General features: G+C 41.9%; 1 gene segment (V, D, J or C); it reads left to right on the plus strand.

Moving 5' to 3' along the window:
• Window positions 1-34,450: 34,450 nt before the first annotated feature.
• LOC148138560 (Ig heavy chain C region-like) lies at window positions 34,451-54,384 on the plus strand. The segment is given in 7 exon segments: window positions 34,451-34,514; window positions 34,641-34,959; window positions 36,172-36,212; window positions 47,557-47,862; window positions 50,959-51,270; window positions 53,214-53,522; window positions 53,978-54,384. Coding segments are annotated over 7 exon segments (1,728 nt in total).
• The last annotated feature ends 17,705 nt before the right edge of the window (window positions 54,385-72,089 follow it).

The raw sequence follows: 72,089 nt of genomic DNA on the forward strand, positions 1-72,089 counted from the left end.
GTCTGTGTGTATGTGTGTGAGAGAGAGTGTGTGTGTGAGAGACAGAGAGTGTGTGTGTGAGAGAGAGTGTGTCTATGTGCGTGCGAGTGAGTAGGTGTGTGAGAGAATAAGAATGTGTGTGTGAGAGTGTGTGTGTAAATGAGAGAGCGTGTGCGTATGTGTGTGTGTGAGAGAGTGTGTGTGTCTGTGTGTGAGAGAGTGTATGTCTGTGTGTGCATGAGAGAGAGTGTCTGTGTGTGTGAGAGTGTTTCTGTGAGAGAGAGAGAGTGTGTCTGCATGTATGTGTGAGAGAGCGTGTCCATGTGTGTATTTGAGGGAGCGTATGTCTGTGCGTGTATGTGTGTGAGAGAGAACGTGTGTGCTTGTGTGTGTATGTGTGTGTGAGAGAGTTGTGCCTGTGTGTATGTGTTTGTGAGAGTGTGTCTGTGTTTGTGTTTGAGGGAGTGTGTGTATGTGTGTGTGTGTGAGTGTGTGTATGTGTGTAAACTAGCCAATCTTATTGGGTGCTCGTGAATATAAAATCCAGCTGCTGTTTCAGATGAATTGGTCTTTGTGTCTCCAAAGACACAAAAGCTGTACTAGTGACTTAACTGGGGGAAAGAGAGTGCTGTTCATTCCAGCGGGGATTCATCCAGTAAACCTTCCCCACACACGAACATCCCTCTGGCAATGCAGTGACTCGTCATGCACGCAGTGCTCCAGGTACAAACCAATGTAATGTCACCATAGCCTTACCAGAGCATGGGACAGCTCCTCATTACAGAGCGGTGTCTGGTGGGGATTTAAACAGAGGGTCACCATAGCCCGGCTGAGGGGAGAGTTTTGGAAGGAGAGTCCTTCAGAGTAACTCGAGCTAGTGTGGTAAGCTAACTGCCCAGCCAACTGAGCTAACCAACCTCACTCCAGGGACATGCCCTGTATAACCCAATCATAGCCAGCCTGCACCTCAATAGGAGCCAGGAGCAAGGCCATTCGGCCCCACCCTAACCCAGAAGGGAGAGCACGGGAAGCTGATGAATGAAACAAGCCCCTCCCATCTGGCCGTCTGAAATGGAGTTGGAGGACAGAGCACATCTGGCCTGTTGTTTGCTTCCCCGAGACTGGCCTGCTCCACCTTACAGTGAGAGACTGAGGGGAACCTCAAGGAGATTTCACATCTCACTGAGAGGCTGCAACTCCATTCTAAATCAGGCTGGTTCCCTCCGAGACTCAGGAAAGAGGGCAGCCCTCTACAGATCAGGCCCTTGTGTGTTCCGAACCTCCAGTGTGTGGGCCAAGAGCTTGGAGGTAGTGTTAAGAACATAAGACCATCCGAAATAGGAACAGGAGACCATCCAGCCCCTCGAGCCTGCTCTGGTATTCAATAGGATCGTGGATGATTCAACATTCGATTTGGGAGCTGAAACTAGTACAATACAGAGACAGAGAATCAAATTATTCTGCCATTAGGAATCATCAGACGAAAGCACACACACACACGGACACACGCACACACACACATATATACACACACAGACACACACAGACACACACACAGACACAGACACAGACACAGACACACACACACAGACACACACACACAGACACACACAGACACAGACACACACACAGACACACACACACAGACACACACACACAGACACACACACACGCAGACACACACACAGACACACACACACACACAGACACACACACACACACACAGACACACACACAGGCAGACACACAGACTCACACACAGACACACACACACACACATACCACGCACGCACGCACACACACACACACACACACACACACAGACATACACGCACACAGACACACACACACATATACACACACACACAAACACACAGTGGGATTCAGGCTGTCTGTGGGAACGGGGAGAGACAAAGGAGCAAAATGCTAGAGAGGGATCTGATCCCACAGATTTCACTGCTTCCCTCTCTCTCTGCAGCTCTCATGTATATTTCTGTGTTCCCAGTTCTCTCTCCCACATCTTTCCTTCAATCCCTATCTCTCAACATCCTTCACATCTCTGTCCAATGTACATTTCCCAGTGTTCTGCAAATCTCTCTCTGCATCTGTCTGACAGCTCTGTGGGATCTTGCTATTCCTGTCTGTACATCACTCTAGCCACATCACAGCAGCCCCTACCACCACCCCACTCTCTCAGCTCTATCTCTCTGCTGCTGCAGCTCCTCTCTCTCTCTCTCTCTCTGTCCTATCTCTCTCCCTGGGATTTCCGTCTTGCTGTCTGCCTGAACTTCTCTCTCTCTCTTTCTCTCCACATTTTCGCCTTGTATCTGTCTGACATTGTATTTCTCTTCCTGGAATTTCACTCTCTCTCTCTCTGTCTCTCTCTGTCCTGCTCTCTCTCAGTTCTTCTCACTTCCTCTCCCCCCCCGCCTGCCTTTGTCTTGTTCTCTCCCTCCCTCACGCTGTCTGTCCGTCCATCTCTCTTTCTCTCCGGTAGTTTCTCTCTCTCTTTCTCCCTGGACCCCTCTGCTCTGTCCCACTGACTGGGGAAGGGGCATTGGGAAGAGTTTGCCTCAGTGTCTGGTCTCTCCCAGGATTTAACCCGACTGTGGGGAGGGGGTGAATGGAAGGAACATTAAATTCTTTTCTGAGTGCGTCTGAAAAAGAGAAAAAGAGAAAGAGAAAGGGAGAGTGACAAAAAGAGAGAGACATGGAGAGAGTGGAGATGGAGAAAGTGGAGAGAGAGAAATGGGCAGTGAGAGTCAGGGAGGTGGAGTGAGAAAAGGACAGAGTGAGAGAGGCAGGTAGAGAGAGAGAGTGAGAAGGACATATATGGAGGGAGAAGGACAGTGTGTGCACTTGGCGATGGTTTTAGAGTGGGATCTTGCTGTGCATTGCAGCACTCAGTGTCAAAAGGCGAGTTCGTCTCTGCACTATGTCCTCCAGCCCAGGGGCTGTAAGTCTGCATGGGAAGGGGGAGAGTGGGAGACACGGAGAGAGTGGGACAGCCAGAGACAGGGGGAGGGTTTGATGGGGTTTTGGGGTTGGTGGAGAAAGGAGGGGCTGTTGTCATAGAGAGATGAAGGGAGGGATAGCATGTGATGCAAAATCTGAGACAGGGTGGAGAAGAGGTCTTCACACGAAGGATAGTCAATGAGGCCATTCAGGGGCCAACCCTGAGGATCCTGAACCGGACCAGGATCATTTTAATGGGGCAGGGGGATGATGGACAGAAAGGACTCCATCTGTGATGCAAACCTTCTGTAATTCTCGGGCTGGGATCTTGCTGTACATTAAAATAAGTCACAGGTCAGTCAACCCAGACTCATTTACCGGTGTGAGAAAGTGAGGACTGCAGATGTTGGAGAGTCAGAGTTACAAAGTGAGGAGCTGGAGAAGCACAGCAGGTCAGCCAGGAGAGTGGATGTTTCAGGCCTGACCTGCTCCACACTGTGAGAAACAAAAGCTCACTCACTTTAATAATTTCAGTCCGAGACGAATATCTGAATCAGCCGTTTATTTGTGCACCTATAGGTGGGTGCTTTGTCTAATTACCAGGTAAGGCAATGACAAAATGCACAGTATATCCCAAAATACCCTTGCAATTTATACTGTTTTTTCCCATATGTTTGCCTTATTCCATTGTCTGTTCCCTGCTTCGCTTACGTCACAGATTTCCTTAAGACTGATCCCACAACTTCTGTTTATCCTGTCTTGTCCGTGACAAACTCTTATCTCTGACTCCCATAAGGGTGTTTGACGTCAGTCTACTGTAGATTATTGATTAGGCATATCTTTTCTTCTATCAGCATCTATTTCCATCCAGAGGCCACTTTGACCTCTTTAATTAGGGTTTGTTCCTATGTCTCTGTGCAAGCGAGGAGAACAGATGTTTTCCTGTTTGCCCATATATCCACCATTGTTCTGTATTCACGTCTCATACTAACATATCCTTTCTTTTTGCTGAATATGTATTTTCTCATTCCTGTTCTGTATCAGAATTTATATTTGCAGAAATAACATTAATTCATTTATATCCCACAATTTCCCCTTTTTCTTTTCATTACTATCTGTTATCTTCTGCATTTTTGTCTCTTTTTTTAAACATTGTTCCCAAAATTTGCAAGCATCATTTCCGAGATTTCATCCATCTTAGTCTCACTCATCTCCTTCTTATTTAGTTGATAAAGTTCCTCTGTCTGATTCCCCTCAGGGGCATTCGTTTCACCAAGGCTGTTTCAATCAGCCTCTGGGTGAGCCCTCGTATACAGGGTATGACACAACAGCCAATGGCCACCAATACCCCGACTACTACTATCAGGGAAGTAAGGATAGAAACCACCACCCCCTTTCTCTGCTAAAATCATATCAAGGGCTATTCTGTTTTCCCATGCCATCCTACTCGTCGCATCAAGCTGTTCTGATATTCCTTTAACCGCCTCTCTTTTATAATTTATAAATCGCTGTTGATTGTAGAAAATGTAATTTATCCTGTCTACATTTTTATTAATTGTTACCCACCAAAAGAGAGCTGACTCAAAGCCTGCTGCAATCTGGTTACGAGCCTTGAATTCATCAGACACTCCCCTCGGGACTCCTACCGAATCAAGATAAATCCTGTCATCAAAAGAAGTATCTAACAGTAATCTCTTTCCCCTTCCCTATCTTTTCCTTCTCAAATGCCAGGGTAAATGGAATTGCCAATTATACAATTGCGCATATCCCTCTCCAATCCGGAGGTAGGGTGGGTCTCAATATTTTTCCTCCACAGTACCACCACAGATCCGCTCGGGGAACCTTTAATGCTGAGTAGTTCCCTCCCTTCTCCGTTTCGGTAACATTCTTAATCTCTGTACATAATTTCAGCTCCCCCAAATCTCTCGACCGACTCGTACCTCGCCTGTGCACATATGATGTGTGATTTCCAACTGGGGCGGAAAATGTGGGGGGGATCTTTTGCATCTTTCTCCTCCAAGGGAGGGAACATTAGAGATAGGGAGGTACAATTCCTATCATTCCATGCAGTCTCATCCTGATACAGGGCTATTATACATTTCATGCCCTTCCTGTCTTGCTTCCACCCGAGCGGAAAGGGAACCACCTGGGCCACTGGCCGACCGGAGGCACATGCATAGCAATTGCTTTTGTTCAGACTTTTTACAGTATACTTTACCCATTCAACCCCGGCATTTGCATCCCCGTACCCAGTCTCTATCTCGATGGTCTGTTTCAAATCCTTGACCTCTATAATTTTTACTACTTTAGGATCATCGGGAGGGGTGAAAGGTTGTATCTCATTACCCAGTAATTCTACCCGTTTTCCCTGTCCTACGCTAATTCGAAAACAACAGCCCACAAACTCCTTTCCATTTGCCTTCATTTCAACCCCAAATGTTTCATTTAATTGTACCTCATAAGTGCCACCTCCCAAAACTGCTTCGTGCCATGTGGTTTTCCTTATCGTTAAATATATGGGGTTACACTTTTTATCGGGACAATCGCGTGCTGGTCGGAAGGGGGCCCGGTGTATTGTGACAAGACCATTATAGCAGGTACCATCCCCGACGCCATCCCCATAGGACTTAAGATGTATCTCTGAGTTGCGGTATTATCTCTGATTAGCTACATTCCCACAATTTACTAAGCTACATACATCAGTGTCTATTACTTGTGGATTATCAGACTCAGGAACCATTAATAATACATATGAAAATGATATGTGACAAAATCCCAATACCAAGAGGGCTAGCATCATAACTCTAAGCATTCCCAGTATTCTGATCATTATGCTAGAACACAAAAATACTTAATATACAATCTTACAGAAATAATCCCGCGCTCGTGTCACTACTGAAGAGTCAGTTACTCAAAGTCTCTTTAGTCTGAGTGTCAGCGGGTCTTGCGTTGATTCGGCTGTCCAGACTTCTTCCTCAACTGGAGGGTCCACTGGCCCTTTGATCCGAGTATAATGAGTCCATCCTTTTTCCGCCGTCCTTATTGCCGTTTCGGTAGTCAAAAGAGCCTGATACGGCACTTCCCAGTCTGGCTGCAGCTTAGTCTCTGTCCATGATTTTATTAAGACCCAATCTCCTGGCCGGATGGGATGAACAGCAAATTCAAGGGGCGGAGTCTGTGCCAATACACCCTGTTTTCTGAGGAAAGATAAAGAGGAGGACAAGCCCAGTATATACTTCTTTAAAAACAAATCTTTAGTTTCGGGAATTGGCAATTCTCCCTGCATTCCCAGATAAGGTAATTCAAATAAGATTTCATAGGGGGATAGTCCCAAATCTTTCCTCCGCTAAGGGACAAGCCCAAAAGGCATCCTTTAAATCTATCACACTAAACCATCTGTAATCATGAGGGATCTTACTTAATAACGTGTAGGGGTTTGGCACCACTGGGTGCCTGACCTGTACTATCCGATTTAATGTTCTCAAATCCTGCACCAATCGATAAGTTCCATCAGATTTCCGCACTGGTAGAATTGGGGTATTATAAGGAGACATACATGGTTCCAATAATCAGTCCCTCAATTACTGGCTGCAGTCCTCGATTACCTTCTATGGAAATAGGATATTGTCGTTCACAGATAACGTCTCCTTTTCGTTTTAAATTTATTGTAAGGGGAGGGATCTGTAGTTTTCCACGATTCCCTTCTCTAGCCCATACAATAGGGTCTATCTTTCTCTCTGCATCCTCTGTCAACATCGCCAGTTGTACAACTAATTCTTTTTCCTGAATTCCAATCTCCAGTCCTAAAAGGATAATTAGGTCTCTCTCCAGTAAGTTACTTTCTATATCAGGGATATACAGCAGTTCCCCTGTGATCCTATCCTTAGGATCTTCTATCATCATAGGTTCAAATACTGGAACAATAAATCCTTCCCCTTTTACCCCTGAAACAATAATTGACCGTGTTAACATTTCTACCTTCTTTGTTTTAAATTTCAGCAATGACCGTGCTGCCCCCGTATCTACTAGGAAGACTGCCTCTTCTCTACAGGGTCCCACCTTCAAGTTTATCAAGGGTTCCTGGTGGGCCTCCGGGGGCAGGAACCCCTGACACCCCTATTCTTCATCATAATTCATAAGTGGAATTGCCCTTTCTTCCCTTTGTAGATCAGGACACTCCCACTTAAAATGCCCTATCTCTCCACAATAATAGCATCCTGCCTGTAGCGACTTCCATCTCTGCCACTGTCGCTCAAACCCTCTATCAAATGTTCCCCCTTGTCCTCTCCCTCTTCCTCTTCCTCTCTGTCCTACATGCTGCCTCCTGCCGCTCCGGTTGCTCACTATTGGTTCCATTCTCCCCTGAATTATCTCATCCACCGTAGCTACCATCATTTTCACCTTCTGTTTTTGTCTCTCATCCTCCCTTTTCACAAACAATTTCTGTGCCTCTCTCAACAATTCATCTAATGGTTTTTCGCTCCATCCTTCTATCTTCTGTATCTTTCTCTGTATGTCTGGCCATGCTTTTGTCACAAAATGCACTTTCAAAAGAACCTGTGCCACTGGGTCCTCAGGGTTCATTCCAGAGTATTTCCGCATTGAGTCCCTTAATCTTTGCAAGAAAGCTGAGGGAGTCTCATCTTTCTCCTGTCTAATTTCAAATGCTTTAATCAAATTCTGTGACTTCGGAACTGCCTCTCTTATTCCTTTTAGAATCAGGCCTTTCAATTCCCTCATTTCTTCTCTATGCTCCGGGTTTTGGTTTTCCCACTGGGGGTCTCTGAGGGGAAACTTCACCTCTCCCTGTCCAGCATCCCCATCTCCAATCGGGTGTTCCCTGTCCCATATTTTAATGGCAGTTCCTCATATAAGTCCCCTTTCCTCCCCAGTAAATAGTATATTCAAAATAGACATTACCTCAGCCCAGGTATACAGACTGGGCCCCAAAAATTGATCAATTTGTTTAGACAACCCCACCGGATCCTCAACCAGGACCTTCATTTCCTTTTTAAATGTTCTGACCTCCCCACTGGTGAGGGGCGGGGGGGGGGGGGGGGGGGGGGGGGGCACTTACAAACAAAATCTCTTTGTCCCCTATGGGTACCTCCCAAAGGGGATAAGTCATTACGTTTTTCCCCTTTTTCTCTTTTTTTAAAGAAATATTGCAATATTTCTAGCTCACCATAACTTCAAACACCAATTCATCAATTCATGTTTGACTAACCTTCATAGCCTGTTCCTAACTTATAAATATATTTATATATATTTACGTTCATTTCTTCAGTATTTAATAGTTAAAATGCAAAATGCATACAGTTCCCAATTTTGCAATTCACTGTAATTACCCAGTTTTAGTCCTTTAATTTAGATCCAAAATTAATTTTCTTAAATAGTCCTGACCAATCATTGCTCAATTACAATACTATAGGTCGTAAAATAATCAGAGCTTGCCTGAAAAGAACTTGTCTACTCAAGTTTTTTTTTAAAAAAATCTTCTAATGCACGAACAATGGCTGAATCCAAGGTCACAGATATTAACCATAGAATTTTGCTTTTACTACAATCTAATGTTGAACTGAAACTTCCACTGTCCTCCATAAATCGCTGTTATGTAAAGATAAAAAACATTCGTTAGAAACTGATAGTAAGGCAGTCATGATCTGTAAAAAGAACAGGAGTTATGATTCCTTTTTTTTTCTTCATAATCACAATAGAATCCTTAACCTTAAAAGAAATCATGTTAAGTTTCCATAACAAAATCAGATTCAAAACAGTCCTGGAACTCAAGCTCCAGGGAATAAAACACAAACATTCAATCACCAACTAACAAATGTTCACTCAAACCAAATCACAAAGGGTTAAACTTCCTACCAGCTGTACAGCTCTGTACATTCTCTCTCTCTCTCTCTCGCACATTGACATATAAACTCAGATATTCACAAACCCAGTCTCCGTCCGATCTGTACTTTGGCCAGAAGACAGCGGGACGAAGAATGGAGTCCTTAGTCCATACAAAGCAACAATATTTAATCATCTTTCTCCCTTGCACAAGTATTATTTTGCCAATTTCCACAACGTCCTGCCCAAAGGACTTTCCGGAGGAATGTTGTAAGGGACCCCGCCTCCATTTCCAATGCCGTTTCCTTACTTTGTTTCCCCGGAGGTTTTTTCCTTACCCACAGCGCAAGCCATAGTGAGTTCCTTCGTTAGTCCCGTATTAACTACTAAAACTCAATCCCGGCCACCAAGGCAATACTTAAAAGTCAATTTTCTTACCTTGGTCTGTGCGCAGAATTGCCTGGCCGCTTTTATCATCGTGTCTTCTATCGAGCTCCTATCACTGTCTGATTCGGATGTCTCTCTTATAGGATTCACATCAGTCACCCAAGGGAGCAGACCAAACCGGGACACGAGACCGCTCCTCAATGGGGAACGGGACGCGTCTTCCCAGTGTCCAAGGCCAGCCACTCCCCCCGGTGATGGAAGAAAATCCCGGACACGAGCCCCCAATTGTGAGAAACAAAAGCTCACTCACTTTAATAATTTCAGTCCGAGACAAATATCTGAATCAGCCGTTTATTTGTACACCTATAGGTGGGTGCTTTGTCTAATTACCAGGTAAGGCAATGACAAAATGCACAGTATATCCCAAAATACCCTTGCAATTTATACTGTTTTTTCCCATATGTTTTCCTTATTCCATTGTCTGTTCCCTGCTTCGCTTATGTCACTCATTTCCTTAAGACTGATCCCACAACTTCTGTTTATCCTGTCTTGTCCGTGACAAACTCTTATCTCTGACTCCCATAAGGGTGTTTGACGTCAGTCTATTGTAGATTATTGATTAGGCATATCTTTTCTTCTATCAGCATCTATTTCCATCCAGAGGCCACTTTGACCTCTTTGATTAGGGTTTGTTCCTGTTTGCCCATATATCCACCATTGTTCTGTATTCACGTCTCATGCTAACATCTCCTTTCTTTTTGCTGAATATGTATTTTCTCATTCCTGTTCTGTATCAGAATTTATACTTGCAGAAATAACATTAATTCATTTATATCCCACAGAATGATGACGAAGTTATTGATTTTCACTGCCCAATTCCAACAGCCGACCTTGTCCCAACAATAGTCTTCACTCCTGACCGAGAAGTCGGTGTTTTGGGCAGGAATCTCCATGAAAGGCTTATGCCCGAAACGTTGACTCTCCTACTCCTTGGATATACTGCCTGACCTGCTGTGCTTTTCCAGCACCACACTTTTTGACTCCATTCTGCAGTCCTCACCTTCTCCTTTTCCCTCGGATGTCTGGTCTGGTCTGAAGTAAGCTGAGGGGTACAGATGCACTTGCAAGGAGTTTTGTGGTCCTGGATCATGCAGAGGGAGGAGTGAAAAGGCTGTTGTGTGGAGACTTGCAGGGGTTGTTGGGTTTAATTGAGATGTGGGCGAGGGTATCCCAGTTGGAATGCTGAGATTTGGAAGTGACATGACAAATTCTTGAATTCTGTGTCCTCTCAAATGGAGAGTTCCTAAATCATCCAACAAGTGTGTCTTGGACATGTCAACAGAATGGAAGCATGTGACGTGTGAATTTACTTCCTGCATGGTGAGATTCCTACAGCCAGGCAGCTAGTGATGGACCAAAGGGTCCGCTTCAGGAATGCTGAAGAATGGTATGACAGCCCTGAACATCGACTATACATGGAGAGAGTCCCTATCGGCTGAGAGAAATGAATGGGAAGATTTCCATTGGTTTGACATGAGCTATCAGGGTGACCAGACATCACCTTAGACACTAAAAGTAAAGGCATAAAATGACACTCTGTAAGTGTTAGTGAGAAACTGGTGATAAAAGCTGTCTGTTATGAATTAGTATCTTTGTCAAGCAGCAAAGTTACATTGCATGGAGTCACGCAATCTGAAATACATCAGAGCACCTTCCAGCAACTGGAGCATGCTGGTGGCCTCTGACAAAGAAAGTAGTTTCAAGGAAATATGATGTGCTTCAAAATGCCACGGACACAGAAATGTACATCCGCGCGCGCGTGCGCGACACACACTCATACTCACATTCACACTCTCTCTCACACACCTACACAGAGACAGACACATAGCCATGGATATGCACAGACATACACACACACACACCTACACAGAGACAGACACATCGCCATGGATATGCACAGACATACACACACACACACCTACACAGAGACAGACACATAGCCATGGATATGCACAGACATACACACACACGCGCACACACACGCGCACACACACACAAATACACATGCACACACACACACAAATACAGATACACAAATACAGACACACACAAGCACTCACAGAACAAAATGACATCCTGTGTTAAGAATGAACAAAGGTGCACCTCAACCATCACACCTTGAATCTTGGGAGGAGCTGTGTCATTGAAATTGGAGAGGTTACGTCTCCACATTATTTTTCGGGTGGGGTGATGAGTGATATTTTGAGGTAAATGGGAAAGCACTAATTCCACGGTTTTCTCAGGGCAATATCCTCATGAACATTGAAGATAGGAGCAGGAGAAGGCCACTCAGCCCTTTGAGCCTGCTCTGCCATTCATCATCATCCAGCTCAATAGCCTCGTCCTGTTTACTCCCCATGACCTTTGGTCCTATTTGCTCTAAATGCTACATGTAGCCGCGTCTTCAATACATTCAATGCTTTGGCATGAACAAGTTCCTGTGGTAATGAATTCCACAGGCTCATCACTCTTTAGGTGAAGAAATGTCTCCTCATCTCCATCCTACATGATCCACCCCGAATCCTCAGTCTGTGTCCCCTGATTCTGGACACACCCACCATCAGGAGTATCCTCCCTTTGTCTACCCTGTCTCGTCCTGTTAGAATGAGATCCCGTCCCATTCGTTTAAGCTCCAGTGAAAACAATCCTAAGCTCGACAACCTGTCCTCATATGTTCGTTCCACCATCCTCGGAATCAGTCAGGTAAACCTTCGCTGTACTCCCTCCAGAGCAAGAGCATCCTTCCTCGGAAAAGGAGACCACAACTGCACACAGTGTTTGAGGTGTGCCCTGTACAACTATAACAACGTATCCCTGCTCCTGTACTCGAAACATCTCTCAATGAAGGTCAATATAACATTTGCCTTCTTTACTGCCTGCTGCACCTGCATGCGTACCTTCAGCGCCTGTGCACAAGGACATGTGGGCCCTGCAGCACACTCCCCTTTCCCAATTTGCAGCCAGTCAGGTAGCAATCCACCATCTTCCTTTTGTTTCCAAAGTGAATAACCTGACATTTATCTAAAATAAACTGCATCTGCCATTGATTGGCCCGCTCACCCAATCTGTCCAGACCATGCCTTAGGGTCTCTGCATCCTCATCACAGATCACCCTCCCACCCAACTTGGTATCATCTGCAAACCTTGAGATGTTACATTTTCTTCCTTCATCCAAATCATTAATATATATTGTTAATAGCTGGAGTCCCTGTGGTACCCCACTAGTTCCTGTCTGCCTGTTTGACATGGGCCCCTTCAGCCCTCCTCTGTTCCTTCTCTGCCAACCAGTTTTCTATTTATCTCAGTACACTTACCACAATCCCATGTGCTTTAATCCTGTACAGTGACCTCTTAAATGGGGCGTTGTCAAACGCTTTCTGCAAGTACAAATATACCATATTGACCAGTTCCCCTTTGTCAACTCTGATAGTTACATCTTCACAGAATTCCAATAGATTTGTCAAGCATGATTTCCCCTCCATAACTCCATGCTGACTCTATTTGATTTTGCCACGGCTTTCTCAATGCTCTGTCATAAAGGGTAAAGGATTTGAGAATTTTCCCCACTACTGATCTGAAGTGTACTGGTCTCGAATTCCCTTTCTCTGTATCTCTCTTTCTGCGTGTTGGAGTAGCAATAGCTGCCCTCCAATCTACAGGGACTGCACCAAAATCTAAAGAATCCTGACAACCAAAGCATCCACTATTTCTAGAACCACTTCCTTAAGTGCTCTGGGATGCAGATTTATCAGGCCCTGAGGATTTATCAGGTTCAATCCCCTCAATTTCCCAGCACCATTTCTCTACTAATATTAACCTCCCTCAGTTCTTCCCTCTCTCTAAATCTTGCATTCTCCAGGATTTCTGGTACTTGATTTGTATCTTCGAGTCAGAGAGTCCTAAAGCACAGAGACATGTCGTTTGGCCCAAAGTGGTCCATACTGACCAAATTGTCCACCCATGCTAACCCCATTTCCCTGCATTTGGTCCACATCCATTTAACTCTTCCCTATCCATGTTTTTTGTCAAAATGCCTTTAAATGTTGTTAACGTACCCACCTCAACCACTTCCGCTGGCAGCTCATTGTATACACGTGCCAGCCTCTGTGTAAACAAATTGCCCCTCAGGTTCCCTTTTGTACTTTTCCCCGCTAACCTTAAACTAATGCCATCTAATCCTCGATTCCCCAACCCTGGCAAAAAAGACCGAGTGTATGCCTCTCATAATTTTGTACAGTTCTGTAAGGTCCCCTCTCAGTCTTCTAGCCTGCCAAGAAAAGAAGTTCTCGCTTTTTCAGCCTCTCCTTATAACTCAGACCACTGAGTGCGAGCAACATCCTTATAAATTTCTTCTGCACTCTTTCCAGTTTAATAACATCCTTCCTCGAGCAAGGTGACCAATACTGAACACATGCTCCAACTGCAGCCTGACCAACCTCCTGTACAACTGTCCTTTTTTGTGAAGACAGAACTAAAGTATGTATTCAGTTGCTCAGCTGTTCCTTTGTCCTTTGTTATACATTTCCCCATTTCTATCTGTAGGGACCTACATTTGTCTTCACCAATTTTTTTCTGTTCACGTACTGTAGAACCTTGTAGTGTCAGTCTTCATGCTCCCTGCAGCTTACTTCCTTTTGTACTGTGTTTTCCACATTTTAATCAATCCCTTGGTCCTTCTTTGCTGAATTCGAAACTGCTTTCAAACATCAGACCTATTATTCTTCTTGGCCAATCTCTATGCTTCTTCCTTCAATTGGATACTATCTAATTTCCTTTATAAGCCATGGATTGGCCCTGTTACCCATTTTGCTTTTGTACCAGACAGGAATAAATAGTTGTTGCAGTTCCGCCATGATTTCGTTGAATATTTGCCAATGCCTATCCACTGTCACACCTTTAAGCAACTTTCACTAATCGGTCAACGCCAACTCATGCCTTATATACCTTCATAGTTTCCTTTATTAAAATTCAGCACCCTAGTCTCCAAATCAGCTGGCTCACTCTCCATCCTGATAAGAAAGTTCTATCATGTCATGGTCACTCTTCCCCAAGGAGTCACAAACAGCTAGATTGGCAATGATTCCCTTCTCACTACACAGTACCCAATCGAAGATGGCCTGCTCTCTAGTTGGTTCATCCACATGTTGGTTAAGAAAACCATCCCATATGTAGGCCAGGAATTCCCCCAAGTAGACACTGTGGCTAATTTGATTTGTCCAATCTGGATGCAGATTAAAATCACCCATGATCACAGATGTCTCCATATCATTAGCTTGGCTAATTTCCTGTTTAGGGAGAAAGTGAGGACTGCAGATGCTGGAGATCAGAGCTGAAAATGTGTTGCTGGAAAAGCGCAGCAGGTCAGGCAGCATCCAAGGAGCAGGAGAATCGACGTTTCGGGAATGAGCCCTTCTTCAGGAATGAGGAAAGTGTGTCCAGCAGGCTAAGATAAAAGGTAGGGAGGAGGGACTTGGGGAGGGTCGTTGGAAATGCGATAGGTGGAAGGAGGTCAAGGTGAGGGTGATAGGCCGGAGTGGGGGTGGGGGCGGAGAGGTCAGGAAGAAGATTGCAGGTTAGGAAGGCGGTGCTGATTTTGAGGATTGGGACTGAGACCAGGTGGGGGGAGGGGAAATGAGGAACTGGCGAAATCTGAGTTAATCCCTTGTGGTTGTGGTTGAAGGAGCTGCATATCCTTGGTGGAGTGGGAGGGGGAGTTGAGCTGTTGAGCTACGGGGTGGTTGGTTTGGTTAGTCCAGGTGTCCAAGAGGTGTTCTCTGAAACGTTCTGCAAGTAGGCGGCCTGTCTCCCCAATATAGAGCAGGCCACATCGGGTGCAGCGGATGCAGTAAATGATGTGTATGGAGGAGCAGGTGAATTTGTGACGGATATGGAAGGATCCCTTGCGGCCTTGGAGGGAAGTGAGGGGGGAGGTGTGGGCGCAAGTTTTGCATTTCTTGCAGTTGCAGGGGAAGGTGCCGGGAGTGGAGGTTGGGTTGGTGGGGGGTGTGGACCTGACGAGGGAGTCACGGAGGGAGTCGTGTTTTCGGAACGCTGATAGGGGAGGGGAGGGAAATATATCCCTGGTGGTGGGTTCTGTTTGGATGTGGCGGAAATGACAACGGATGATCCGATGTATATGGAGGTTGGTGGAGTGGTAGGTTGAGGACCAGTGGGGTTCTGTCCTAGTGGCGGTTGGAGGACCGGGGCTCAAGAGCGGAGGAGCGGGAAATGGAGGAAATGCTGTGGAGGGCATCGTCGAATTTCCTGTTTAATACTATTCCAACATGATCACTGCAGTCTGGGGGTCTCTGTGTGACACCCACTAATGTTTTTGTCCCTTGGTATTTCACAGTTCCACCCACACAGACTCCACATTGTCGAAGCTAATGTCCTGAAAAGAGATGAACAAAAATACCTGACCAAGAATTGAGATATTTTTGCACAAATATTGATCTTGGTTTAATGCTAATTAGCCTTGTCGACTTTCAATGAATTGCTTCGTAAAATCTGGGGCCACTAACAGAAGGTGATGAGCTAGAACATTTGTGGAATTGTTTTCTCAGTAAATGAACATAGATACACTTTGTTGAGATTTTCACAGCAGATGACAGTGCTTCTCCAGCAGTTGGAAGTGAGGGCTGATAGTAGATCCTTCACCCAACACCTTCACTCATAAAACGTTAAGGCACACAAAAGATTGACTGAGGCTACTTAGTTTAACATCATTTATTGAAAAAAATGGTCGAGTGTTTAAAAAGGATGTTACAGCAGAAAACTGAGAATGGCTTTATAAAATGGAAATCTTGCCTGATAAAAGTATCGGAATTCTTGGAGAAAATGGAGGAAACCGTGATTGTAATATGTTTTGATTTTCTGAAGGTGTTTGATAGCACCCATGCATAAGATTACTGAATAAGATAGGAGCCTTGGCTTTGGAGGTACTGGATTAACATGGAGAGAGGATCTTTGAAATCCCAATCAGAAAAGTTTGATTAAGAGTTTTATTTTCCAGAATGTCAATCTGTGGAGTATCACATATATCTGTTCTGGGGACAAAAAAAAATTACAAAGTATTTTGATGACTTAGATGAGGAAAGTGAGTATATTGTAGGTAAGTTTGCGAATGACTCAAAATTGGAGCAGAGACAACTGATGAGTATGACACAAAAAGAAGTTTGTGGAGGGATACAGATAGGACAAGAGAGTGAACAAGGAGCTTTGCATAATAATGTAATGTGGATTAAATAAATGAAAACAGACATAAACAGTGAAGTTATGCATTTTAACGGGCAAGATAGAGATTGAATTCAGAAATCTACAAGGAGTCAGCATCTCCGAACCACAAAAAGTTAGCTTTTAATAGCTTTTAATTTCAACTGTCAATAAGGATGGCAAATATCATGTTGGGGTTTGTTTAAAAACTAATGGAATATTGAGATTAGGAACAGTCAGATAGAGGAGCTAATGTGTGGCTGAGGAGCTGCTGCAGGGGTTAGTATTCCCATTTTTCAATCACTGGGATCTATTCGGGATAGAAATGACCTGTATAAGAGGGAGCTGAATTGGAAAGGGACCGATATTCTTGTGGGGAAATTTGCTAGCGGTATGCTGAAGGTTTTAAACTAGTAAGGGGGATGGTGGGAACCAACAAGATAGTGAGAAAAGAGAAATGTTTGAGGTGAGATGCGGTGAGCAAATTTAGGGTTCAAGGCAGACAACAGTTTGGCAAGAGCGAGGTAAGACTGTTAAACTGCATTTACTTTGATGCAAGAGGCCTGACATGTGAGACAGGTGAACATAGGGCATAGATGGGAATGTGGGACAAGGATATCATTACCATTACATAAATGTGGCTCAGGGATGAACAGGATTGGCAGCTTAATGTTTCAGGATATAGATGCTATAGAATGTATAGACAGAGGCGCAAGAGAGGAGATGAAGTGGTGTTTTTAGTTAGAAAGAACATTACAGCTGGATGTAGAGAGGATATTTATTGGAGACTGCCCAGTGAAGTTATAAGGATGAAACTTAAAAATAAGAAAAAGGTGATGACCTTGCTGGGATTGTAAAATGGGCCTCCTAATAGTCAGTGGGAAATTTACAAGACATTATGCTATCTGTAAGAAAAAAGGATAATGGTAGGGAATTTTAACTTTCCAAACAAAGTTTGGGGTAGTGTTAAGATCTTGGAATTTGGAGCAGTTGGTTAATTGTGTACAAGAAAACGTTGTTTTTCAATATGTGGATGCACTTACTAGACAGTTCGCAATACTTGACCTTCTGTTGGGAACCAAGGCAGGGCCAGTGACTGAGGTGTCCATAGGGGTAGGCTTCAGGGAAAGTGATCATAATTCTATTGGTTTAATAATAATGATGAGAAAGGATAACATTGATTTAAAAATTAAAGTTTCAAATTAGAGTGTAGCCAGTTTCGATGGTATTAGACTTTGAGATGTTGGTTGGGGGAGGTTATTCACAGGTAAAGGGACGGCTGACAAGTGGGAGGCCTTTGAGAATGAGACAATGAGAGTTCAGTGATGGTATGTTTCTGTTTGTGTGAAGGGCAAGGCGTGGGAAAAGCTCAATGATGAGGGAAATTGCAACTCCTGTCAAGAAAAAGAAGGGAGCATTCATCAGATATAGACAACTGGGATTGAGTGATCCTGAGAAGGGTATAAGGACAGTAGGAGTATACTTAAACAGGAAATCATGAGGGGAAAAGGGGACATAAAATTGCTTTGGCAAATAGAATTAAGGAGAATCCGAAAAGATTCTAAAATTATTTTAAGGTTTAAAGAATAACTAAGGAGAGAATACAGGCCTTAAAGATCAACATGGCTTTCCTGCATGTAACCACAGGAGATGGCAGAGACACTAAGGAAATATTTTGCATCAATATTTACAGTAGACAGGAGCATGGAAGCTAAGAATCTTGTGAAATAAATAATTTGATCTCGAAAATGAGTTCATTTTACAGAAAAGGAGGTGTTGGAGGTCTTAAAGTAGAAAAATGGAAATAAATCCTGGAGACCTGATTAGGTATTTCCCAGAACTTTGTGGGAAGCTAGGGAAGAGATTCCTGGACCCCTTGCTGAGATATTTGGATCGTTGATAATCATAGATGAGATGCCAGAAGATTGGAGAGTGACTAATGTGGCAGCATTATTGAAGACAGTTGTATGGAAAAGCAAGGGAACCATAAACTGGTGCCCCTTTCACACCAGAGATGCTGCCAGACCTTCTGAGCATTTCCAGCAGTTTCTGCTTTTGTTTCTGATACACAGCATCCACAGTTCTTTCAGTTTTTATTTAGTAGTTAGAGAACATTACTTTTTGAATTGGAGGCCTGTTAGAACATAACAACATCCAAACATAAGAAATACAGTCAAGAGTAGGCCATCTGACTCCATGAGTCAGCTCTGCCTTTCAATAATATCGTGGATCATCTTTCAACGGACTGAGACTCCACTTACCCAACCCTCACTATAACCCTTCATTCCTTTATTCTTCACAAATCTATCTTCACCTTTAAAACATTCAACAGGTTAGCCTTAGCTGCTTCACTAGGCAAGGGATTCCAGAGATTCACAACCCTTTGGGTGAAGACGTTGGCTTGACCAGCTATCCTTAGTAGCCACACACGCAGATGACAAGCAACATGAGTTTGACTGGGACAACACTACTATTGTAGGACAAGCCAAACAGAGAACAGCCAGGGAATTCCTAGAGGCATGGCACTCATCCACAGATTCAATCAATAAGCACATCGACCTGGACCCAATATATCGGCCACTGCAGCGGACAGCTGGAACTGACAACCGGAAGCGGCAGATACAAACCACTTTAAATGCCAGAGGAAAGATCACAGAAGCGCTTCACAGGAGGCTCCCAAGCACCGAGGTTGTCACCGAGACAGGGGACGAAACGTTTGCAACACAAATTCCCAGCTCGGTGAACAGAACCACAACAACGAACACCCAAGCTACAAATCTTCTCACAAACTTTGAGCCTCCCTGCTTCTGTCTTATCTATCGCATTTATAATTTTACAATTACCTCCCCCATTCTTCTGAATTCCAATGAGTATAATCCCAGTCTGCTCATAAGATAACTCCCTCATTTCCACAATCAACGTAGTCAAACTCCTCAGCAAACCCCACCCCAGTGCCATCTCATGTAAGGCGATGAAAAGTGTACAGAGTACTCCAGGCGTGGCCACACCAGCGCCTTATACAGCTCCAGCAGAAAGTCCTAATTTTAACCTCTATCCACTGGCAATGAAGGACATTATTCCATTTGTCTTCCTAATTAGCTACTGGACTTGCAAACCAGACTTTTGTGTTTCATGCACAGGAACACCCAAGTCCCCCTGCACAGCAGCATTCTGTAATTTTTCACCATTTTAAAGTAGACCACTTTGTTATTATTCCTACCAAAATGTGTGACCTCACGTTTACGAACATTGTACTCCATCTGCCAGACCCTTGCCCACTCCCTTTACCTGTCTATATCCTTCTGCACACTTTGCTCTATCACTCATTTAAGTGGCTTCTGCGAACTACAACACACTACACTTGGTCTCTAACTCGAATCAATCTCCCTGAATTGTACACAATTGCTGTCCCAACAATTTTAAACAGTTGCATTCTCAACACAGATCCCTGAGACACATCACTAGCCACTGATTGTCAACCAGAAAAACACCCATTTATCCCCACTTTTTGGGTTCTGTTAGTTAACCATTCTTCTGTCCATGCTAATGCATTGCCCGTAACACTGTGCATCTTTATCTTATGCAGCAGCGTTTTGTGCAGCACTTTGCTGAATGCCTTTTGGAAATCCAGATACACCACGTTCACCAGTTCCCCATTGTCTACCACGCTCATTTTCACCTCAAAGAATTCCAATAAATCAGTTAAAGATGACTTGCCTTTCATGAACCCATGATTCATTAAATAAATGTAGGTGTTGCATTTTTGTAAGGCAAACCAGGGCAGGACTTATATAATTAATGGCTGGGCCTTGCGGAATATTGCTGAGCAAAGAAACCAAAGGGTGGGGAAAAAGGCGTTTGGCAAGCTTTCATTCATTGGTCATAATGTTAAGTCGAGATGTCATGTCTCAGCTGTGCAGAACATTTGTGAGGCCACATTTAGAATTATTATAGACAAATCTGGCTGACCGTTTCTATGAAGGATTTTGTGAAACTTAAGAGGGTATAGAAAAGATTTCCAAGAATGATGCTGGAACTGGAGTGTTTAAGGTATAAGCTGAGGCTGAATAGGCTGGGGCTTCTCTTTTCCCTGCAGTGAAAGAAAAGGAGGCTATGGAGTGGCCTGAACAAGACTTATAAAATCATGCGGGGCATTGATATGGTGAATAGCCAAGGCCATTTTCCTCGAGCGGGAGAGTCCAAAACTAGAGGACAGCGGTTTAACGTGAGAGGAGATACGTTTGAAAAGAACCTGAGGGGCAACCTTTTCATGTGTATGTGTGGAAAAAGCTGCCAGCGGTAGTGGTGGAGGCGGGTTCAATTACTGCATTTAAAAGGCACTTGGATTGGTGTATGAACAGGTACCATTTAGAGGAAGATTGGCCAAATGTTTGGCAAATGGTACTCAGTCAGATTGGGATATTAGTCAGTGCAGTTGGACCGAAGGGTCTGTTTCTGTGCTGGACATCTGTATGACTATAATGTTTGCTAAAACTGAAAAGAAGCTGTATTATTACCACAGCTGGAATACTGTGACCTGTTCTTGGGACTCATATCACAAAGAAAAGGTACACTGGACAGAGAGACAATCCACACGAGGTTCAGTCGACTGATCCTGAAGATGGCGGGACTGTCTTGAGAGTAGAGATTGTGTCGTTTGGGCCTATACTCATTAGAACATAGAAGATTCAGTACTGACATTCTGAAACATCTATTATTTTCAGGAAACTTGATAGTGTAAATGCAGAAATGTTGTTTCCCCTTGTGGGAGAGTTTCGGACCAGGGAGTAGAATCTCTGAATTAGAAGTCACAAATTTTGTCTCCCAGAATGTAGAGAATTTGTCGAATTCTTTACCACAGAAAACTGTCGAGGTTGGTTCATTCAGTATTTTGAAAGCGGAAATGGACAGATTTTGATTCGTAATTGAATCAATGCTGACAGTTAAAACGCTGGAAAATGGAGGTGAGGATGATCAGCTTAGTCATGATGTCATTGTTTGGAAGATCAAACCCCATTGGCTGAACAGGCTGCTTCTGGTACCCTATCATTGACCTTTGCTCTAAGTTAGTCTTTTCAGAATTATCTCGGGCTCATTTAAATTAACCTCCATTTCATGTTTGAAGCCCGGCTGCTTCAATGCCTCCTCATCATGAAAAAAGACAGGGATCGCCTTTCTCCCTGTTTGATGGCATTGCATTCTGCCTCTAATGCAGTGACTGCATTTATAGGCCTCCAGTTCTGTTGAATATTTGTCAAACACAACCACAGCTATCACAGAAAAGGTTAAAGACAGATCAAAACTACATTTAAACTACCATATCAAACGCATTGTCGGTATGCATTGCATGGAATACACACATTGCATATTAAAGGTCTCTCTGCACTTATCCATTAAACACTGCAAGGGTTGTTCATAGATGATTTGCTTATGTGTGTATGTATGTCTGTGCCTGTAGATGATAATCTACTTGTATAACAAAGTTTCGATGCACCGTGTTGTTCCCTTTTTATTCTGGTATCAAGCATTTCAAAATCAGAATGACAGTGGGTAGGAGTTCAAGCCCCTTTACATGGCTTCATCAATTGTTTTCTGTGATTGTACAGCTCATGTAATGTGCTGGGTAAATCTCCCTCTATATTGTGCTGTCCAATGCAAACATGTCAAATACATTTTGGTTAGGACACAGTATAGATCCGCATCCAGGATTCCCTAAAGAAAACCCTCCCAGAGCAGGTACAACACAGAGTCGACACAGAATAAATCACCCTCTACAATATTAAACATTCCATGAGATGTGCAGTAAAAGTTAATTATAGACTAAATATGCATTGCACTGAACCATTAAACATTCCTCAGCCAAGAATAATACTGCTGAGTTACAATGAAAACACTATCACAGTAAAGTCTTTCCGATCAAGCATTTCCAGATCACTCAATACTCAGACAGATTTTTGAGAAAATCTGGTTGTACTGACTCAAATCTCTCGAAAGAAATGGATGAATTTGGCTGAGAGCATATGTTGGTGAGGTGTTGGCTTCATGATATTAAGGAAAACGTTGTCCGATTGTGGAGAGGCAAAACAAGGCATCAGATATAAAGGAAAATGGGGGGAGGCAGGAGGGGAAGAGAGAAAAAGAGAGACAGAAATATTAGCTGTGCCAATGTATCACTTAATTATAGTTTTTTTTGGACTAAACATGACAATTGATACCTCTGTCATTCAACAAGTATACAAATTATGTATTAAAAAGTCCTAACATCAATTAATATTGGAATCCATTGAGTTATTTGCATTTTTTCCACAATTCGTGTGCTGTGCTTGTGGGGTAATATAAATTGCGGTTTTGTTGTTCTGTAATTTATTCTGAGAATTCTATTTCTGTGTTTATTTACATAAATGCTTAATTGGTTTCAATGAAGTGATGGGGACAGCAAAGCCAGATGAAAGAAGTGATTTGTTGGGAAGATTCAAATCGAAACAAGTTTATTTTTAAGAATGGTGACCATTTTCAGAAGTGAATACAAATTTATGAAGACAAATTGCAACAGATTTTATTTATTTCTGAATGATAAACACAATTTAAAACTTTTATTTAGGTTAAATATTCAGTGCTGAAAATTCTGCAATTAAACTTCAATGTTGAACTGGTTCTACTCTGAGTGTCGCTGCTGAAAATGTGTTGCTTATGCCTGAAATATCGATTCTCCTGCTCCTTGGATGCTGCCTGACCTGCTGCGCTTTTCCAGCAACACATTTTCAGCTCTGATCTCCAGCATCTGCAGTCCTCACTTTCTCCTACTCTGAATGTCCCACTAATTTATATTGTAGTCCGTTTAGACGGTGCAACATCACTCAAAGTGCATTTTAGAATATTCACATGAAATACTTGAAATGACATCAGGAACTGCATAACAATTACATTTAATTGATATAGTTGTTGTGAGGTTTTGTTACACGTATTACTTTCTGGTAAGGATCAGCAATGAGTCCCTATCCCCAACTGCCCATTCAATAGCTTGCTAAAGCCACTTCAGAACACAGTGGGTCTGGAATCTCATGTTGGCCAGACCATGGAAAGGTGACAGATGCCTTGTCATTCGTGAACCAGCTGTTTTTGTATTTTCCCATTGACTCGGGTGACATGGTCACCATTTGGCTTTCTTTCCCATTCCAGGCTTTCTTAGAATTCAAATTTCACCCTGGGCAAACAATGGTATTCCAAACACCGTCCATTCAGCATCAAACTGGAGTTTGGGAATACTGGTGTCATGGTGTCACCACTGTGATCCTAATATTGGGAATGCACAGAAAGCGGTCACAAACAGAAATGCAATAAATCTGACACTTTACCTCATGAACAAATATTGGAGTGCAATACTGGCAAGAACTCTCCTGCTGTTCACAGCAACATCACAGGAGACTTTGCATCCAATCATCAATCTAAACTGTGTACCGGACTCTGTCTGAAGAGCCTGACTCACCATAATTTGCATTTTTTGAATTCTTCACTGACTTATGAAAAAGTTAGTCACATATCCCAAGGAGGTGCTCATCAGCTACCTTTTTGAAGGCCTGCTCCTCGGATGCTGCCTGATCTGCTGTGCTTTTCCAGCACTACACTCTCAAATCTGATCTCCAGCACCTGCAGTCCTCACTTTGTCCTGATGGGTTTCTTAGTCAGGTTCGGCACAGGAAAGGACCATCACCTTATTGTTGAACGGGTTGGGCAGGCCAGGCAGGAAGGTCAGACGACCTCCTCTGAAGGACAATACTGAATCATGTAACATGCTTCAAACCTTTGGTAGGTCTGTGATTATCGTTCATTATTCCAGCATTTTCATTTCATACTCTTTTATTAATTGAAGCTACCATGGTAGGGACTGATTCTGGAACTTTACTTCAAACCTTTTGATTGCTTATTACATACTCATAATGCGTCCTCAACCACTTTATCAAACTGTCATGTTAGCTTCAATGAGTTTTTTATTGACTCCTGGAACATGGTGGTTGCTTTTAGTTGTCCGTAGTTGTCCTTCAGCAGATGGCAGTAAGCTGCCTTTCTGAAATAACATGTTCCAAAATGGCCTGAGGAAGGGAATTCCAGATTTTGACCCAATTACAGTAAAGGATCGGTGACATATTTCCATGTCAGGATGCCGAGTGTTTTAGAGAGGAGCTTACAGTGGTGCTGTTCCCATGTATCTGCTGCTCCTGTCCTTCGAGATGCAAGTGGTAGTGGGAAGGTACTGTCTCAGGAAGTGGCTAAGTTTCTGCAGTGTAGTATTTTAGATAGTGCATATGGCAGGTACTAAGAATCAGATTTGGAGGCAATGGACGCTTGTGGATGTGCTACTGATCAAGTGGGATGCTTTGTCCTGGACAATGCCAAGCTTCTTGAGTGCAGTTGAAGCTGTTCCTATCCAGTCAAGGGGTGAGCTGTGCTATTAGCCTCCTGACCTCTGTCTCTTAGACAGTCAATTGGCTTTGCGAGTCAGGAGGGTGAGGTACTCGCTGCAGTATTCCTAGCCTCCGGCCTGCTCGTACAACCATTGTATTTATATGGAGTGTCCAGCTCAATTTCTAATGAACAATAAAACCCAGGGTGTCGATGGTGAGGGATTCAGTGATTTTAACACTATTGAATGTCAAGGGGTTTTGGTTAGGTTGTCTCTTATTGTCAATGGTCATTGTCTCGCAGCTTTGTGGTGTGAATGCTATGTGCCACTTGTCAGCTCAAGTCTGGAAATTGTCCAAATTTTGTTGTGTTTGAATGTGGACTGAGGAGTCATAAAAAAGTGCGAGATTAATGTAGATTTCACTTCTGACCTTCTGATGGAGGAAAGGTCATTGCTGAAGCAGCTGAACATGATTGTGCCAAGGACACTTTCTTCAGGAACTCCAACAGGGATTTGCTTTGGCTGAGACGACTGCCCTCTAACAAGCAAAGCCATCTTTCAATGTGTGAGGTATGACTGCAGGCAGCAGGGAGGTTGTCACCTGATACCCATTGAACCCAGTTTTGCTAGGCTCCATAATATCACCCTCTGTCGAATGTGACCTTAATGTGAAGGGCTGTCACTCTCCCCTCATTTCTGGAATTCAGTTCTTTGTCCATGTTTAAATCAAGTCTGTAATTCAGACATGAGCTGAGGAGGCCTTGCGTAACCCACATTTACGCAGGTTATTGCTGAGCTAGTGCTGCTTGATAGCACCTCCCTACATCTAACTCATAATTGAGCATGGACTGATGAGGCAGTAATTCGCCAGGGTGGTTTGACCTATTTTCTGTGCACAGGACGTGCCTGGCCTATTTTCCACATTGTCCATGCTCGTGTTTTAGCTGTACCGGGATTGCTTGGCTAGCACAAGTCATCAGTATTATTGCCAGAATTTTGTCAGGCTCCATAGCATTTGCAGTAACCCCTGCCCCCCTCCCCCTCCCCCCAACGGCCAACAGTGCCTTGATTTCACATGGAGAGAGGCGAATTCCCTGCTGACAGGTATCTGTGATATTGGTGATGTATGGAAGATGCCGAGATGGATCACACAATTGGCACTTCTGGCTGAAGATTGCTGTGAATGCTTCAGCCTTAACTTTTGTGCTGATGTGTTGTGCTCTCCAAAGCAGAGCAAGGAAATATCTGTGGAGCTTATTCCTTCAATGAGTTGTTTAATTATCAACTTTAATTCATGTCTTGATGTGGCAGCACTGTGGGCTCAGACCCCTGTTTCCTGAAAGAATGGTCTAGGCACAATATCTCCAGACTATAATTCCAACCCCCACTCCATAATGTGGATATTCACAACAGAAGATTGCTTATCCTTTGTATTGTGTAGATTCCAACAATGCATCGTATATTCGCTTAAATTGTTAGTCTCGAAAATACTTTACTTCACAGACTTTAGGATATAATGTTCTGTTTTCAATTCTTCTCTCCGACAGACAAGGTCATCGATGTCACACTGGCTTTCCTCCTCACTAATTGCAAAACCAAACGTTTTTCACCTCATCTTTGAACTTACTGATGAAAATTGCTACATTCTTGACTAGACCGTTCATATACGCTGCAAACATCAAAGGATCCAGCAACCAGTCATGTAGTAAGCCACTGGACACAAGATGTCTTCACAATGACTACCTTCGACCATTACCTTCTGCCAACAAATAAACCTTCGAATCATTTGCCAAACTGCACCAGATCCCATGAACCCTTACCATATTAAAGATGCAAGATCTGGTCAAAAACCTGATTGAAGTCTAGAAGCATTACAGTCCACTTTTTACACCCGATGTTACATCTCATTGCCTCTCCAGAAAACAGAATCAACCACTTCCGATATGATATCACTTCCACCAAAGCCATGCTGAATTTTATTGCTTAAACCTTACAATTCCAACTTTTAATTAATGCTGTCTCTTAGATTTACTTATTAACTTCCCTCAAGCTTTCTACTTTTAAACATAGGTTCATGAGTGAAACTACACATTGTCACTTAGCTCCTTTCACCCGATGACAACTCTTCTTATCTCTCTGACAGATAATTTATTCTAGCTGAAATAATCTTGTGTCTCTTCTGTTTCATTCTGGGAAATGGGAATGGAATTGAATACAGTGTTGAAACCAACAGCAATCTGTCCGTTTGTTCTTGACACTGTCAGTGTGTGTTCCCCCTCAGAGGCAGGAAGACTTTGTGCTGATAATACGGAAAGTAACGCCTGATGTATCATTCTCAGCTGGCACACAACTTCCTGTTTTTATGTGCCAACAGCAAGCCACACATCTCACTTCTGATCAGAAAATAAACCCAGGGGATGCAATCTAGCGGAAACATCTGCCAATGTGGCCTATATCAGGACACAGAGTGTGAAGTGATTACATTGAAGTGACATTTGCAAATTGACCTTTTGATCTCTGTTTCGCGGTCTGATTCTAGGACATCATTGGACGAGTCTCTCGACCATCTAACAAGCTCGTTCGATTCACTAAGGTCTGGGACATATCGACATGCACCTTGTCATGTCTTTGATCTTGTACTACTTGTTACTCTCTTTTCAGATTTAATGTTCCCAGTTTTTGATTCTGTCTTCTGTATCCATCACCTTCCCAGCCGAATACATTCTGTTTGATCTGTTTCCTAAATTTTGATCAACAAAACAAATAATACAGTTTTGTACAGACAGGTATGTTGGTGTGTCAGATTAACAGAATCAATATATGGAGAGATCACCTTGGCTGTATCGAACTCTGACCGACATTGAATTCAAATAAACCACAGCACCGTATGGTTTCAAACCTTGCAAATCCTCTCTCTTTGAAAGAGCTTGTTCTAACGGTTAATTATTTTCTTGATTATTTCAGAAACTATGACTAAAAATCCCTATTTTTAACAAAGTTTCAAATATTATTAAAAGTTGCAGCCCTGGCATTTCCTACAGGGGTCTTTGTGGTGTTTAAATGTTCTGGTCAAAATTTACTTCAAGCAGAAGACTTAACCATTGGTTTCTCCGAGCTCCCAGCCATTGCACTTGCAGTTCCATAATAACTGCAAGCTATTGCTAAGCCCCAGAGAGAACAGAATGTCCAGGCCCCGGTCACATCCAAGCGCCATGATGTAGACCTCGAAGCCTTCCGTTTCTTCCTGTCACGCCAACCCAAGCAGTACATGCTCAACCTCAACTACATTTCCTTTCAATCCTTCCAATTCCTCCAAACCAAAGGGGTAGCCATGGACACCTGTATGGACCCCAGCTATGCCTGCCTCTTCGTCAGATATGTGGAACAGTCAATCTTCCACAGCTACACCGTATCATTGCCCATCTTTACCACTGCTACATTGATGACTGTATCAACGCCACCTCATGCTAGCACAAGGAGATTGAACAGTTCATCAACTTTACTAAAGCCTTCCACCCTGACCTAAACTTCACAGGGACCATCTCGGACACCTCCCTCCCTTTCCTAGACCTCTCCACCTCTATCTCCAGTGACCGACTAAACATTTACTGCAAGCCCACTGACTCCCACAGCTACCTGGGCAACACTCCTCCCACCCAACCTCCTGTAAAAATGCCATCCCTTATTGTCAATACCTCTGCCTCCACCGCACCTGCTCCCAGGAGGACCAGTTCCACCATAAAACATCCCGGATAACCTCCTTTTTCAAAGACTGCAATTTCCCCTCCCATGTGGTCGACGATGCCCTTGAACCCCAACTTTCCAATCGCAACAGGGAGCCCTCCTGGCCCTCATCTTCCACCGCACCAACCTCGCATACATCATATCATCCTCCGCTGCTTCCACCACCTGTAAACAGACCCCATCACTCGGGGTATATTTCCCTCCCTACCCCTATCTGCATTCCGGAGACACCATTCCCTCCGCGACTCCCTCGTCAGGTCCATGCCCCTCCACCAGCCCACACCTCCCCCCTCACCTCCGACAAGGCCCCAAATGATCCTACCACATCCCGGAGCAATTTATCTATACTTCCACAAATGTCATCCACTGTGTCTGTTCCACCTGCTGTGGTCTCCTCTACATCAGGGAGACAGGACACTAACTTGCGGATCATTTCAGAGAACATCTCTGGGACACCCGTTCCAACCAACCGCACGGCCCCGTGGCTGACCACTTTAACTCCCTCTCCCACTCCACTAAGAACAGGCCTGTCATATTCTGTTCATTTCCAATGAATAAATACAAAATAACCGAGCCTGAATTTGGGATGATGTTAACAGGATTTATTTTGATCTAAGCATGAACAGATTATTTTGACAAAATAGGTGGAGAGATTCACTTCCTGAATAAGCAGCTCAAGTGGTATAAGCTGGCACCAAACCGAGTTTGGTCAATACTGAGGCAAAAATACAGCATACAGTCTTGAGTGAAATAAATAAAGAAACTGTGTTAGCTCCGGAACAAGATAGAGTGTATTAAATATGAACAAAGACACAAGTATTTTAGGATATAATAGAAAAGTAATTTATAGTATATTGAAATGCAAACAGAGATGTGAATTTGTGTCTCGCCATTCTTCCTAGCTAAATTAATCATTTCAGAAATGCCTTTGTTAAATTTCATGAATCATTTGTTGGTCCAGTCCAGGAACCTTGCGAGGTCCTTGTTAAATTCTGAACCATCGCCTTCCAGGTTCACAGTGGCTGCGAGTTTCATGTTACAGCAAATTGTGAAGTTGTGCACTGTATGCCAATGTCTTAGTTCAAAATTTAAAGCAATCACAGCTCCAAACATTTACAAAATATCACTATGGATCTTCCTGGAATCCAAAAAAAATTGTCCCTTTGATCAATGATTTCTAAAATTTACTCACATATCTGTTGTGAAGGAAGTTTTCAAATAACTTGAAGTGCAAATGGTTCACATCAGTCGGAATACAGTAACATTTAATGTGTTACCCCACACAAAAAGAAATCAAGCAATATTCACAAGTTGCTCTCAGCAAGTCTATGATGGACTGTTTTATCAAACAAAATCATTTCCAATGTTGTGAGGGCTCGTCTATCTTCTGTGCAATGGTCTGAATTTTGTGTCTGACTGCAGATGAAACTGGCTGATCTGGGTAAAAGTACAGTTTGTGCCTTTCACATTGTTAATGTATATTGTTGACTTTAGTTGAATAACGTGATGTTGTCCCAGGCATCATCTGGCACCATTAATTAGACCATTAATTTCCACATCACTAGCCAGACTATCAGGTGGGGTGTATTGATCTCATTGAAACGAATGCTTGGAATATTTCCAGTATGAATCATGTGAAGTGGAGGCTCTGAACGAGACATAGAACATAGAACAATACAGCACAGAACAGGCCCTTTGGCCCACGATGTTGTGCCTAACATTTGTCCTAGCTTAAGCACCTATCCACGTACCTATCCAATTGCCACTTAAAGGTCACCAATGATTCTGACTCTGCCACTCCCACAGGCAGCACATTCCATGCCCCCACCACTCTCTGGGTAAAGAACATACCCCTGACATCCCCCCATACCTTCCACCCTTCACCTTAAATTTATGTCCCCTTGTAACACTCCGTTGTACTCGGGGAAAAACTCTCTGACTGTCTACTCTATTCCCCTGATCATCTTATAAACCTCTATCAAGTCACCCCTCTTCCTTCGCCTTTCCAATGAGGAAAAGCCTAGCACTCTCAACCTATCCTCGTATGACCTATTCTCCATTCCAGGCAACATCCTGGAGACAAAGTAGGAAAGATGAATTTCGAGTAGTAGGAAGTTTTCACGACAGAGATAGATCACTTCGCCCATCGCACCTGTATCGCGTGAAGACAAAGCCTTCCAGCCAACACCCACTTTATAGCATGTTGTCCATAACCCTGCAGGTGATAGCACTGTAAACATTCGGGAACATTGTGTAGGGTCTAACCCATTATCAACATCGATATGATCTCCAATGCTGTAAATCCTGACTTATGGGGAAAACGTAGGGGCAGAACTGTATCAATATTCAAACAGTTGGTGCAGCCCTGAGGAGCTAATAGGCCCATTTCTAAACGTTGTTCCTCAGGATATTTTGACTATTCTTGACTTAATATCATTGTAAACTGACATGAAAAAAATGCAGACATGTTCCCCAGAAATGCTGACAGCAACATACCTTTATTCAGCCAAGATCAGCAACATGAATTAAGAAAGTTTTAAAAAACTTTCTTTTAACTGATTATTGACAACACGGATTTCACAAAGTGCAAAGTACAGAGGGGAAGGGTGGAGGGGTGGGGGTGGGCGATGTTCGCTGTTCCCTGATGTCTGGTTGCGTTTGTGAGCAACAGATGAACCTGCGAACCAGATTCAGGATGGTACTACAGGTATTTCAGCAGATACTGTGTACACGGAATTCTCCCAAAAATCAGCAATGACATGAACATTTATTTGTGATAGTGTTTGAAGCCAACTAAAATTGAACAATATGGTGGGAGAAGTTCCTTTCATTTCTTTGAACTAGTAACAAGGGACACTCTCTGTGGATCTGGGGTGGCAGGAGGATCTTTCACAGCAGAATGTGAGGGAACAGAGTCACCGTTGGAAATCCAGATAGACTGTAACTTTTGTCACTGGAGGGTGAGAGTTCGGGGTGGGGGGTTACCTCATATAAGTTTATAAAGCCATGAGTGGAAAGGTGAATGGCTCTAATTGACATGATTCGTACTGGAAATGTACGAAGCTTTCGTTTCAAAAATATCACATATCAATAAACTACACCTGACCCTACGGTTAGTGATGTGGAAATTAATGGTCTAATTAATGGTGCCAGACGATGCTGGAACAACATCTCTTTATTCAACTAAAGTCAGCAATATACATTCACAATGTGAAAGGCACAAACTGTACTTTTACCCAGATCAGCCAGTTTCATCTGCAGTCAGACACAACTTAAAATTCAGACCATTGCACAGAAGATAGACGAGCTCTCACAACATTGGAAATGATTTTATTTGATAAAAGAATCCATCGTAGACTTCCTCAGAGCAATTTGTGTCAACAAACTTGTTTTTTTGTGTGTGGGGGTAGCGCACGAAATGTTACTTTAATCCGATTGATGTGAACCATATGCACTTAAGAAGTTGTTTGAAAACGTCTATCACAGTAGATACGCGAGTAAATTTTATAAATCATTGATCAAAGGGCACAATCTTTTTTGGATTCGTGGAAGATCCATAGTGATATTTTGTAAATGTTTGGAGCTGGGATTGTTTTCAATTTTTGACCAAGACATTGGTGTATTTTCCCTATGGTGGGGGATTTCAACAATAGGGAACATGCTTTTCCAATGAGAGGAGAAAATTTTTTAAAAAGAGATCAGAGACAACTTTTTACACAGAGAATAGTTTGTGTGTGGGATGATCTGGCGGTGGATACTTACAACCTTTAGAAGACATTTGGATAAGTAAATGAATATCAAATGTTTGGATGGATATGGGCCAAGTACACACAGGTGGGATTAGTTTAGTTTGGGATTATGACTGGCATGGAGTGGTTGGACCGAATGGTCTGTAACCATGCTGTATCACTACATGACTCTGTGACTATTGATCAGTTTTTCTCAATACTAAACAGTGCTGTAGTGATCCTTGAATGAACTGTTGATGTTAAGGTTGTGTCTGAGACTCTGCGAATATTTCCTTCAATGAGAGGAGGGACTAGTTCTCCAAGTTACACAACTGAAAATAAACTTTTCTCCAGCATTGTTGCTGAGTCGTTTTGTTTCTGTGGAGGTGGTGGTTATAGTTTGCAGTTGGCTTTCCACCAACTGGTCAACCGTGAGACAAAATATCTTTGATCCACTGCAGAAACTCCACCTGCTTCCAGTAAATGAAACTGGGAACTCAAGGACCTTTTCTGTAGTCAGCTTAATTGCTGCCAACTATTGGATCCGGCCGATTAAAGGGAAAATGAATCAACTAAAGTAAAATCCTACCAAACAAACTATATTTTCCCATTAACTCACAATGGATGCATTTCACTTGGTATTTCTCCCTTTAAAAGGAAAGTCACTGAATACAGCATTCACTGTATGACTATCAGAAAACAGGACATTGAATGCAGTGACGTTCTGGTTAGTTCAGTCTGTTTATTGAGTATCTTTAAAGCTCCTGAAAATGAAGTTAATGGATCCAAAATCCCACATTGAAGTAACATTTGTTATCATCTCAAAGTAAATTAACAAATTTGAATTGGTTCAAACTCACATCACTTGTTACACCATTCTCTGATTCATGTATCTCATTAAAACTGAGTGGGCCCTTTATACATGGTTAACACTGGTGTAGTGTAACAGCGAATTTTTGCTGATTTTTATGAGTTAACCGCCCTGTCAGAGCTATCAGTGAGCAGAGAAATGTACCGTTTATAACCTACATTCGTGGTAATTATTACTGTAATACTCTCTAATTTAACCAAACATTCCTGATGTACTCAGACTGTTACATGCAATGGTTTAGACGTTGAGGGTTTACAAAAAAAGTTATGAAATGTCTTGTTCTAGTTCATTAGATGCTCTTTCAAAAGTTTACCTCGGTGTTATGTATCACTGCGGACTCACATTTTGTTTCTCAGGCACACAGCTTTCCTTTACTGTGCATTTTAGTGTCGGAGCAATTTGAAAAAAAAGATGCAGGGAGAGACATTCTGCAATGTAAGGAGGTGCTTCTCATCTCCGGGTCCAAACTGTTTAGTGACATACACTCACATTCTGAACATAATCACTTTAGACATGCTCCATATTCGGTTGCCGAAACTGAATTTAGAAACCCAGATTAGAAATGGTATGTTATTTTGTAATGTGAGAGAGACTTTGAGTGACAGCAAAAATAAAGTCATTCATTTTGTTGGCTAATAATATTATTGAAGTTCTTTTTAGCTTTATCTGCTTGTGGTGGAATGTAGGATTAAAGGGAGTTAACTTCTAATTGAATATTCTAAATATAATCACTTTGGACACGCTCTGTATTCAGTTGCCTAAATCGAATTTTGAAATGTTTAGTATGAATTACATGTTATTTTTTAGTGCGACAGAGACTTGCAGTATCCAGGGAAGAAAAGCTCAACTGTTTTATTAGCTAGTTATATGTTTGAACTTTAATTTTAGTTTTATCTGCTTGTGAATGAATGTAGAAATAAAGGGAGCTAACTTCCAGTTGAATTTGTTTTTTTTAAACAAAATACATGCAACTATCATGTGAAACAGACCTGAAGCTACTCAAATTTACTTCCAAAGAAGCTATTCAGCAAAACCAATATCCCAAGATATGTATGTGTCCATGTTTAAGCAGAACCTCATGTAAAGACATGATCCCATGTGTTCGGGCTGTCCAAGCTGATACCAGGATCCAGTCTCAGCCTCCAGCAGGAAACCAACCTGCGGAAGCTGTAAGCCTGCCCCTTCCGATGGCCATATAAATCCTGGGCACTGGACCGTAATTCAACACTCCTGGGTCGGCTCTGTTTAGAAAGATCTTAGCAGAACCGCTTCCCACAAGTTATCAGAATGATTGTGTCGACACTTTTTCTCAGTTTGTTACTGACTTTTTTATCATGTGAGTGTTTTTTGTTCAAGTCTCTCTTTGTGACTGTCTCATGTTAGTCTACGGCAGGAATGTAAAAGACTCAGCCATCATTTCACCAACATTAATGCTCATGGTTTGTTTGTTTTCTTTTTAAAGGTGTCCAGTCGGAGGTTGTTTTGAACCAGCCAGAGGCAGAGACTGGCCGTCCCGCAGGCAGCCTGAAACTGACCTGTAAAACCAGCGGGTTCGATCTTAGCAGCTACTACATGTACTGGGTCCGACAGGTTCCCGGACAGGGTCTGGAGTGGCTGCTGTCCTACTATGATTCATCGGACAATAGCTATGCACCAGCGGTTAAGGGTCGATTTACTGCGTCCAAAGACACTTCAAACAACATTTTCGCGTTGGACATGGGGAACCTGAAGATCGAAGACACCGCCATCTATTACTGTGCAAGAGACCACAGCGAGAGGAACCAGGGCTGGACCCGTTCAAAAACAGCTCGAGGGAACATTTTGTCAATTCCATCAGAAACTGACGGTCAGTACGAGTTTTAAATGCAATTATACCAACTGCAATCTGAAGCAGACCTCAGGCTGCCTCTTACAAAACTATCAAAGAGGAAATGTACCATTTAAACTAACAAAACTGGTGACACAATGGGACAATGTTTTGGGCATGTCATATGTACTGCTAACACTTCCATCAATTAAATGCTCGGACAAAATGTTCGTTTTAATATATCTGACAGCTCAGGAAATCACTGCTCATTGTTATGTCAACTATGGCATTAATTCTAAACATGATCAGTACTAAATGGCTCTTTCAAATGAAAATTGAGACCTCGAGTAAAGAACAGAGAATGAGTGTACTGGTCTACATCATTGTGATACTACAGTGGGTCACAGTGTTGTGCACAGCGACATCCTCATACAAAAACCACTGACAAGTGTTTATCTCAAATTGGTGATTTCTACCATGGCAGGAGCGAGAAATAATGTGAGATGCAATTTAAACGCGATCCAGTAGTGCTAGTTTGTACAAATGTATAATTTTTTCTACCTTCTTCGTGTTGATTGTCAAGTTAAATACAGACCAAACCTGGAAAAGTATTCCAAGCTTTCAAAATACAATGGATCGTAAAAGCTGAAATAACACACTGAATCATTTTTAGAGGAGTCTGAATCACTGCTTTCTAGGAAGTGAAGAAATTCTCTGCATTTTACAGTTTACAGTCTGTCATAGTATTTGGCACAACGTATCTCACAGTGATATAGCTGGAGTGACACTGCAATTATGACCAATACAAAAACCTATTCAGCCTCCATTGTTTGAAACTGGTCAGTGATTACTTCTACAAACCGTCTTAACTTGCAGTGCAGTATTAGTTCTGTGCGGTTTAATGCCAGTATCACTATTTAATTTGTAAAAGTGTTGGGTAATTATCGATACACCAGTTGGGGATTTTGAGAATCAGCTCATGTGTTACTCTGTGAAGTATAAAACAGTATTAACATTAATCAAGAATGTTCAGAATTCACTAGCACAATTATGTGATGAAGATTTATCGTGACTTTATTTTGCCTGTGGTTCTGAAAATTTAAAATGATGGTAGATTTTTGATTTGTTTTATACAGAGCTAGTTCTTGTGTGACCCAGTCCAGAGAATGTAACACTGTGACTATCTTGATTACTGGGGCCAAGGGACCATGGTGACAGTGACTTCAGGTAAGACCCTTGAACTTTCTTAGTGACTTTTTAAAAACTTTCTATTCATGTGACTAATTTCTGAATTAAATGAAACTCAGTTTCTGTGCTGAGTTTGGTTTGGTTCGGATTGATTTTTGTTCAGACTGATTACGGACTTCAGTTAAGGCTCAGCAAATAGTTACAATGGGGATAATGGAGTCAGTTGCTCGTTGTATCGCTTTTTTTGATCAGATGGGCATTCTGTGTGGCTGGGTTACTTGAAACACCTCATGTCTCTTAATCAGTCAGCTATAAATAATGGTTAATGTCAGTGACACCCTGACTGTGAGTTTTATTATCATCAACAAACACTAAGAAATCAAAGATGTTCGAGATATTACTAAACATGATTAAAATATGCTAAAATATCATTATTCACTTCGTGAATATATGTTCTTACCCTGATTATATTTTCTCATTTATTTTGTTAATTAGTTGATGACAAGCAGGTTAGAAACTGTCATAAAATTTTCTTGCGGTGCTATATTGCATTCTGTTGATTAGATTCTGAGTTTGTTTTACTTGATTCTGTTGAATTGAGTTGATTGGATTTTGGCTTTGTTTTAGTTGGTTCGGTTTGAACTGTGTTGATTGGATTCTGACTTTGGTTTTACTTGGTTTTGTTGAATTGTGTTGATTGGCTTTTGAAATTGTTTTATTTGATTCTGTTGAATTGAATTGTTTGGATTCTGATTATGTTTCATTCAAATCTGTTGTTCTGAGTTGATTGGATTCTGATTTTATTTTCCTTGATTCTGTTGAATTGAGTTGATTGGATCTTATTCAGTTTGTGAAATTGATCAGCGTTTTCATGCTTTCTGTAATCGGTGTTTTCTTTCTGGTGAGGAGATTGACTCTCTGGATTACTTTTCATTACCAATATTTGTGAAGTTCTTTGGTTTTTCATGAATCATTTCTGCATTTGTTAAACTTATATGACACATTTTTCTCTGCTTGATTGAAAACATTACATCCATTTGTAACGGTCTGAAAAACAACTTAAGGCAGAAACCCGGAAGTGTGAGAAATGAAAAAAAAAACGAGTTTTTAATGCATTGACTTCAAAAAAAAAACTCAGTTCTAATTGTAAACTAACTGAATTTTGTTTTGAGTAGCCTCATTCAAAATAAAATTTGGGACTAAAATCTGAAACTGCAGAATTGATCAGATTATGTAATTGAAACTAACTTAAAATTATAATGTGGTAATATTTGTCCATTCAGTAATTTTGTTTTGACCATGAAGTGATTTATCAATATATGCCTTCAACCGCTCTACTGTGCGCTGCACAAGATTGTCATGATCAGGAAGGGTGTACAGGTTGGAAATAAATTGAACTGTTGCCAGAAACGTTACAGCTTTAAGTGTTAAGTCCCCTCACAAACAAGGCTGCTGTTGTGACTTGTTATTTCTATTCAATTTAATCATTAGTTTGCTGGATTCTGAGCAGCTTTGTTAGACTTCAATTTGTTTTTTTTTGTGAGGTTACATCATGTTCTTGGTTCTGTTGAAAATGTTTGCAGAGCTAGTTCTGCTGCAAACACACCGTGTTGTTATCTGGTGATCATTGATCTGTTGAGGAGGGACTGTGCTTGGGTAACATTAAATATGTTATATTTGGGAAACTGTTTTTGGTTTCTACATTGTTTTTGCAATGTTAACATGGTTGGTGACAGTGAACCGCTCCAGGTTCCTCATTCAATGCAATCAGCATGCGAGGTGAAATTTCATAAAGCCTAATATTAAGTGAAAGGCAAATCGCAAAGGTTTTAGAAATGAAGGGAAAACAGATACCTTCGGGCGCCATTTTTACTTAAAAGTAATAATTAAGGATTAATCTAATCCATGCTTTACAATCCAAATTCAGAACTCCACTATCTAGTTCAATCACAAGGTGTGTTTTTTTTAACAGTTTACAAGTCATAGAGAAATATAAATAGAATTCCAAAAGTCTAATGTTCTAATAGTTCTTGCTCTTGAGCAAAAATGCCATGACTGTGTTATAATTGATCAACACACACCTTTCAATTCCGCTGTACACTACATACATATTTTTTCTGGCTGGAAAAGATCATTGGCAAAGACCATTTGGAAATTCTGCTCAATTCTATGAAGAACAGGTCAGTTTCACTGCTTTGATCAGTTTCACACGTAACTTGAGTTAATTAATTGTTATGTCCCTGATTAAACTGGATTTACTGGATAAAATAAAACATTAACTGAATTATTTAATCTGCACAGTGCTTTAGGTGTTCCCAATCTGTGCATTTTAAATAAATAGTTACATTTTACAACAAAATATCAACTGAAGAGTCATTCTTTCGGAGCAACTGCTATAGTGAATTATGTGACCAAGGCCAAATTTCGAATTAATTAAAATAATCCATTCATGACCTCGCAGGGCAGCAAGGTGGCTCAGTGGTTGGCACTGCTGCCTCACAGTGCCAGGGTCCCAAATTCGATCCCACCCTCGGGTGACTGCCTGTGTGGAGTTTGCACATTCTCCCTGTGTCTGCGTGGGTTTCCTTCGGGCACTCTGGTTTCCTACCACAGTCCAAAAGATGTGCAGGTCAGGTGATTGGCTGTGCTAAATTGCACATAGTGTTCAGGGATGTGTCGGTTAGGGTGCATTAGTCAGGGGTAAATATAAATTAGGGGGAATGAGCCTGGCTGGACTACTTATTGTTCAGAGGGTCAGTGTGGAATTGTTGGGCCAAATGGCCTGTTTCTATACTGTAGGAACCCTACTCTTAAAACCATGGGAGTGCTTGCTGCAAACGCAGAGAATTCATTTTACATCGATGTGTTCAGACGGATACAGTGTTCACAAATTTGCAGAAGACGTGAACTAGAGGATAACAGAGCACATGGTTTATTCAGACACTGAAAATAGAGTAATATTTATTTTAATTAATATACTTGACCGATTTATTGCAATGTCGCGATCGGAAGGAATCTGCTCACATTAGTTAAGTGTGACAATCATTTAGATTAGATTTCCTGCAGTATGTATCGGGCCATTTGGCCCAACAAGTCCACACCGACCCTCTGAAGAGTAACCCACCCAGACCCATTCCCCTACCCTATATTTACCCCTGACTAATGCACCTAACACTATGGACGATATAGCATGACCAGTTCACCTGACCTGCACATCTTTGGATTGTGGGAGGAAACCCACACAGACACAGGGGAGATTGTGCAAACTCCACATAGGCAGTCACCCGACGCTGGAACCGAGCCTGGGTACCTGGATCTGTGAGGCAGCAATGCCCACATTTACTTAGACATCCGCTAAAGCGGGCAACTCCAGACAGAAGCATATTTTCAATTCATACCTTTTTAAACATTTTAGTTCATTAAAAGCAGTTAACAAAAAAATGACCTTGCCCTAATTCCTTCAACAGAAATGGTTTCCACACTGGAATGCAGTATTGACTTTATGCAGTGCATGCAAAATCTCCACAGTTCAAGGAACGTTTTAAGAATATGTAAAAACAATTTAGAGAATAATCCATTTCCTCCGGATCTGTGCTTTAATTGGCGATATTTCCCACCTCAATAATTTTGTTAAATACAATGACTTATTAAGTTTATTAACTCAGTGGTTATTTATTTTCATTGTGAACACATTCTCGTTCACATTAATCCTCTGGTCAGTTCCTCTGATGAATGTTCAATTACAGTGAATATATTTGACGTGAGGAGTTGAGCAATGTATCCTCTAGGATTAAGTCTGTTGTGCAGTTTGTTTCAGTGCTATGTCTGACTAACTTGTCAATGGTCCTGGCCATTTGTAAATTGTCCAGTTCGGATGCCTGAATCTCAGACAGTTCAATTTCATCTCGCGCTTCAAAACCACTTTTATCTGCCAGAAATACAATATTCGATTACGTGCCCCAGAATTGAGAGCCCTGACTAAGTTGTTCCAATCAGAACGAACGTTTCAGGAACAAAAGGCAGATAGCAAGAGTTTTGAAATTGGTTGTTGGCAACAAGAGATATTTGCTGCATATTTTCTTTGTGCCTCAGTTATGCAGGACATATTCCGTGGCACAATGGAGAATCAGAATTTTTTTGCATCTTATTATTTGAAAACCTATTATCAGCTTTTAATGTCACTGGCAACGGTCATATTACACTTCAAAACATTTTAATCGTTTCCAAACTAAGTCGACCGTCTGGTGCAGCAACATTCACAGGGGAAAGAGGAAGGGAGTTCGAGGTTGGAATCCAGTGACAGTCAATTGATGGCAATGCAATTCCTAGATTTATTCCTCTGTAGTTCCCATAGAGTTTGAACATTTTGGAGCTGCTGTCAAAGCATTCTTGGATATATGTTGAAATGTTACTTTCATTGTACAAACATTCTGGAACAATCCCTGGTTGTTCGAAGGTGATAATAACTAACATGGTTTATGTATTGTCAAAACATGTGGGCTGTGTTCTCCGTGATAGTGCCAAGCTCATTGTGTTCAGGTCTGTTGTGATGTTGTAGTAGAGTCCCTGATTCTGTGCCAGGTGGCCTGTGTTCACTTACAACCTGTTAGAGAGGTATGTAACACAATCTCTTATCAGGTTACTTCAGTGCAAGAAAGCAGATTGACATGTTTGGGTGTTTGTTGGAATTCCACTCACAGAGACCAATGAAATCTATTCAATCGCAGTCCTGACTTGTGTCTCTTAGATATTTAACAGAAATTTGGTGGTTAGCAGCTTTTTCCAGATCAATATTTGTTCACATGTTTTTGGGCATCGCTAGATGGGGTTAATGGAGTAAGTGCTCAAAGAAATCCCAGCTTTTGATTTGCTGTTCTAACAATATCATTTATAACTAATCCAGAATGAATCATTTTCGAAGCATATTTGATGAGATTAGGCTTAGGCTGGTTTACTTTATATTAAACCAGTGCTGGAGCTGAATTTGATTGTTCAGTACGGTGGGAGTTCCGCTAAATCCAACACTTGCTGCAGATGGTGATAGCTTTTCAGTTGGACTTCAATTGCTATCTCAGACCATCCAGTACCTCTGCTAAGAATTATTTTTCCAACAGGAGTCAAGCCAATGTAATCACTGTTTATCACAACAGGTGTGAGCTCTTGTGCCAAAAACATGAAAACAATTTGGTGAAGAGGGGGGGCGGGGGTCTCTGGATGCGAAAGGTTAACCTTGCCTTCTCTCCCCAGGACCTGCTAGACCTGCTGAGTTTCTTCAGAAATTTCTGTCTTTATTTTGGTTTTCTAGCATTTAAAGTTTGTTGTTTCATTGAAAAAAGTTGTGTTCGATGAAACACGTTCTTCAGAGAAAAGATGCATTTGAACAAATTGCGAATGTCCAGAGATATTAAATATCAGAGAAACATTGAATTTGATCGCCCTGATCTCGAGCTCGAGTTTCACAAGAAACTATTATGAAGTAACAACACACTCCAGAGTGCAGTGGCTGCTGTAATTGGGTGGAAGTTATTTTGATCACTCAAATAGAAAATGTCAATGATCCCGTTCCAAATAATCAACAGAAGGTTTTTTTTACAGCATGTGTGAAACAATTAATTTGTTGAAATATTTTAATAAAAAGTGTTCACCACCAGTGCTAGCTTAATGAATGACACAATGATAGGAAGGTAGGAGCAAGAGAAGGGCACTCAGCCCCTCGAGCTGTTCCACCACTTACTTAGATCATGGAGCATCTGTGAGCTAAATCCACAGGTCTCCCTTTGGCTAAAACTCTTTAACACCTTTGATTAACAAGCAAAATCTATCCCAGATTTACTGATTCGACTGCCCGTAACAAAGGGAGACACCATTTCTGAAAGACATTCCTGTGAGTACTGTGACACAATGAGGCTGGAATTAATTGCTCATGAAAGTAAACTTTCAATCTCTGACAATTTCCAATTGAAACATCCCAATCACCATATTTCATTAATTTAACACTGTACTTCCCTGGAATAAAGAAATATAATGTGTGATTGCCTTGCTAAAAATGAGGGAAGCTTCATTCCTATTATATAATTAAGAAATAGCTCTGTTCATTCAGTGAAAACACAGTCAAATCACACAAAAGGAAATCATGTCATCTTGTGGAGACACACAAGTGCCTCAAATAATTTTCAATTCTTCCAGTGGTTGTTTGAATCTCTAGACAGGTGTGGAAGTGTCAGACTTTTTATATCGCCTTGAGAAACCAGTTATCATCAGTCTATTTGAATTGCTGAAGTTTGTGTGGTATTAGCACATTCACAGCGCTGTTAGGAAGTGAGTCCCATGGCTGTGATTGAGGAAGAGGAAACGGGCAGGGAAATAGTTGAGAGTCAAGTTAAAGTCTAATTTGGAGGAGAACTTTCAGGTGAAGTATTTACATGCATGTGCGCCCTTATCCTCAAGGATCACAGTTTTGGAACATGCTGCTGAAGGGACATGTCAGCATGCAAACTGGAAGCTGAAGAAGGCCCCGCGGCCCCTCTAGAAGGCTATTCCATTCATGGGATCATCATTAATCTTGCTGCACACCAGTCTTCCCAACACACCGATAATATTGAACCTGATTGTTTACTCTCCAGCAAAAGAATGGTGAACCTTTGGAATTCTCCACCACAGAAATTGATTGAGGACAAAACATTAAATGATTTCAATAAGGAAATAGATTCCTTCAATCCTTAAAAAAATGCTCCGGTTATGTGGGAGAAAGGCAAACAGGGTACAATATTGGTTGAAAGCCATGAAAACATTGAATGGGACATGGTTTGTAAGTTTGCACGTAACACCAACATTGGTGGTATAATTGGCAGTGAAAGTTATCTCAATGTACAATGAGATCTTGATCAGCTGGGCCAATGGGCTGAGGAGTGGCAGATGGAGTATAATTTAAATGAATATGACGTGTTGCTTTTTGAGAAGACAAATCAGGTCAAAACATACAGAGTTAATGGTAGGGCATTGGGTAGTGATGTTGAACACAGGGCCCTGAGGGTCCAGATTCATAGAGTCTTACAGAGTTCATGGTAAGGCACTGGGTAATGATGTTGAACACTGAGGACCCTGAGGGTCCAGACTCATAGATTCTTGAAAGCGTTGTCTCAAGTAGCTAGTGTGTTGAAGGCGTTTGGCACATGTACCTTCATTGGTCAGAGCACTGAGTGCAGGGGTTGGAGCTTCATGTTGTAACTGTCCAAAACATTGGAATGAACTGCCAGAGGAAGTGGTAAATGCAGAGATAGGTCCAACATTTAGAAGACATTTGAACAGCTCCAGGAACTGGATAGGTCGGGATGGATATGGGCCAAAGGCAGGCAAGTGGAATTAGTTTAATTTGGGAACTCTGGTCAGCATGAATGAGCTGGACCAAGGGAACTGTTTCTGTGCTGTATGACTTTATGACTCACTGACTTTATGGTGGAGTAGGCTCAATGTTGGAAGGTGGTGAGCAAGTGAGGGGCTAGATTAGGCATGTGGGAGAGTTTGGGCTGGTAGGCTGTGAGGTGTTGGCTGGCTGCTGGGTAAGCTTGCATGCACTCTGTCTGGCAAGGTGGCATCAAGGTAAATGGTAATGGTCACAGGATAATTTGGTCGAATTGTGCTTGGTAGGTGAGGGGTAGTTTGAGCTGAAATGCAGGAGGTCTGTCTTTGCCAGGCTGGTTTATGGAGAGGTGAGCAGGATGCCAGGCTGGTTAGTGCAGAGGTGGGCAGTGTGCCAGGCTGGTTAGTGTAGAGGTGGGCAGGATGCCAGGCTGGTTAGTGTAGAGGTGGGCAGTGTGCCAGGCTGGTTAGTGCAGAGGTGGGCAGTGTGCCAGGCTGATTAGTGCAGAGGTGGGCAGTGTGCCAGGCTGGTTAGTGCAGAGGTGGGCAGAGTGCCAGGCTGGTTAGTGTAGAGGTGGGCAGAGTGCCAGGCTGGTTAGTGCAGAGGTGGGCAGAGTGTCAGGCTGGTTAGTGCAGAGGTGGGCAGAGTGCCGGGCTGGTTAGTGCAGAGGTGGGCAGTGTGCCAGGCTGGTTAGTGCAGAGGTGGGCAGAGTGCCAGGCTGATTAGTGGAGAGGTGGGCAGAGTGCCGGGCTGGTTAGTGCAGAGGTGGGCAGTGTGCCAGGCTGGTTAGTGTAGAGGTGGGCAGAGTGCCGGGCTGGTTAGTGCAGAGGTGGGCAGTGTGCCAGGCTGATTAGTGCAGAGGTGGGCAGTGTGCCAGGCTGGTTAGTGCAGAGGTGGGCAGAGTGGCAGGCTGGTTAGTGTAGAGGTGGGCAGAGTGCCAGGCTGGTTAGTGAAGAGGTGGGCAGAGTGCCAGGCTGGTTAGTGCAGAGGTGGGCAGAGTGCTAGGCTGGTTAGTGCAGAGGTGGGCAGAGTGCCGGGCTGGTTAGTGCAGAGGTGGGCAGTGTGCCAGGCTGGTTAGTGCAGAGGTGGGCAGAGTGCCAGGCTGGTTAGTGGAGAGGTGGGCAGAGTGCCGGGCTGGTTAGTGCAGAGGTGGGCAGTGTGTCAGGCTGGTTAGTGTAGAGGTGGGCAGAGTGCCGGGCTGGTTAGTGCAGAGGTGGGCAGTGTGCCAGGCTGGTTAGTGTAGAGGTGGGCAGTGTGCCAGGCTGGTTAGTGCAGACGTGGGCAGTGTGCCAGGCTGGTTAGTGTAGAGGTGGGTAGTGTGCCAGGCTGATTTATGTAGAGGTGGGTAGTGTGCCAGGCTGGTTAGTGTAGAGGTGGGCAGTGTGCCGGGCTGGTTAGTGCAGAGGTGGGCAGAGTGCCAGGCTGGTTAGTGAAGAGGTGGGCAGGATGCCAGGCTTGTTAGTGCAGAGGTGGGCAGAGTGCCAGGCTGGTTTATGGAGAGGTGAGCAGCATGCCAGGCAGGTTAGTGCAGAGATGGGCAGAGTGCCAGGATGTTTCGGGGGTGGAGGGTCACTGTAATGAAGTGACAGGGGGACGTGTTGTCAAAATGCAAAGCTCGGAGTCTGGCAAAATGGTAGGTGGTAAAGGACAGATGCGAAAGGAGCTGGGATGCAATGTGCACAGGTTGACTTGGGTAAGGTGAGAGGTCAGTGATCATGTTTTGGGTAGTGGGCTTTTGTCAGAGGTTGTGAAAATGATGGTGCTAGGTCCAGTCAGGGCCAGATTCACCATGGGCCAGGTACAGGGCGGCAGGAGTGTAAAGGAGTGAAAGGAATTGAGATCATATGTCCATCTGGAATATAGAACATTACAGTGCAGTACAGGCCCTTCATCCCTCAATGTTGCGCTGACCTGTGGAACCAATCTGAAGCCTATCTATCCTACACGATTCCATTTACATCCATATGTTTATCCAATGACCTTTTAAATGCCCTTAAAGTTGGCGAGTGTACTATTGTTGCAGGCAGTGTGTTCCATGGCCCTACTACTCTCTGAGTAAAGAAACAACCTCTGACATCTGTCATCTATGTTCTCTCCTGCTAGCCATCACTATTCAAGGAAAAAGACTTTCACTGTCCACCCTCTGTTTATCTTTTATGTCTCAATTAAGTAACCTCTCAACCTTCTTCTCTCAAATAAAAACAGCCTCAAGACCCTCATCCTTTCCTCATTAAACCTTCCCACCATACCAAGCAACATCCTGGTAAACCTCCTCTGAACTCTTCCAAAGCTTCCACATTCTCCCCATAATGTGGTGACCAGAACAGTACACAATACTCCCAAGTGCAGCCACACCAGAGTTTTGTACAGCCGCAGCCTAACCTCGTGGTTCTGAAACTCATTCCCTCTATCGATGAAAGCCAACACAAAGTATGCCTTCTTAACAACTCTATCAAACTGGCTAGAAACTTTTAGGGATCTATGTACATGGACACCGAGATCTCTCTGCTCAGCTACACTACCAATATGGATTGCCTTGGATGTGTTTCGTGTGATAGGGGTTGTGTGTTCCGGGCATGAATGGGTGTATAGCAGGGTAGGGTTTGTCAATATGAGTGGGAATTTAGGTCTAGACAGAATAAGTGCAGTGGTTAGTCTGAAAGATGAGGTTTGGTGGTGAACTGTGTGTCAGTTTGATAGTTATTAAAGTTACAGATGACTTGTTCATTTCTCAAATCATATTTACGTAAATACTCAGCTGTAACACTCCAAAGTCTCTGAACCTTAATAGTCCTCCATTTTTCAGAGGCCTCCAGAATTCAGAGAATTGTAAATGAGATGTTTCAACTTCCAGCCAATTGGCATGAGTTCAGCCGTGACAGCCATCCTCCCAGTCCCAGTGCTCAGCTCCTGCCTGTGCTGCTGCTGCAGTGACCTTCCTCCCAGAGAGAACATTCTACCTTACATTGATAAGTGAGGAAGGCTCACTGGGCCTGATTTCCAAGTATGGGGACGGCAAACACGGGGGGACACAACTTTAAAGTGAGGGGAGATAGGTATAAGACAGATGTCAGAGGTAGTTTCTTTACTCATTGAGTAATAAGGGTATGGAATGCTTTGCCTGAAACGGTAGTAGATTCGCCAAGTTTAAGTACATTTAAGTCGTCATTGGGCTAACATATGGACGTACATGGAATAGTGTAGGTGGGATGGGCTTCAGATTAGTATGACAGAGCAGCGCAACATCTAGGGCCGAAGGGCCTGTACTGCGCTGTAATGTTCTATGTTCTATGATTCACTCTGACTTCTCTCCGGGGGTACTGCCAGCTGTTGGGTATTTCCAGCAGCACGGCACCTCCTGGGGCAGCACGCTGGTTCCGTGGTTAGTGCTGCTGCCTCACAGTGCTAGGGACTCGGGTTCCATTCCAGCCTCGGGTGACTGTCTGTGTGGAGTTGGCACTTTCTCCCCATGTCTGTGTGCGTTTCCTCCCACACTCCAAAGATGTGCAAGTTGGGGGAATTGCAAATGTAGTATTCAATGATTGGGAGGTTAGGTGCATTAGTCAGGGTTAACTGTAGCATAATAGGGTAGGGGAATGGGTCTGGATGCGTTACTTTTCAGAGGGTGGGTGTGGACTTGTTGGGCCAAATGGCCTGTTTGCACACACTGTAGAATTTCGATGAATCTGCACTTCCTTGGTTTGTATTTTGTGAAACGTCTCTGCTCTTCACAGCAATCCAGTGAAAGTGTCAGTTGGTGAGATCTTCAAACAGTTACTGGGGTGGGATCAGGATGTTCTTCGTCCTAAATTATATGGCAATGGTCAAGGTCGAGGGCATGTTTCTAAAGAGGGAACCAATGATCATGATCAGCAACTGGTAGGAAACAAAAATAAACCCCAGTTATGCTGTCGACTTCAGCGGGAGCATACTGGCAAACGTTTACAGCTGAGGATACATTTGAGTAACTGATAAGGTCAAATTAACAGAAACTAACATGCTCAATTGGTCATTCTATTGTAGAGACACCATCTCCCCCCACGCTTTATGGCCTGGTCTCCTCCTGTCAGGAGCACAACACCGGTTCTGTGATCTTTGGTTGTTTGGCGATGGACTATTCCCCTGACGTCACCAAGGTAACCTGGAAGAAAGGTGGGGAGCTAATCACGACTGGATTGAAGACTTACCCATCAGTGAGAAACAAGAAGGGAACCTACACCCTGAGCAGCCAATTAACCCTGCCCGGGTCAGCGGTAGATTGCCCCAGCAAAATCTACTGTGAGGTTCAACACAGCGGGACACACAAGAGCAAAGTAATGCCATGTCCAGGTAAGTGTTGTGGGAACTGAGATAAACAGATCATCTGTGATTAACATGAAGAAGGCATTATTTATAACCGTTTTCACAGAATCACCTTATACGGCACAGGAAAAAGGCCCTTTGATCCATCCAATTCACGCCTATCAATAACAGCCACCTAACTATTCCAGCCTCATGTGCCAGCACACGATCCATTGCCTTGTGTGACTTGCCCTTGCAAGGATACTTCATACTTATTATGAGGCGCTCAATCTCTACATGACTTATAGGTGCTGAGCTCCAGGCTAACACCACCCTCTGTTTGATTTTGTTTTCCCCTGAGATCCACTTGGAACCTCCTGGCCTTACCTTCACCCTGTGCCCCTGAGGCATTGATTTCTCCATCAAGGGGAAAGGTTTCATCCAGTTTACCCTGTCTATGCCTAAAATAATTCTAGATATCATGATAATCTTCTCCCTAATTCTCCTCTGCTCCAAGGAAAACCCCTGTCTATCTAAACTAGTTTCATAACTAAAACCCTCCAACCCAGGCAAGACCCTGGCAAATCTCATCAATACTGCCTTCAGTGTAATCACATTCCTTCCATAACATGCACACAACGCTTCAGTATGGCCTAACCAGTGTTTTATTAAGTTCCAGTATCATCTCACTACTCTTCATTGTCAATGTCTAGGCTAATAAAAGCAAATATACTCCCACTTTCTTAGCCCCTTTATCCAGACGACACAGTACTATAAGGGATCGGTGGGTACATGCACCAAAGATCCTCAGGCCTTTCCAGGGTTCCACCATTCAAAACGTCATACCTCACAGATTCTTCTGCCGAATTACATCACCTTACATTTATTCAGAATAATTTCCATTTGCAACTTTTCTCTTCACATACAATCAACCCTTTTATATCCTCCTGCAATCGAAAGCCATTATGCTCATGACTTACCAACATGACAGTTTTCATTTAATCTGTGAATTCACTGGTTAATCCTCCTAAATTTGAGTCTCAATCATTGGTATGTAAGAGAAATAGCACGGAAATCAACACTAATCTCTGCAGAACACCAGGAGACATAGATTTCCTGTCACGCAGATACCTGATGACTATTAACCCCTGCTCCCACCATTCAGCCAGTTCTAGATCCAATCTGTCAAATGAACTCGGATCCCATTGGCTCTGATTATTGCTATCATCTGGACATCGAGTTATCTCTATGAAAACTACTATCAAATTGTTACACATGACTTCCTCTCAATAAAACCGTGCTGAAAATTGTTGATTTATCTTCCAAATGAAAACTAATTTCACTTCTCAATAGTTTCCTTACCACTGAGACTAGCTTGACAGATCTGTGTTTTCATTATTTATCCCTTCCTTCATCCTGCATAACAGTGCAACGTTGGCTGATCTACACTCACTTGGCACAACTGCTGTGGCCAGACAGGAATTCTAAATTATTGTCAGCAACCCAACTATTTCATCCTTTGCATCGCTCAACCGCTTGGTATACTTTTCATTTGCCCTGGAAATATAACCACTTTTCATTCAGCAAGACAACACAGAACATCACGTCATGTGTCCTAATTTCTGAAAGTACATCACAACACCCCTCCATGATTTCTGTCCCCACATTGTCACTCTTACTAGTGAACACTGACACAACACATTCGTTTTGACCACAACCAAATCCTCCGGCTCCACTCCAATAATAACACTTAATGGGCATTATTGTTTCCCGAATAATTCTTTTATTATGAATGAGTCTGTAACTTTTAAAAATATTTTCCTTTATTTTGACTGCTATTATTTTCTCATGGTCCCTTTTGCTCTTCTAATTCCTTTGTCTTTCAAACTCCCCCTTGCACGTTCTGTACTCCATATTAGTTTCTATTGTTTTGAGATTTCAGTAGACCGGAAGCCTCCCTTGTTTCTCTTTATCTCCCCCTCCATGCCCTTTTGTGTCCAGAGCCCACTGCATTCTTGGTACCACGCAGTGGGTTCCTGGGAAATGTCCTCCCTGTGATTTTCCTGTCTCTTTCTTAAATGTGTCACACTGCTCTGACCCAGATTTACCAATAAGTGTCAGCTTCCAGTCCACTCTGGTCAAGTCATTACCTGATCTTACTAAAATTGTCCTTCCCCTTTTCAGAACTTTGGGCCAATTTCTATTCCTTTGCAGTACAATCTGAAATCCAACTGATTTACCATCACTGTCTGCAAAGTGCTCCACCATTGATGTTTTACCCACTGGGTCCACTTTATTCCCTAAAGTTAAGTTCAGGTTCACCCCTCTCTTGCAAGGTCTGGATTAAAATTCTCTGTATTAAACACATACTTTGTTCAAATATTCTCCTGTGGGCATTTTCAGAATTGTGCTCCCTCTAAATTTTTGACAAAATGAATATCCAAGCCTATGCTGAGGAAGTTAAAAACCTCTTTTCTCATTCCCCTATTTAATTTACATGTCTCTGAAATTTGCCCATGTATTTGCACTTGGTCTTTTGGACCAATAGTAAGGTCTATCGTGCTCTCCCAGTAGTTATGTTTGCTGTGTTTTGGTTTTGAAGTACTGTCCATTTGCCTTTGTTCAAGGAGGTATCCATGATTTCATTTCTCTTTACAGCCTAAAATACTCTTGTCAGAATTGCGACAGAAGCAACATTCTGTACTGCACACCCCCGCCCCCATCCTTTTCCATATTCCCTGTCTCGCTTGAAGGCACTAAATCCTGGAATATTGAATAGCCACTCCTGCCCGGCTCTCAATATGTCTCAGTGATAGCAACGGCATCATATCTTCATTTATGCCAGTAATTCGTCTGCCTTGTTCATCAGACTCTGTCATTAAAACGAATACCATCCAACGTTGCTATCTCCCTTCTGATGTTACCGGCCTATAGTTTCTATGCCTCCTTGATTCCCTTGCTGTGTCCTCTAACTTCAGCCTTTCACATTGTCCTGCTGATCTTTCTGTGTGGATCCCAGCTTCTCCAGCACTCTGCACAATTATGATTCCTGTATCCATTAACCACAAGAATCCTTGATATATGAGAACTGATTGTATTTGTTATGAAATTCGTTAGATAATGTATGTGATGTTTTTCCTAAAGGTCCAGATATTCTCCAACCAACTCTTCTCCTAACTGTGAGCTCCAGTGAAGACATCGTAAGCAGCAAGTTTGCAACCGTCGTCTGTTCAATCATCGAGTTCCATCCGAAGTCAATCTCCGTGAGTTGGTTGAAAAATGGCCGACCCTTGGATTCTGGCTTCTTCACGTCTCCCGAGTGTGATGCGAATGGGAACTTCTCGGTGACGAGTCGGCTGATGGTCCCTTATGGTGAATGGTACAACAGTGCGGTCTATACCTGCCAGGTCACTCATGGAGAGAACACTCAAAGTAAAAACATCACCGCACTCCAGGGTAAGAGACACACACTGAGAGAGCTACAAATCATTCTGAACTCTGATGTGAATCAAACACACAAATTTATCAGGCGTAGTAAACAGCACGGTACAGCTTCTCGTTTCCCAACATGCCACGTGTCTCATTTCAGTTTGAGTGTTACATTAGCATTGCTCATAATTCAACCTTTTGGCAAGTCAGAAAAGCATGTTTCCTCTCTATTGAAGATAGATATATAGACAGTGAGCTTTGTTAAATAGTTTGTTGCCTGACCATGCTGGGAGAGGCATTCAGAGTGCTGAATCCTTGCCTGGTAGCCGCTTCAAGGATAAGTTTGGCGTGGAGGGGGGATATTGGAGAGATATCTGATTGAAACATAGAAAATACTGAGAGACTGAGGTCGAGTGAATGTGGAATAGGTGTTTGACTGGTAGGCGAGACTAGGACCCAAGGGCACAGTCTCAGGGTCAAAGGGGCACCGTTTAGAACTGAGATGGTGAGGGTTTCTTCAGCCAGAGGGTGATGAGTCTGTGGAACATGTTGCTGCAGAGGGCTGTGGGGGCCAGGCCATTGTGTGTACTCAAGCCAGAGATAGATCGGCTCTTGTTTCGTACGGGGAGGAGGCAGGAGAATGGCTTTAGCCCGAAATGTCGATTTTCCTGCTCGTCGGATGCTGCCTGACCTGCTGTGCTTTTCCAGCATCATTCTGATCTAAACTCTGGATTGGCCGAACATCCTTATTCTGATCCTCTATCAAATTGACGTGGTTAAAATATGCAGTGACCCTAACTTGAAAATAAATTAAAATGCGTTCAATGCTTCATTCCCTGCTCAGGAATGACCTGTTGGTTGGACATTGTACGACATCGATTTTTATCTGGTACTGAGCTCTTTTACTTCATTTATGGGATCAGACCACAGACCAAGTGGGTATCACATTTGATGAACTGGGATAAACGTGATCTCACTGAGCTGCTTTAAGATGCTCTCTGTAATTAGCAGATGAGGCAGGAGAATAAATTCCGGTGGGAATGCTACAATAGGGATGAATGAACTAGGAACTCGAGACAGGCTGATTTAGCCTGGTTTGGGGTGGCGATGTTTACACAGTGAGTAGTGGATGTCTATAAAATTAGTGACATTTCCATCGCGTTTGTAGATTAATTAAAGACGCTTTTGTTTGTTTTTTTTCTCCCCTGCTTTATGAATAAATTAAAAAATGCAGCTTGGTAAATAAACTGAAAGTACAGACCAGTTATGAACTAACTGAATAGAGCGAAAGACTTAAGGAGTTGGGTATCCTTCTCGATATCCAATGCTGTACTCAATGTCTTGTTTTCAGATCTATTCCAAACACAGCCCACGAGGAACAATGACATAAATTAGAGAATGACATCACACCAATAACGCAAAGTATTTTTGATCACGTTAAATATAATGAACAGAATTTCCATGGCTGTTCACCGCTCCTGTAACACTTTAGAACTCTGCAAAGAGAATAATTTTTATTTATTATAATTTGTCCAAAATTTGGGATGTGATTTGGCAGTCAGTGTGACCAGCAGCACTTGCATCTAAAGGTTATGAACATAGAAATGAACTCATTATATTCAGATTATTCTTGTCACAAGTATCAATAGATGCTCTTAAGGGAGAGACAAACTCTGAAAGAAAGGTCATTCCATGGGTTACATGATGGTATCTTTGATGATTTTACTTTTTTCACAGGTTTCACTTGTTACAAAGCCAGTGTTCTTTAGGAATAATTACACAGGGTATGCTATAGGTAATCACAAATGTTTCACAGATCAAAATACATCAACAATAGTAAGCATCGTTTCAGAATAGTTGGAGTTGCCATTTTGAAGGTGGTGTCTTCACCCTGTGAAGGAGTAATCTGAAGATTGGCTGTTTGTATCAGAAAGGGGCATTTTTCATTGACTTTGATTTTTGTTTCATAGAAGATACCGAGTGCCACCCTAACACCGTTAAAATCCTCCCACCACCAGTAGAACAAGTCTTACTGGAGGCGACGGTGACGTTAACCTGCGTTGTGTCCAATCTTCCTTCTGGAGTCAACGTGACCTGGAAACAAGAAAAGAAGCCTCTGAAATCAGAGATTGCTGAGCAGCCTGGACAGAATCCCGACAGCGTGATCAGCAAATTAGACATTTCTACTGAAGCCTGGCTGAGTGGCGTTACTTTTGAATGTGTGGTGTACCATCAGAATCTACCGACTCCGCTGAGAGACTCCATCCACAAGGAGAAAGGTGAGCGGTGAGATTAAAGCACAAAGGATCCCATGTGTAATCCAGATCCAGTTACATCAATGACAGGCTTTGATTGGAAATGAACCAACACCGTTGGGAGCATTAATGATGCATCTGAAGGCAGGATAGCTAAGTAGCTGATTAAGGAAAAGATGGACCAAAGGTTATTGTCTTCTGATTAAGTCAGAGAAGGTGGGAAGAAGCCTGGGTTGTGATGTCACCATCAGCAATGACAAATGGACGGAATGTCCTCGTTGTGGGCTGGAAACATGGAGGCAACTTTTACATTAAACTTTCCTTTTTTTACTGAACAGAATGTGTACCATACTGCTCCTTTAGAAATCGAAAGTGAATAAATCCCAAATTAAACATGGCGTATTTTAATATTTAGTGAAATTGTGATACTGGTTCAGGATTTTTTTGGTTGATTGATATTTGTCTCAAATATTCTGCAGTGATTAATCCGCTGGAGCCATCAGTGTCGGTCCTCCTGCCACCAACAGAAGAAATCTCCGCTCAGAGGTTTCTCTCCCTCACCTGTTTAGTGAGAGGTTTCTCCCCCCGAGAGATCTTCGTCAAGTGGACAAACAATGACAAGCCAGTGAATCCCAGTAACTACAAGAACACCGAGGTGATAGCGGAGAGTGACAACACTTCCTTCTTCATCTACAGCCTGTTATCCATTACAGCGGAGGAGTGGGCCAGCGGTGCTTCTTACTCCTGTGTGGTGGGACATGAAGCGATTCCATTGAAGATCATCAACAGAACAGTCGATAAATCCAGCGGTAAACTGAGTTTTGTAAACATTTCACTTGCACTGATGGACACTGTTAATTCATGTCAATAAAAATCTCAAAGTTGCATTTAATAATTCAACAGAAGTAATGAAGTGTTTTTTTTCCTCCAGTTGTGAGTTAAATACTGAATTAGTTGTTTCTCACTCTGACTTACATTCCATCTGTGTAGTTAAAGTGGATTATTAACAGGTCTAGGACGAGTGTCTTGTGCAGTTAATGTTCTCTGCTCAGATATACCCTGGGTCAGAGACAGAGTAAAGCTCACTCATTGCAGGATTCCACCAAGTACCTTATCCATCCTAAATCCCTCTGTGACACAATCTGACAATGTCCATTTTATGTCAAGGGTAGGGCACGAGTTTTGAACTTGGTGTTTTTGATTCCCCCGATTGGACATTCTTACAAAATTCATGTCAGTTTTAAACTGCCAAATTGCACCAATTGGAAATGTAAATTTAAGACACTTTAAAATTAAATTTGATTGGAACATACCAATCGTAAAGAGTGCAGAACAGTTTGAATGTAACCTTTGTTTCTGGGGAACTGCCAGGGATCTTGCGCCAGCGCATGAGTTGACAGAATGTATCTTCACTTTCACACCAAAGAGAATCAACAGATAAGTTGTTGTGGAGCAGAGGGGAGGGGAACGATGAATGGTCTGTCCTCTTGCTCCCTGTGCAGAGTTTTCATGGTGGATGTCCTCTGTAATGTAACCCAGTTGCGAACAGCAACAGTCAGCTTCTTGCTTACTGTCCAAAGATTTTACATTTCCATGCAAAACAATACCTTTGAAGCATGTTAGACACGCTTGGCTCTGTTAACAAATGATAACATTGATTCCCATAATCCAAAACTGGTGTTTGCATCATCCCAGTTTGAATTCCATAGTTTTGTCTCAGTTTTCTGGAGCACTTGGGATCAATTCTGGTATTCGAATACCTGATATCATTTTGTTTCACATACAGAACACAAGTAGACATTCTCTAATAAACATATTCAGAAATGTTATCTCTGGGGCAGTGGGGATTTGAACTCACGCCTTTTCTCTCAGAGACAGAAGTTCTATCACTGCAACAGAGGAGTTGCTCATAAAACGCTTATCTCTGCACAAAGATGGAAAATGTTTCCTGCAACACCAAGGTCAAATCTAATTATGGGGAATGCACTAAAATTAGAACAATAAATTAGAATAATAAAAATTGCAGTCTGGTATAAGAACAGACACAGAGAGATGATCGCAAATACACACGTAATGACACATATACGGGCTCTCGCCTAAAGACACATATTTATGTGCACACTCAAATGTGCATATAGATAAGATGTCACACACGCATACTCGCACAGAGCCACACATGCAAGTGGTACTTGAACACTCACCTAAGCTCATACAAAAACTCACATACACCGAAAGAAAATCATTTGCACAAATGAACAGGAGTACTCACACATAACCATGAGAACCATAGACACACGGTAACACACAAATGGGCATGAATACATATACATTCATACAGCACAATGCGTACAGACATACACACATGAACACACAGATACAAATTCCAAAAAATATCCTCCCACATGTCAACTCACACAGGCACGTAAGTGCACAGAGATAAACATTAATATCATTATTTTTCCATTTTCAGAATCACAAACATACGATGACAGAGACAGCTTAATTAGTTATTTTTAAACCACATTGATCAGCATGTATACAATATCACACGCACACACAAATTCAGAGTCTCACATGCAGACACGCAAGTGCATAGATGAACAAATAGAGGAGTGTTTATTAAATAAGGGTAATGGGCACAAGGATCAGCAAGTATCCACAAACAATAGCACAAACAAGCTGATCAGGAGATGGTTTGGGAAAGATTGCCACACAAGCTCTCATTATCATCATATAAATATAAACATCCATCAAAACATAACATTGCATGCTAACATTTATTAAGCATAAACATGAAAATAGCCCAGTGTAGGTAGGATCTGAAACAGGCACATAAGCACACGTTTTAGATAGCACTAATGAAAAGTGAACACTCACAAAGACATTACAAGAGAAGCATAGGCAGCAACGAAGTGCCATATTAGCATGATGATGCTTACACACTGGGAAAAGACCAAACTTTAGGTGCACAAACACATGAGCACACCAGCAGTAAAGGAACAGGAATATGTTTATTCATGCACAGACTCCAACATGGGCTAGAGTGAAGTAAGAGACTCTGAAACCACATACACAAACATTAAAGGGAAACCAAACACACCAAGCAGTAGATCAAATAAATTAAGGGACACACGTACAAAAACTTATTCCTAAATATACAGATCCTACAAACTAAAATATGAAGCAATGTCCTGACTGTGATGTCACTTATATTCATGATTTGCCAAGCAATTGGTCACCAATATAAAAGATGAGAATCACATTTGAACCTTTATTCAGTGATGGCTACAATTTTCAACTAAAGTGCTGTCACTGCCTATATTTATAATATAATAATTAAAATCATCATTCGTAATAAGCATTCCTCAAATAATAATATCCTTAAATAATAGATGAAAAGAAACATAATTTAAAACGTTCTGACATGGACAATGAAGAAAGAACATGTGCAGTTAGTATTTGTAATTTCTTGCTGAGTCAATAATGCACTAATAGATACAGATAAGAGTCACACTTGAGAAATACCTGACTGCTTTATGAAGATGTAATGGTCTCCAATTACATGACTTGGATGCAGATAGATTGATCTGGATCAATAAACAATCTAAATGCGTTCTCTCGGCTTTATATTCATAGATTCAATAGATCGCACTTGGATTGAAGACTATGAGGATGATAACAGCAACATCTGGACAACTGCTTCCACGTTCATCACCTTGTTCTTCCTGAGTATTTTCTACAGCGCTGCCGTCACTCTGGTGAAGGTGAGAATAATCACATCTTTCTCACGCCAAGCAGCCCAATATGTTTTGTGAAATCTCTAAGTGTGCCATTGAATAAACATTATATCTGAAAGTCCCTGATCATAAATATCTGCATCATTGCTTTCTCTCTCTTTTCCAGGTTAAGTGAATGAGTTGTGGACCCCTTTGATTTTCCTGATCTGCTTATCAAGGTCTCCGAATTCCCAATCTCCAATCTGTCCTGTTGCTGACTCTAACAGTGAGATTACTTCAGTTTATCAGCGTGTAACTGAGACAATTATTGATGGATTTTCCTTTTTACTTTGATATCTTTGAGATGGTTGTGGTTGGAAGAATTTGTAGCTTCCCAGTTGTTTGAAGCCCGTTTGTTTTGTTTTTATTTGTTCCTTACTCAGAATGGTTGCCTACCCTTTCTGATGAGCCTTTGTATTCCCTTTCTTGTGACTGTTACTAATGTACAGAAAATTCCCAGCTCACAGCGCATGTGTTCTCGTCTCAACGTGGCATCCAGCCATTATATTCACTTCTGTTAGCTTTTAAATAAACCTTTTGGATAAAAATGCTTTCTGAAATGGTTAATAAATCTCGAATGAATATGCACTAATCTTGAGTTTGCTTAATTCTTTCTTCAAGGCCACTCAGTAATAATACACTTTCCCACATGCTACTCCTTTCCCAGCCAAATACTTTCACTTGTTCTGTTTGATTGTATTTTATCCAGTCATTTAGTTTAATGCTGCGCTACCATGCAGCCCACTGATGTAAATACGTCTTTCACACGATATGCCTGATGGAACACTCCAGAGGCAGAATGATGAGAGAACATTTCTGCTTAGGCACCAAGGGTCACGGCCTCGGGTCACCTCATGATAATTTTATAGGTTCCACCAGAAGCCGAAAAAAGGCAGACAACGGAGTTTGAAAGTTTACTCTACACTGTCTAAACTAAAAGTACTCCCAATGTCAGGGCAGCCTGGGTTAGTAATGCAGAAATCGCCACCTAAAGCGCCCAACGAAACATTCATCAGCCAAAAATGTCAACGTTCAGTCAGGTATTCAGACACAACACGTGCACAATCCAAGGGCGGATTCTCAGAACTGGAGTTTTTCTCACACATAAATCTCATGGAGCGCAATTCCTGGGATCTACTTGACACACCATACCTGTCAAATCCCAGGGAATGAGACTGAGATCTGTCTGATACAGGGATATTACTGAACAGCAACCCTCAAAAATAATAAATCAGAGGTCGCTGTGATCAGGCAAGGCACAGCTCATGAGTACTTGAAATATTCAGCCATTGAGATCTATATGACGCAAGACGGAATTGAGAACCAATCACAGCAACTGGTCACAGAGTCTGGAAACTATCAGCAGAGGAGAACAGTCCCCATTTCTCAGAGTTGGTGAGGTGTATCATCCCGGGAATAGTGTTGTGAATCAGTCACGCACCCAATCTCATAACTTTGCATTTTTTTCAAAAACATGGCACCTGAAACTAGATGCAACATTCCAGGTGAGACAAGAGACTTTTAATTTCAGTGTAACATAATTGCTTTGTGTTTGTTCTCTACAGCGTAGGGTGATGAAGTAGGGTTTATTTGCTGTTCTGTCCACGTGTCATAGTACATTCCCTGATTTGTGCACATACACACGGGGGATCCTCTGCTCCTGCACCCCTTTGGGTTTACCCCCTTACTATTATATGTTCCCCTGAGTTCATCGCAAAACAAAGAAGCAGGTCACCCCTCCCTGAGACTGAGATCTATCTGACACACCGATATTAATGAATAACAATCCTCAACAATTATAAATCACAGATTGATTTCGATCAGGGAAGGCAGAGATGAGAAGTTCTGGAAACCCTGCTGCTTTCCATGTACTTTCCCACAAGCCGTCTGTCAAGCTTTGAAGCTCTTAGCTGTTCTTCCAATATCCTAACATTTTATTTTAAATTGCTGTTAATATTTTTCTGTAATTTTGTATTATAGACCAAAGCACAGGTTGAACCAACAAGGACTCCAAACACTGAATGGAGTTCGTTTTTTTAAAATTCTTGTTTCTATCCAGAATTTTCCTTCCATACAATGTCACCTTTTATTTCCCATCACCCAAGTCACCCATAGTATCTTTATTTTCAGCTACTAACCAACACCAGTAAATTGAATAATTTATGTTCAAAGTCCCTCCCATCATCAAAGGTACGGCAGACGTAGGAAGAGCTAGAAGGAGATTGGAGTCAATTTTTCTTGTGGTGAAACGTTACTACTGTTCTAACACAAGGTATTTCTGAGGGATGGTCTAGTGAAGCTATGTGGATGGAACTCAGAAATAAGAAAAGCATGATTATTTTGATGCGATTGTAATAGTCCCCCCAGTAGTCAGAGTGAAATTGTGTAGAAAATATGTCGAAAGATCTTATTTATACGTGAGAATAATAGGATTGGAATAATAGCAAATTTTAACCTTCCAAACATAAAGTGGGACAGCCATGGTCTTAAGAGCTTGGATGGTGAGGAATTTGGTAAGTGCTAAAGTCAATTTTCTTCATTAATATGCAGATGTAACTATCACAGAAGGAGCAAACCTGACCTACTCTTGTGATAAAGGCAGGACAAGTGACTGAATTATTAGAAGGGGAGCTTTTTGGGGCCGGGGTCATAATTCGATTAGTTGTAAAATATTTATGGAAAGGATTGGCATTATATATAAGTTAAAGTTCTTAATTGGACGAAGGCAAATTTTGATAGTATGAGACAAAAACTTTCAAGGGTTGATTGGAGTAGACAGTTTGCAGCTCATGGGATGGCCGGCAAGAGTGAGGCTTTCAGAAGTGAGATAACGAGAGTTCGGCGGCGTGATGTTCCTGTTACTGTGAAGATAAGGCTGGGAAGAGGAGGGAACACTGGAGGAATAAAGATATTGAGGCTCTGGATCAGATTAAGAATGAATCGTATATTAGATATAGAGAAATGAGATCAAGTGAATCCCGAAGAGTACAAGAGGTGCAGGGACATTGTAAAGAGGGAAATGAGGAGGGCAAGAAAGGAAAATGAGATAACCTTGGGAGATAATGTTAAAGATAATCCAAAGAGATTCGACTAGTACATTAAGAGCAAAGAGGTAGATCATAGTGTCATAGAGATGTACAACTTGGAAAGAGATCTTTCAGTCTCACTTGCCCATGCTGACCAGATATCCTAAACCAATCTAGTCTCATTTGCCAGTACTTGGCCCATATCCCTCGAAACCCTCCTATTCGTCTGCACACTCAGATGCCTTTTAAATGTTGAAATTGCACCAGCCTCCACTGCTTCCTGTGGCAGTTCATTCCATGCACACCATCCCCTGCATGAAAAATTTACTCCTTCGGTACTTTCAACTTTTTCCCCTCTCACTCTAAACCTATACTCACGAGGTTTAATGAGACTCCACCCATCCCAGGGAAAAAGACCTTGTCTATTCACTGTATCAATGCCTCTGATGATTTTATAAACCTTTATAAAGTCACCCATCAGCCTCCAACGCTCCAGGGAAATCAGCCCCAGATCATTCAGCCTCTCCCTGTATAACTCTACATGGCTGTGAATATGTATAAGCCTAGAGGGATGGTTTCATAAATCATGTTACATTTTATATAAACGCTGTTTTTTTTATTATCATTTAGTTTAAAATGGAGGTTGGGTGCCTTTTCAATTTCATACCTGTAGCACAGAAAGACCTGGGGGAATAAACTGCAACAAAAAGAAATGGACAAAAAGTGATTGCACTACGGATAATCTCACCATATCATTCGTTTAAAAAATAATTCCCTGTTTTGACCTTGAAGTTAATAGAGTCTATTAATTAGTCCTGTGTGTGTAATAATTTTCATCTATCTGTCATTCGACATTTAGTTGTTATAGTTACCGTGTGGATTACTGCACCTCTCTAAAAATTCAAAACAAAATAAAGTAAAACTGCAAATTAATATTGTATCTAATTACGAGAAAAAAAGTAGCAATTCAATGACACCAAATTGGAAAGGAATGTTGAAATGCAGCCAATTCGGAGGACGACAAGAAGTTGCAAGAGATCATTAATTAATTTACGGCATGTTCAAATAATTAGCAAATGAAGATCCACACAGATAAACGTAAGGTGTTACATCTTGGTAGGAATAATGTGCAGGTCATTTATTCAAAGATGCACGTCTAAGTGAGGGAGACAAACAAAGGGATTTCAGACAATTACATCAGTCAATAACAATTTCACTACAGGTTCCAAAGGCCATAAAAATGCAAACACGGCTCTAAGCTTTATCTCTAAAGGGATAGATTTGAAAGTAGGGTCACTATAGAAATTTAGTTGACTATAATTAAGAGCATTGCCTGCAGTTCGAGTTGACATATTATAGAATGTATGAGAGAGAGTGAAGAGAAGATTTATAAGAATGCTACACAAGTTTCTGGCTGTGTATATCAAGGAAGAATTGTTGCGCTGTTCACTTCTCGCTTGTAAAGAAGGCTGACAGTTCTAAAATTATGAAAGGTTTTGAAAAGAGAAGGTACAGAGAAAACATTTCACTACGGGGTAGAACATAACTAGAGGCTGTCAATACAAGATGGTACCTCAAGAAATCCAAAAGGGAACTCAGAAGAAACCTCTTCACTGAAAGAATGATGAGAACGGGGAATATGTGACCAGACGGAATAGTAGAAATCAATAATTTAGATGTATTTCAAGGAAACTAGGCGCGTACTTGGAAGGGATGGGAATAGAGAATTACAATGGGCGATTTAGATGAGGAAAGATGTGAAATACTTTGATTGGAACATAAGCGCTGGCATGAACTGATTGTGCCAAATGGTCTGTTTTTCCTCTGTAATCCTATGGAGAAAATCACCATTGTATGAAACAAAAAGTGTATTAAGAACATCGAGAAGAATTATAAAGTTTCTCACAAAAAAGTCTCAAGTATTCAGCACTGAATGTAAATGATTTTATCACATGGCCACACTTCACTATTTGCTTGCTAGCACTGAAACAGCAGTAATCATAGTACTCTTACTAGGAGTAGGAGCAACCCAGTGTCCATGCACCAATTGGGGGATCTTAATGACTTATTAATGGTCTCAGTAGGACCTGCCAACCTGGTCCTGGGAATGTTGTGAACACTCTAGCCCTCACGGCTTCTTTCACTCACTTACTCTGATTTCCAGTTCCCGTAATGATCGCCACCATGGACAGGAGACGGTTCCAGTATGCAGATGGGATACCCTGTTATGAGTCATAAGGTACTTCATTAGGAGGGACATCCTGTAGGCGTGAATCTAGGATGCAGGGGGAGGTCTCCCACACAATGTAGGACCCACCGACTGCTAACAAACTGCCAGCATTGGCGGGAACAGACTCTACATTGACCACGTGAGTGGTCATCCTTTCCCTAAATTGGGATCAATAAAATATTACGGAGGTGGAAATATGAGAGCCACTGAAACTCCTTCCTTCCCTTATTATTATCCACCTAATGACCTTGCAGCCTGTCCCGAGAGGGCTGATATAACCCAGTCCCATTCCAATATTCAAGAACATGAAGAGCTGGCAAACTGATCAAAACTGATAAAGCTTAACACAAACAGTCTTGTCCTGAGTGTTAAATTCTAAAGTGTAACTTGAGATGAGTTCAATAAAAATGGCAGAAGTACCGAAACAACCACTTCCGTCCATCAGAAACAAATTTCTATGAATGGGAGCGGGTGGTCCGCTATTTGGAATGGAGCAGTGCATTTGAAAGTTAATGTGGAGCAGCAATATTATATGATGGATGTGTGCACAGTTTGAAGCTGTTTGCTGATTCAGTTTTGCTAAAGCTTTGGCAGATACATTCCAATTAGAATCAATTAAATCTGCCAAAGTGGACATTAAATACTCACATTTATGAGATGCTTTAACGTAGAACATAGAAAAGTACAGCACAGAACAGGCCCTTTGGCCCACGATGGTGTGCCGAGGTTTAATCCTAATGTAAAATATAATAACAACCTACACACCCCTCAACTCACTGCTAAACATGTGCATGTCCAGCAGTCGCTTAAAAGTCCCTAATGACTCTGCTTCCACCACCACCACTGACAATGCATTCCATGCATTCACAACTCTCTACGTAAAGAACCTACCTCTGACGTCTCCTCTATACCTTTCTACTAATATCTTAAAAATATGACCCCTTGTACCAGTCAATCCTGCCCTGGGGAAAAGTGTCTAGCTATTGACTTTATCTATTTCTCTCATTATCTTGTATACCTCAATCAGGTCTCCTCTTTTCCTCCTTCTCTCCAGAGAGAAACGTCTGAGCTTATTCAACCTTTCTTCATAAGGCAAGCCCTCCAGTCCAGGCGGAATCCTGGTAAACCTTCTTTGAATGCTCTACAAAGCCTCTACATCTTTCTTACAGTAGGGCGACCAGAACTGGACACAATATTGCAAGTGTGGTGTCACCAGGGACTTGTAGAGCTGTCGCAAAACCTCGCGGCTCTCAAACTCGATCCCCCTGTTAATGAAAGCCAAAACACCAAATGATTTCTTAATTACCCTATCTATTTGGGTGGTAACTTTGAGGGATCTATGTACTGCACACCCAGATCCCTCTGTTCCTCCACACTGCCAAGAATCCTATCTTTAACCCTATATTTATTCGAGTCCGACCTTCCAAACTAGAAAAGGATGCACCAAATGCCAAACAGGAGAAGTTTATTGGCATGTATCAGAAGAGTTCGGACCAGTACCAAAAACATGAAAGCGGTTTTTAAGCAAGCTTTCAAAGAGAGAATGAGTACCAGAGGGCATCTGAGGAAGTTTATCAGTAAAGTACAGCTAATTAAGGGGGCTTGGCCATACTCATGGACAAAAAGATATAAAGCAATCAGAGAACCAAAGAACAGAGTGTGTACATAAGGGGTACAAGAGACAGCGTGGATCAAGGCTTTGAAGAATTTAGAGATAGACATAAGTTTAATTTCAATACATTAGATGATAATGAGCCTGTTAAGATCTCAGTCCTTTCTCTATAAGCACAAGTTTAAGTTTACCAGTCTTGTCCAGGCCAGCAGTAAATGGGATTTTTATTTGCACTGTGCACATCTCCTGATTTCACAAGATATCTTAGTTTTGTAAATGCAATGGAATGCATTTTGCACCGTTTCAGCAATTCATTAAATAGAAATTGACCAAAGTAAACAACTTTCCAAAGCTGTCTTTCAACAGCCAGACTGATACAATATTCAAAGAGGATCTTCATGAACAAAGTGGGCTTGTCAGGGGGTTAAATCATTTCAAATTCGAAAACTAGATTCCATTTTAATCATATCAGCTGGATGTTGGATACTCCATTAACAAAAGGTTGAAACTTTATTGCTGGAACAGCACAGCAGGTCAGGCAGCATCCAGGGAACAGGAGATTCGACGTTTCGGGCACAGGCCCTTCTTAAGGAAAGGTTCCCAAATTCAAATGATTGTTTGCAAATACAGAAATATTTTGACATAAAGGGAAACAACATTTTGTACTAACAAGAAAAGAGTTCTGTTGCTTTGGAAAGTGCACAATCATTGATCGAGATGTTCCCAATGGAAAAATGGACTGGTCAGATGGTGATGGACAATTGACAACTGAACTTTGTTCTGCTTTCAATTGGCAGGTTACCTGAGTGGTCAAGGTATTGTCATGCCAAATGAGGCAGAGAATGGCCATCACCAATTTAGTCGAATCACAACAAGCATTGGCAGTTAACTGTCAACCATCACCTGGTCCACTCTCCATGCCTTTACCAATCAGCACTCATTACCCAGACAGATTAAATGCTTTCTCCCTTTCCAGTGGAATTTTTGAGAGTGTCCTGCCAAGTACAATATTAAAGACTTAAATAAAAAAACTTTATTTTCATCAATACTCAAATTTCCATGTTGTACCAGCTGGCAGAGGTGAAACTTAACTATAATGTATCAGGCCTACAATGAACTGGTAAAGTTCGGCACTGGTCTCAGAGGAAAACCAGCAACAATGTCCTTGTGGAGACATTGCTTTGCCTTTGATCCTATACAACAACAATTTCAAAGCCATTGAGGAACAGAAATAAATAGAAACAAACCACATGCACATACACACAGCACACTATTATTTAATGTAATAGAGAGAAATTCTGCACTAACAGAAAACCTCATTGTCATTCTGAATACTGAATGTGGCACCAAAAGCACCTTTGTGATAATGACAGTTTGAAAATCTAGCCCATATTGGTTTGCAGCAGTTGAAGAATTAGTCATTCTATTATGAATCCCGGTTAGTTCCGTCACCAGCATGTGACTATATATTCAGATTGTTTTTAAAGGCAGATATCAATATGAAGTTGCACAGTGGCAGCAGCACGGCTATCCTATGGACAGCACTAAAGAGATATCACACACATTGGCCCTTTAACAAAGAAATGGGGCAAACCTCAGAGATAGGGAAATGTAAATAAAGGAATCACTATCAAGATTTCATCCAATTTGATAGTAACTGATACCTGATCACCAAATTCAGCTGCCACTTGAAAGGATGAAAGAAGCCCCATAAGGAGAACTCCAAATTTCACTTGATTCTGTGTCACATTATCGCAAGAGAGCTTTGTAGTTGTCTTCTAGCAGACATCATTTTTTTCCACAAACCACAGAGATCAGAACCGAATAGTGCAGAACCACATCATAATTCATCTCCAGAAGCTGTGTCAATGGGTGTTTGGGTTTGCAGTGCCTCTGTATTCTGAGCTTCGGCCCCAACCTCTCTCTGATCACTAGTTTTCTTGATAACTTGCAGTTCCAGTCAGTTTCTATTTCATCATTGTCCCAGATTATAGAGGTTTCAGTATCAGTGAGTTCACCAGTATAGTGCATTGGTTAAATCAGCAGTGGCTCCACTGAAAAGGCTTTTAAATCTTGAGGTTCATAGAACAGCACATAGTTATCCATGTTAAAAGATGTAATAACAATTAACAACATTATATTTGATCTGCTATATTTCCCATTACTGACTGCAATGAATCTAACTCATGGGATACAGAAACTCACCAATGTGAGTAAAAACCTCTTGAACTTTGGGCAAAGCCCAGGCTATTGACTTAAGAGAATAAACGCCACACAATAATGCAACAAAGAAAAGCAGATTGAAGTCAAATGATGCACACGTTTGATAGAGAGCAAAATCCTCTCTACCCTAGCAGAGTAGAAAAGTTGCCCATTTATATAACATCTTAATGCCACCTCAGAGTATCCTAAACATCTCTTTCCAGATCTCTGAAACAAGTGCAGAACCCCTGGGGCCACTGTCAACTACATACTATCAAACCCAGGGAATCATAGACGGAAATATCAGCATGTGCCCAAGTAACAGTTTAAAATGTGTTTAATACCTCCGCTCGAGTAACTAGCAAAATGTTTTCGAGGTATGAACAGTAAATGAGAATATGTCACTTGGCCCTTCGACCCTGTTCCACCATTCAATAAGATCCTGACTGACCCGATATTAACAAGCTTATAAAACATTCCGCTGACAATATCCCACTTTAGCTTCACTCATTCTATCATTTTAGTATATTCCACTACACATCTATTCTAATCTGAAGAATAATTAGTCACTGTTCCACACTGTACTCCTTTCCTCATTCTCGAATTTAAAGAGCCTGCAATGCTTTTCCTCAGCCTATTCTTTAGACAAGATAAAATAGATTGCAACAGACTCCACTGTTTGCTTGTACTTGACACAATGAGAACTATTGAAATATTTCAATACACTCCTTTGGTGAAAAATATAATTTGTTTTAATCCTTTAAAACTGGTTCAGTTCGTTTTATATTTGCATTGAATGGTATTTCAGTTTGATCCAGATGTTAGTATAAAGTGAAATATTACAGCACTGAGCTTTGTCTCATTCTCCTTTGGTGGAAGTTGGAAAGGAGTGCTTTCTTACAACAGAGGGTCAAGAGAGTGAAAATACATGCAGATTCTGACAAAGCCAATTTTCAATCAGAGATGCTCTATACAACAACCGAAGTACTTTTGATCATGCAGTCACATGTCAGAAATGTGATATCTAATTTGTGAACCGTGAGAAAAGCAGGAAGGAGATGATGACCAGATCATCTGCTCATCGGGATTGAGTGATAAATATTGGCCGGGACTCCAGATATAATCTCACTTTAATTCAAAGTGATAAGGGTCCCTTTAGAGGGCAGTGTGGCTTAGGTTTAATGCCTCATACACGTCTGATGTGCAGGATTATTTCAGGACTGCACTGCCGTGGCAGTATCAATTAGTGTACTCTAACTCCGAGGGTAGATCTTGAATCCTCCGACTCAAAGATCAGCATTGTACTCAGTGGCACCTGAGCAGCACACAATGCTCTGACAAGTGGCTTACTATTTACATCCCCAGGGATTAAAGAAGCAATTAAGGGCAATTGCATCAATTCTGTATGAGATACAAAACAGACCTCTGATAATAGAATGATAGTCTCCCTACCCTTGTTCAGTAGGCTTAAGTTCCGAGATTAGATTTAGTAGATTTGGATTCCTGTCCCACCTACTCCAGAGGTGTGTCATACATCACTGAACATTTTAATTTTAAAAAAAGGAAAACCTCTCAACCAATGGGCTGTTGTCATTTGGAAAGTGCAACATGTGTAATTAGGAATCAGCACTTTGGGTCACCTTTGCTGATTCCCTGTGTGTTCTACGGGAGTCAGTAATTTCTATCAGTGTCCATCGTTAAAGATACAAAAAAGTTCTCTAATATCTCTCCTCAGTAGGTCATTCTTCCCTTTTGAATATGGGCAGTGAGCACTCAGTCCTATCTCTTTTTTTTAGCAACAAATGGCTACCTTGCTTCCAGCTTGCTATCAGCAAGAGGTTAACTTGCACTGTCAAAGTGTGGCAAAACAGAGAACAACCCTCCCCATACATGACCCAGGCGAAGATCACAAGATGCAGCACAAGCCAGTGTTTATGCCCAGAATTAGATAACTAGGATGTTCTCCACGGCTGGGGAGTCCCGAACCAGGGTTCATGGTCGAAGGAGACTGGCTCGGGCATTTTGGACTGAGATGAGGAAACTTTTCTTCACCCTGACAGTGGTGACTCTTTGGAATTCACTGTCAAAGAAATTGATTGAGTCCAAAACATAATAGATTTTTTTTCGGACTAAAGGGATCAAAGAATGATGGAACACGGTACTGAGTTGGATAATCAGCCATCATCATTTTGAACAGCAGCGCATGCTTAAGGGGCTGAATGGCTTACTGCTCCATCTATTTCTGTGACCATTCTGTGGCTTGAAGCGATGTATTTTGTTCAAAAGCTAATCAAGATGATTGTGAATTAGACATTCCTCAAATTAAATTGAACAATGAGGAAGTTCTGGAAAACTGGGATAAACTGCTGAGTTACTTCCAGATGAAAATCGAAATGACCTGAAAGAGTTGGTATAATCACATGGGGAGATATATGGGAATAACCTGGGAATCACCAATCTCACTACACATAATATTGATTGAGGGAATGCTGTTCCAATCAAGCAACATCCTACAGACTTAAACTTTGAAGCTTGGCACAGGTTCAGAAAGAGACTGAACACATGCTGAAGCATGACATGGTCGTACATTGGATCAAACCTACTTTTTGATTGTCACTTTCTTTTCTCGTGAACTTAAATTGTCGACTTCCTCAGAATTTGGACAGAGTTTAGAATCCATGTTTGTTTCTCAGCTTCAATTGAACGTAAGGACATGTTAAGACACTTCAAACAAGCACTTTCAACTACAATTAAAGAGGTAGATTGATATAGCACTTGGGGCAAATGGGATCGAATGTCATGGGGAGAAAGCATGATTAGGCTATTGAGTTGGACAATCAGCCATGATCGTGATGAATGGCAGAGCAAGCTCGAAAGATTGCATGGCCTCCTCCTGCTCCTATTTTCTACGTTTCTAAACCGGCTTAAATACCCAAAAAAACTGAAGATTCAGAATTATAAGCCGTCATCAGATGATTTAGGTAAACAGGTTACACATTAAATTTTCTAGTCAGCATATAAAGTTAGTCCATATGATTTCCCAGTATTGTTGCTTGAGGCTGAGATTACAGTTCATTAGAAGCTTTCCCACCACTAAGATGAATCTGGTTGCTGGATTTATCCAGACAATTTTGAACAAAAGTATTTTAAATGTTGTGATTCTCCAGTCTCTGATTCCATGCCTCTATTTGAACAGGATTAGGTTGTTGTGGATATTACCACTGCAGCTTCAATGCTCCTCTTCTCTGTATCCTCAGGTGTCTCCAATTCAGTTGTTATCAGTTACCAACACTCAATGACAATCAGCCTTTCTAATTGAAGCAGAAATAGCTGCTTTCCCACCACAGATGCTGCCAAACCTGCTGAGATTCTCCAGCAGTTTCATTTTTGTTTCAGATTTCCAGCACCTGCAATTTTGATTTATTTTAGCCTTTCTAAAATTCTGTCAAATTACATCTCATCCAAGTCTCAACTACTTTTTTTCACCATGAACTGGGCATTAACTTCCTCTTCATAATACCACAGCCAGGCCCCTGCACCTGTGAATTTTAAACAGGGGATTCATGATAATTGGCCCCACTCATTCTTTTGCCACCCTTTCACTGTTTGTGACTAATGATAACTTTTAGATTCCGTTTTAAAGTTAGCTGTCAGTCTCCCTTAATCTTTATTTCCCCTCTGAACTGTCTATATTTAGTATGGTTCTCATTGGGGTTAACAATAATCCCATATTCTTTGCAACATCATGCAGGGAATTAGAGTATTGTTTTTTCCACCATTTCCTGCTTGTGGAAATGTTAAGGTGTACTGTACAGCTGAAGCTGAACTTTGCCCAGATTTGTGCTCAAATGCCCTCTTGGCCCATTGAATTCAGCCCTCCTCCAACTCAGAACTTTTCTGGTTTATTCCTTGTTCATTTTATGCACAAGCTAAATTCTTTCTATACAAGTATCAATGCTTCCTTAAATGATCCCAGTCTAATATTTAATGCATTTTATACATATTGTGTGTATGCACACAAATTATGAAGTTGGCAGTGCAGATTGAAGATATCATTAGCATTCTGAACATTATAAATAGGACCGTGGCATGCAAAATAAGGAAATTATGACAAATGGTTATAAACAGTCCTGCTTTTCCCTCATGTCTAGTATTTATGCAGCACGCTTCAGGAAGGGATTTGAGATGGTGCACAAAAGGTACACAAAATTGGTACCAGAGTTGAGTAACTGGACAACTATGTGGATAGTTTGAAGAAGCTCGGGCTGCTCTTTTTGGAGAACTGAAGATAAATAAGACATTTTACAAGTGTTCAAAATCATGAGGGATTTGGATAGAGTAGAGTAAAAGGGTAGGAGAATGCATCTGGATTGGTAACTCTGTGGAGGGTTGGTGTGGACTTATTGGGCCAAGTGGCCTGTTTCCATACTGTGCGGATTCTATTTTAAAAAGGCTTGAGAAGAAAAGGACACTGATTTAAGATGATCAGCAAAATAAATCAATGGTGATAAGGAATACTTAAAAAAAAACTGCATTGTTCGGAAACTGGAATGTTCTGCCTAATGGTATAGTGGAGGAGGCAGCTTCAACTGACGTCTTCAAAAGGAATCAACAATTTTCATAAGGAGAGGTTTTGCAGTATCACATAGTAAAAGGATTTGGGAGTGAACATAGGCAAGTTCCTCTTTGAGAGCTGATCAAATCATTGCGTCCGAGCTGTTACCATTGATCGTTGTATAACATTGCACAAACTACCAGCTCACCAGTTATTTCCGAATGGTTTGTCATATTCTGGTATAATGACTAACTTAGTCATGCCTGCAACTAAACTTACTTTGCAATTACTTCACTTGATGCAGGAGAACCTGCATTCCCATTTCCCTCACTGTTTGCACTGACAATGTTTCCAGAACTGCAATTCATCAAAGAGCACAAATTCAGTCATTTAACATCAGTTACCTTATCCAGAATTAAGTCCAAAGCAATTTAACAACAAAAAATAATCGCAGACTTGAGATTCAATATTCCAAGCCTGATCGACTAGTTTTCTTAAGTTAGTCAATGACTGTGCAATTTTAATAAATCGCATTATTTTGCCATAGTGATGATAAAAGAACAGAGATATCCATGCAAAGTCAGAATCAGGTGTAACAGGCCTTTAGCTGATCGTTGTTCTCTTCAGAAATAGAGATTATAGACAGGAAAGTTCCTTTCAGTGTAAGTCTAATGAGTTGCTGTCGTCCATTCCGTGGAGTGTAAGTGCTCGGTAACCCAACATCGTAGCTCAGTGATGGTGAAGGGAGTGGAAATTAGGTACGTTAGTTCTTTTGCCAGGCAATCAAACTGCTCTCTCTTTGATCATATTGAGCTTCTTGACTATTGTTGCAATTAAACCAATCACCAGGTGAGCAGTGAAGATTCCAATGCTCCCGATTTTAGCCTTGAAATGGTGAAGATAATGAGGGGGTAATGACAAAGCAGGATACCTCGAATCCCAGTCTTGTAATCTTGCTAATGTTATTAGTTTTGCTGCTATCACAATCCATCCCCCTGGAGTGTATTGGCAATGCTGTCCTATGATCTGGAAAATGTTGCTGGGACTTTATTTGTTTTCAAGATGCATCATGAACCATCGTGGTCGTGTTGGTATGTGGTTCTTTTGACTTCCACAGGATGTCTACAGTACACCACACTGAGGGAATGCTGGGGTTGGGGTGTGGAAGAGACAGTACAGGGTGAAAAGAA

This window comes from Chiloscyllium plagiosum, unplaced genomic scaffold, assembly GCF_037043375.1.
Source record: "Chiloscyllium plagiosum isolate Xiang-an unplaced genomic scaffold, Cpla_swu_hap1 HiC_scaffold_40, whole genome shotgun sequence".
Classification (NCBI taxonomy): domain Eukaryota; kingdom Metazoa; phylum Chordata; class Chondrichthyes; order Orectolobiformes; family Hemiscylliidae; genus Chiloscyllium; species Chiloscyllium plagiosum.